Source organism: Canis lupus, chromosome 3 (assembly GCF_011100685.1).
Source record: "Canis lupus familiaris isolate Mischka breed German Shepherd chromosome 3, alternate assembly UU_Cfam_GSD_1.0, whole genome shotgun sequence".
NCBI lineage: Eukaryota > Metazoa > Chordata > Mammalia > Carnivora > Canidae > Canis > Canis lupus.
In genome coordinates this window covers 70,216,920-70,280,846 of record NC_049224.1, presented here as the reverse complement: position 1 = coordinate 70,280,846, position 63,927 = coordinate 70,216,920, and the positions used below count along the sequence as shown (strand labels likewise).

The 63,927-nt window shown below is 48.2% G+C and overlaps 2 protein-coding genes across 3 annotated transcripts; both read left to right on the top strand.

The window, feature by feature from the left end:
- Positions 1-3,975: 3,975 nt before the first annotated feature.
- TMEM128 (transmembrane protein 128) lies at positions 3,976-14,352 on the top strand. 2 transcript variants are annotated; one of them, XM_038533384.1, is made up of 5 exons: positions 3,976-4,132; positions 6,071-6,212; positions 10,011-10,169; positions 12,469-12,577; positions 13,763-14,352. In XM_038533384.1, the coding sequence occupies exons 1-4, from the start codon at positions 4,036-4,038 to the stop codon at positions 12,566-12,568; spliced, it is 498 nt and encodes a 165-aa protein (XP_038389312.1). In that variant the 5' UTR covers positions 3,976-4,035; the 3' UTR covers positions 12,569-12,577; positions 13,763-14,352. The 2 variants fall into 2 exon arrangements, with proteins under 2 accessions (XP_038389312.1, XP_038389313.1); XM_038533385.1 differs by having other exon boundaries at positions 4,002-4,132; positions 6,074-6,212.
- Positions 14,353-27,227: 12,875 nt separating this feature from the next.
- On the top strand, positions 27,228-63,428 carry OTOP1 (otopetrin 1). The gene is made up of 6 exons (XM_038533700.1): positions 27,228-27,666; positions 39,350-39,486; positions 43,156-43,214; positions 49,737-49,867; positions 53,881-54,809; positions 62,099-63,428. The coding sequence occupies exons 1-6, from the start codon at positions 27,228-27,230 to the stop codon at positions 62,267-62,269; spliced, it is 1,866 nt and encodes a 621-aa protein (XP_038389628.1). The 3' UTR covers positions 62,270-63,428.
- The last annotated feature ends 499 nt before the right edge of the window (positions 63,429-63,927 follow it).

Here is a 63,927-nt window from a genome sequence, read left to right as displayed (position 1 = left end):
TATCTCCCTCTGCCCCTCCCCCCCCCCCCCCCCCCCCCCCCCCGCATGCTCTCTAAAATAAACAAATCTTTAAAATAACTACCTAAATAAATAAAATGACAGCAACACCCCCTAACCATTATCATTTAGGAAAAATTTACCAAAATGATAAAGCAGTTGTTGCAAATGTTGAAGACAGTTTCTCCTGCCCACTGTTGGTGGGAGCGTGAAGTCGTGCAGTCTGCCCACTTTTTCAAAGTACGGACCAAAAGCCTTCAAAAATTTGTTCATCATCTTTTTACATAGTGATCCCCATTCTGTAGCTTTCATCAGGGAAACGGACTTGTGTAGAGAGACCCGTATTTCATTGCATTGTTTATATAATTAAGACTTTTTTTTTTTAAACTGGCTTTCTTTCCGGAAGGAAGGGCAGTATCCCAAGTGACACAAGTTAACATTTATTGAGTACTTCCCATAGGCCAGACGCTTTTCTCAGAGCCCTGCATGTCTTAATTCATTCCTAGAGATGCTCACCGTCTAGCTGAGCCAAGTAGCAACTATGTGCCACAGCACGAGAACAGAGTTGCACTGGTCTGGACTCAGGGTTGCAGGTAACACAAAACCAATTACATGGCATTAGTTTTTACTTTATTTATTTTTAATATTTCACTTATTTATTCGTGAGAGACACACGGAAAGAGGCAGAGAGAGAAGCAGGCTCCTTGCAGAGAGCCCAATGTGGGACTCGTTCCCGGGACTGGGATCATGCCCTGAGCCAAAGGCATAAGCTCAACCACTGAGCCACCCAGGCATCCCAATGGCATTAGTTTTTTAAAAAATGATATTTGGGGGGTTTTTTGGCTCAAAAATCGGGGACATCTCAGCAATGTATTATTAACAGCAGGTAAGACTTATTGAGGGCTTTCACTGGGTCACATACTGTTCTAAGTGCTTTACGGGTATTAATACTTTTGATCTTTACCTAATCCTGTGAGGTAGATGCTATTTTCAACCCATTTTGCAAGTGAGATAACTAAGGCAGAAGAGCAGTTAAGTGGCTTGCCCAATGTCGAAACAGCCAGTAATTGCAGAATCAGTAATGCCAGTCAACCAGGTAGCCGGCTCCAGAGCTGACGTTCTTAACTAGGTTAACCAGGGCTTGGCTAGAGTCAGGAATTGAAATGCTACCAACAAATGTGACCTCTTGGCTTGGCTTGCATCTCAGAGCTTCCGTCCTAGGTAGGCTTCCTCCATTGAGTGTGCATGGTTGCAGCCCCAAGACCATGCTGACCTTACAGCCCCAAGACCACACTGACCATACCAACAAAGGATGTCTTCCCCAAGAGCCCCGGCCCAAGTCCCCAGGACTGCCAGGTCGGTTTGGGGCCAGTGTCTTCCCCTAGGACAGGGTCACCCTCATGAGACCTCTGCAGAACTACCAGAGAGCAGACAATGCGGACACTGTGTGTCCACAGTGACCCAGTTAATGATGGTCAAGGGTCAAGGTGAAAACCGGGTAATGGAATTCCTGCTATGTGCCAGGTGTTTGCAAGGCATTGGGGAGCTACTAAGATATGGTTGTTACCCACAATCAGGTAGGAGAGCGCAAGCAAAGGGAAATCACAAGAATCTTTTCTGGAGCCCAAGCAGAAGGGAATAAATAACTGATCAGGAGGTGAGCAGGATCTGGAAAAAGCTAAGTAGTAGTGAATAGTAACTACCTGTTTGAATGCATAGGACATGCCAGGCACTAGGCTAAGTGATTGGTACATATTTATCTTCACTCTGGTACCTTCTGTCTAATAGATAAGGAAACTGATACTTAGAACAATGAAATAACATGCCCAAGGTCCCAACACAAAGGAGCCAGGATTCAAAAATCTATAAACACCTTTGACATAACCCTGTTACTAAGAAGAGCCAGCAAAGGTCATAGTCAATCCCCCCCCCCCCCCCCCCCCCCCCCCCGCCCTAAGTAACTGACATTGAAAATGAAATTCCTTGGTTGGTCGCAATCTGATATCAGGTATCTATTAAGGTACACAGAACACACAGTTAAGAACTTATTTAATTGGCCCCAGCAATGAAGATGTGGTCATTAAATTCTGGACTTTTCCCAACCTGCTTTTAAGTATCATCAATATGGTGTGCGAGTGGTGCCATTAAAAATATCAGGGGAAAAAAGGCTCAAAGGATTTCAGATCCAAATACAAAAGCCCTGAAACCATCAAAGGGGAAACCGGATCTGACCTGAACATGCTACATATGGAAACCTTGGAATCCCTGCAATGCTCTGGGGAATATTCAGTTACAAGGGAGACCCAGCACTGACCTTTTTGCAGGGAGACAATCAACAGAACACTGTATTTGATAGGAGGAATTCACTTCCTGTTGACAAGGCTTCTAACCCTGTACAAGAGAGAGAAGAGGGGAGGGCTGAGACCTCAGTTGGCTTTGAATTGATGAACCCCGGTTATGGCGGAGTCTGAAAAGAAAAAGAAAAAAACAAAAACAAACAAAAAAGGAGGTATTGTGTAGAAAGGCCATACGATCTGCCCAGCTGTTAAATCCTTTGCTCCTACGGGTCTGCTAGAAAGGCTGAAGAAATGAAAGAACCAGCAGAAACTGGACGTTCTTCTCTTGAATATTTATGACATTTCTTCTGCAAATACTCATGACCTCTAGAAGATACCAGAGTGCCTACTAGTTCAAATTTTACTTCCTGGGTGGAGGCTTTCTGGGCTATCCACCCCTGTATTAAATCCATCTCACACTGCTCTCCCTGCCACCCACACTCGCAGCACTGCACATTGTCCTTTATTTGGTGACCCCATCACCCCAATACAGTATTTCTATTATGGCCTTGTACTGAAATGGACTCCTGCACTAGATTCTAACTCACCTCTGTCCTCAGCACTTTAACAGATAAAGCTGCTCAGAAAATGGTGACTGAATGGTGGTGGTCGTGGTGACACACGACTCTAAATTTATAAACACTGCCTACATTTATAAACACTGAACTATGCTGTAGCAGGTCTCTGAGGTTATCTTCTGTCCAGGAGCTCCTCAAGGGCAACACCATGTCTTCTTCATCTTTATCTCCATTGTTGAGCGCGGTGTCTAACAGTTTCCAGCAAATAGTAGGTGTTCAGTAAACGTTTCGGTGGTTAGGCACATTTCTCTACACGTGATGCGCAGGGCGGGTGGGGTAGGAGAGCAATTAGCAGGACTACTGATGGAGAAAAGCTTGTAAATTAGTGACAGTCTTTTTCAGTTGCTGAGCCGTGAGTGATGGGGATCAGCAGTTCTCTGGCCAAGTGCAACTTTGGCTCCCACGTCCCCAGCGGGGGCAATTTGTCACGAGTCAGAGGGAGGGGGCTGACCTGGAACACACACGGGTGCTCCCCCCTTAAATCCCACAACAGATCCAAGGTGTAGCAGGTATCCCCGCCCCCCCCCCCCCCCCCCCCCGAGGTGCCGAAGACGACATCGGCCCAGCGAGGTTTATCTCCTGCCCAAGCCCCTCCAGGTCGAAGGGGCCAAGCCTGAGACTCAGCTGGCTGCAGGCACCTGGGCCCGGCCGGCGGGGCTTTCCTCCTCCTGGGGCTGCCTGCGGGCCTTTCCAGTCTGGCCGGGCGTCTCCTGCAGAGGAGGAGGACGAGGGGAGAGGCCGGGGCCCAAATGCTTTGGGCACAGGGGAGTCAGAGGAGGCCGGCGACCCCGGGGTCGCGGAGCCGCGCATCCCTGCCCGGCACACATTAGGGGGAATCCGTAAGCTTGGTCCTTCTGAGCTTCCGTAGGTCGGAATCGACTCGGCGTCCGCGCAGCCCGGGCAGGATTAGTATCTTGAAACTCAAATCATGTCTGCGTACTCGAACCGCGCAAACGCACAGGTGGCTAAGCCAACCTCATCCTACAGTCTCCCCAACACGAAGACGGCAGAACCCCCACCCTCTCACCGTAGCCGACACCGACCATCTGGGAATCCGAGGGCGGAAGTGACGGTGAAGTTCCGGTGCTCGCGTCACTTCCGCCGCGCTTCTGGGCGGCGCCAAGATGGATGCTTCACGGGCCCGGGAGCAGCTCCGGCGGCGGTACCTGTTCCCGCCGGACACCGAGGCCCCGCAGGACCGCGAGGGCTACGCCAGGCCGGGTGAGGCGCTCCCCCGGGCGCGGCCGAGGGGGGCCGGAGTCGAGGCGCCCGGAAATGGCCGGCCCCGCGGGCCTCCCGCAGCCCTGCCCTGGCTGGAGGGACCGGGGTTGGTTTTCCAAGGCTTGCCAAGTAGTTTTGCAAGTCGGGTGTTTAGCTCCCTGAGAGATCCCTGGTGATCTCTTAGCCCTGCGCATCTTCATCTCAGCTGCGCTCCGGGATTCCCAGGACAGCTGGTTTAACACCTGTTTGGTAATAGCCGTTAAAATTAAAAACAAAAACAAAAAACCAGCCGTCTGATTGCATTTATAAGAATCTACCAAAGAATCCTACTCTTACCAAAACCTGAGGACATATGTGCAAAGTGTTTAACCTCAGCGTTGCTTGTAACAGCGAACGACTGAAAACATCTCGTTGCCCGTCAGCAGAGAGCGGGCTCGGTACGTTGGGATGATTCACACGCGGCGCAGCAGGCGGACTTCTTTGTACCGCCGTGGGTGGTTTTCAGAGGGCGGCGCAGAACCAAGGATGGTATGCCACCCCTTGGGTACGAACCCAGGGACGTGTGAGGTCTGTTCAGCTGTAAATGCAGAGGATATGGAAGGATTCGTAGAAGCTGATGGGTCATTGCTTTTGGGTTGAGAAATGAGGGTCAGGGATAGGAAAAGATTTCATTTTAGATCTTTCTGTTCTGTGTGCTGTAAGTTATGTGCATTTATTACCCTTTTATTTTTTTTTACCCTTTTATTTTTTTTAAGATGTTTTTATTTATTCATAAGAGACAGAGAGAGAAAGAGAGGCAGAGACACAGGCAGAGGGAGAAGCAGGCTCCATGCAGGGAGCCCGACATGGACCTGACCCTGGGACTCTAGGATCAGGCCCCAGGCTGAAGGCAGGCGCCAAACCCGCTGAGCCACCCAGGGATCCCTATTACCCTTATTTTTTTTAAAATATTTTTTTATTTATATATTCATGATAGACATAGAGAGAGAGGCAGAGACACAGGCAGAGGGAGAAGCAGGCTCCATGCAGGGAGCCGGACATGGGACTCAATCCCGGGTCTCCAGGATCACGCCCTGGGCTGAAGGTGGCGCTAAACCGCTGAGCCACCCATGGATCCCTATTACCCTTTTAAAAATAAACAGAAAACATCATGCCCAGGCATGCTTGTTTATTCATTTCAGGCTCTGTCCCAGAATTTGCATTATAAACAGGTCTCCTGGGGACTCTGATAGTTTGCTAAAGGCTGGGGACCTCAGATGTATCCCAGTGATTCTCACAAGAACTGAGAGAGCGGGCATGGGCATGTCACTCATCTGGGGAACTTATTAGAAATGACGCATTAGACCCAACCCCAGCCACCTTATCTTTCAGATTAGGTCTCATATGGAAGAAATTTGATTTGTCCATTACCTGTCTAGACAGTACTGTGCTGAGACTAGACCTCCACTGTGCCCTTGCCACTTTTGAGCTGCTGCAAAAGGTTGTGTTTGTTTGCAATAATTGAACTACATAGTTAAAAGTAGTATTTTGGGGGTAATTACAAGTCCATCTTGTGCTGTAATGTCTGCTGTCCGCATTTTTCTTAATTAACAAGACTAATTGCTCTCCTAGGCGATATATGAAACATAAAAACTAAAATTCCTACACTGCCAGATGGTGTCATTCTTTCCAAAAGATGATAATAATTATGAATTTGATTTTAAAATATGTTTAGGGGGGAAAAGTTGCCTATATTGAACATGTTTTATAGCAGGATCCTACTAATTCTGCATTTATAAACCTATTTTGGTGGTTGTACGGAAGAAAGTGGTACTCTAATTGGAAAGAATCTGGTTTTTGGAGAGCTCCAGGAAATTAATTTATCTGGCTGAAAATAGATGTTCTTTTTCCTCATAAATCTATGGTGACTTGATAAGTTGAAATCTCTCTTATTTGCAGAAGCCTCTACAGCTGTTGAGAAAAAGGAGAAACCTCTTCCAAGACTTAATATCCATTCTGGATTCTGGATTTTGGCATCCATCGTTGTGACCTACTATGTTGACTTCTTTAAAACCATTAAAGAAAACTTTCACACTAGCAGGTGAGAAAACTTTATTGCTTAGCTTTGTAAAATTAAGCATCACCATCTTATTTTTCATGTTCTGTTTTGTCAATTGAATTCTACAAATGCCTAGAAAGCTCTTACTTCCTGCCAGGTGCCATGTTGGATGTGCTAGTGATACAAAGGTTGAAGAAGAGAGTGTGTGCTTTGGACATGAACAGCAGAACAGATGAGCCTGGAAAGTATTTCAGCATGCCTTTCAGCACATGTATGTTGTAAGACGGCAGACGTAGTGAATTTAAGAAGAATCTAATCCATTTGTAAAAGGTGGAAGAAGAAAGATTCTGCTGAGGTCTCTCTGAAGATAAAGTGCAGGAGCACTGGGAGGAGGGCGTGAGGACCATGGTGGGTGAGAACCAGGTCAGAGGTTGTTTTCAGAGAGCAGTTACAGCTAACAAGGTAAGGGGAGTGATTGAATTAGAGTTGACGTCACTCGAGGGGGGAGTTGGGAGCTGAGGCTGGATGTCAAATCGTCTCATTCAAGAGGATAGGGATCTCTTGATATAATCTCAGGAGCTGACATGGGAGACAAGGTTGTGAATCAGACCTGAGTCCTCACTGAACATTGGAGAGTGTTCTGGAGCCCCTGCCCCATAACAGAAAAAAGGAGAGAGGTTGGTGAGCAGTGGAGCAGGCATAGGGAGGGGTGGTGGTTTGCATAGGGTATGAACACAGTTGTTTGCAAAGAGCAGCCGGGCTAGAAAGGTGTAGCTAGAACTCTCTGATTCCGTGTTATCTTCTCTTCAGAAGCCTTCAGGAAGAGCAGTGACCACTGGCGAGAGAGTCAGGAGGTGCACGAAGCATGCAGTTAGGAGAAAGGAAGCATATGGGACTTTATTTAAACTGTTGGAGGGAAAAAGCTTGGGCCTCTCTTTCCTCATTCCCATGAGCTGGAGCTTTCCTCAAACACTCCTATTATCCTGCCCTTTGCCCTCCTTGCTCCTTCCCTGACCGAGTCCAGGATGAAGAACCAGGCACATGTCGCTCAGCTCCTTCTTTCTCTTGGGAGCCAGTTGCCCATTGGAAGCACAGATTCCTGTCTGCTTTTCTCTGCCATCATTTATGGGAGCAGCCCCCAGATGAGAGGGTCTCTAGGTATTCCTGACAACTTGGAGCCTGGCAAGTATGTCTGGTCACCAGAGCTACCTTCTTGTGCTCCCATCTGTGAAAAAAGCTGACAGTTGACCTCATTAGCCTAATTCCTTCTTGTCCCTCAGTTGGTTTAGAACCTGGGCTGGGAAAAGAGAGAGTGTTTACTTTGCACACTACCAGGGGCAGCTGTCTCTTTGTTATTCAGATATGTCATGAGAGTCTGAGATGTGTTTGGCTGTGGTGACAGCAATGAATGAGGCACATTTCTAGCCTCTCACTGCCTCTTCTAGTCCAAGACTGATAAATCAGTCATGTGACATGTGCTGTGTAAGTTTATGCACAGGATTTACCTCTTTGTCTCCTTATATTAAGTATTCTCACTAGTTTAAGGAAATGGTGAGCTGAGGGATAATTTGTTACAATAAAAGATGTTGGGGGCAGCTGCAGGAGTAAGTGGAGTGCCCAGGGGCACACGCTGTCATGTGGCAGAGCCAGGACTCAGAATCTGGACGGAGGGCTGTGGAGCAAGAGAAGGAAGTGGAAGTCACAGGCCTGGCCTGAAAAAAATGTCCTCTTAGAGAAAAGCATGAGCAGACACTCAAAGGCTGAGGATTTTGAGTAGCACTGTATTCTTCCCGAGGGCCTCAGTAAGCAGTGAGGAGTTTGAGCAGTCCTGGGATGAGAGCAGTACCCAAGAGGGAGTATAGGCCACAATCTGCTCTCTGCAAACGGCTTATTTCTCTAATACCTGAGGTGATTTCTTATTACTTGTCCTGCTGTTAGCCCAAGTTCAGAAGCTCGAGGCTTTAGGGTTTTTAAATCTATGCAAGCTTAGGGGCGCCTGGATGACTCAGTCAGTGGAGTTTTGATTTTGGTTCGGGTCATGATCTCAGGGTCGTAAGATCGAGTCCCACATCAGCCTATGTGCTGAGCATGGAGCTCGCTTAAGATTCTCTCTGCTCCCCTAACCCCTACTTAAAAAAAAAAAAAAAGATTAAATCTATGCAAGGTTGTAAGACTGTGTTCAAAGACAGGAGAGACGGGTCAACATTAAAGCGGATCATCACCATGCTTTGGAAATCTCCATTTTTAGGAAATTGCTGGTTGTGTGTAGGGACTGGAGAGCTGATTAAACTACAACAAAAATTACCGTCGCAGTTGCCCAGGCAACTTCCTCAGAGCCACCACGCCACAATTTGGGAAACCAGGGCAAGTTAGCTTCCTTTGGGACTGTTGCAGTGACTCATACACAGCCAGGGTTGAGGGCCACTGACCTGCAGTATTGTTTCGGTTTAGGCAGGTTCTTCAACTGTGTCTGTCTGCTACCAAATCTGGACTCTGTGGCCACACTAGGATTCTGTGTGATTTTAAATACGGATGAACAGAAGGATTCTGACCAAGCAAGGAGGTCACTGTAACTCTGGCACAGTGTTCCTCAGCCTTTGTTAGCATGTCCTAAGGAGGCTTTGCAAGCCATGTTATTCCTAATCACTCCCTTATCTACTGTGTGAATATCTGTGCTTTGTACACGCAGAAGGAGTAAGATTATGTCTTCACTCTGGGGGCAATATCACCCCTGTTGAGAATGTACACTGTGGCAGAAGAGAGGTCTTTGAAGGCCTCTTTGAAGAGGATCATGAAAAATTTTTTTTTCATAGATCACCCCAGTGGAATGATACTTATTGCTCCTGGGCATTAACTGTGTGGGAAGTGCTTTTCTGAGCAACTGTGTGATTCTCACAGTGATTCTGTAAGTGTTGGTGACATTTCCAAAGGACTGTGAGGGTAAGGAATTGTCCCAGAGTCACAAGGCTAGTCATGCTGAAGCTAAGATCCAAAGCCAGACCGGCACATGTGAAAGGCCCTGCTTTAATTGCCATGCTCTCCTGTCTCTCATAATTAATCCCAGAACTTGGCATCCTTCAATGCCTTCAAGGAATCTGGAATCTTGCATTGGTTGGATGTGTATTCAGCGGCTGTGTGACTTGACTGTTCCAGCCCCCGTGACCCATCTTGTCCACATGGAACACTGGCCTTCTCCCAAAGGAGAAGGGAAAGATAATGGGGGCTGGGAATGTTGGCGGATGGAGAGGGCTTTGTTCCCCAAATCTGGCCTTGTCCCCTGACAGCAGGGGCCCAGGAGGCCACCTTCACATGCAGAGTCTCGGGTCTTGGGTAGAATTAGAAGTGAGAAAAAAGACACTGCCCCTCAAGAGGAGGATTGGAGCCCTTTCTCAAAATGGGTGTGTCTCCCTCAGCAATCTCTTCTGAGAGGCAGTTTGAAGAAACCATTTTCCACATCGATTGTCAGTACTCCCAGAAACCCTCCCTGACTTGGAGGTGTTCGCAGTACCTGTTTCTTACTCTCACATTCAGATCTTCAGAAAGAGACCAAGCTGCGGCGTGTCCTGTATCATTAAGGAAGACACATAGCCTTGAGCGCACTTGTGCTCTGGGTGGTGGTTTTGGAGTGTGTGCAGCACACGTGTGTTGAAGGCCCTGCTTTCTTCTGCTGTGTCTGCTGGCCTCCTCTTGTCTCACTCCACCTCTCTTTAGACAGAGGCCTTCTGAAAGCTGGGATTGAGGAGCTGTGGAAATTGATTTTTAGGCTCTCAGTGAAAACGTTTAAGACACTTGCTGACTTGCTCAGTGCTGTCAACCCTCCTGTCGCTTTTGTCTCTGCAGTTGGTTTGTCGTGGGCGGTGCCCTGCTGCTTATCAGTCTGTCGATCGCATGTTACTGCATCCTCTACCTGGAGTGGTGTTGTGGAATTGAAGATTATGATGTCAAGTATCCCACCTTGATACCCGTTACAACTGCTACTTTCATTGCGGCTGGAATTTGGTAAGTTAACTTTGAAATGACTAATAGGAATGAAACGTTTTTTGATTGGGTACTGATGTATATGGTACAAAACTCAATGAAAAGGAATAATGAGAAAATGGCCTCCCATCATTGCTGGTCTTGGAGTTCCTTTCCAGTAGGTTCTTTATGTATTTAACTATTTAAAATACAAATGGTGACACGCTGTGTGTATTTCGGATATTTTGCTTTTTCAGTCATTTTCAGTGTGAAATATAATACATACAGAAAGTGGAAAAACCTAAGTTGTGGAGCTGAACAAGTTAAGAGAAACATTGGCAAGAGCCCACCCAGGTCAAGGAGAACAGTGCCAGCCCCAGAATCCCTTTATGTCCCCCTCTCTCCGCCACCTCTCCAGGCACCGTCCTTCCTGCCCAGGGACAGACACTGCTCTGACCTGTGTGGGATTTGCTTTCTTTTGCATCTCTCTCTTTCTTTTTTTTTTTTTTCAAGATTTTATTTATTTATTCATGAGAGACAGAGAGAGAGAGAGAGGCAGAGACACAGGCAGAGGGAGAAGCAGGCTCCCTGCAGGAAAGCCCGATGTGGGACTTGATCCCAGGACCCCCGGATCACAACCTGAGCCAAAGGCGGATGCTCAACCACTGAGCCACCCAGATGCCCCTTTTTTGCATCTCTTAAATACTGTTTTTGTTTTGTCTAGTTTTTTGAGCTTTCTAGAAATGGATTCATGTATTATGTATTCATTTACATTTGGCTGTTTACACATTTTGTGTGCTGTTTATTACTCTCATGCTCAAAACTTTAGAAACAAGTAGAAAGCTGCTGTCTTTCCTGTATCGTGAAAGAAAAACCCATTGCCATGAGTGGAGCTGCAGTTGGGACCATGCTTCATAGAGAGTGTGCAGAGCCTCACCTTTGTTCTTGCTGCTGCCTCAGTCTCATCCTATCTCACCCCATCCTTCGTTAGATCTGCTTTGTGTATCACTGCTGCTCATTGCTGGTTAGCATCTCGGCCTATCACCGAATCCCTGTTTCCAGTTTGGTGGTGTTTTTAATGATGCTTTTAACATTCTGGAATATGAGTCTGGTGCGCATGTGCACACGTGTCTCCTGGGTGTTTATTCAATGAAAAATACTGATTTGTTTTAATATGTATAGAAGTATACTTGTTCTCTGAAGAAAAATCTATTAATTACAGAAAAACACAAAGGAAATAAATCAGCATGATCCTACCAGCCAGAGAGAAAAACTATTCTTTATGTGTTGTCTATATTCCTATAGCTTTTTTCCTTTTTCTATGCTAATTGAATTTTGATTTTGGAAAAACCATATACTTTTGTACATACTCAGTTTAAATGCATGTTTTTTATGATGAATTTTCTGTAGTTGAAGTTTAAGGGTAATTGACATGTATTACCTTGTGATGTGGATGTTACCCTTCAGTGGCGTGGGTGGCCAGGTGTTCTGTTTTACATTGTAAGAGCAAGATCACCCCAAATATGTTAGTTTTTAGAATAGTAGGATTATAGTTGTTTAAAGTCCTGCTTATCAAACTGTTACATAATAAAACCTTGATTTAATTGACTATAGTTTTTTCTAATTAACTTCTGCTCTTAGAAATTCAGTCCATAAAAAAATCATTTGCACTTAGAAGCTATCTTATTTTTACCTAGGTGACCGGAATAGTGTTTTTCTCAATAGGAAATTTAATAGCAACTTATAAGTGATTACTTTTTTTCGTTCTGTTTTTCTTTTTTTTTAAGATCTTATTTATTTATTTGAGAGAGAGGGTGAGCCGAGAGAGAGAGAGCAAACATGAATGGGGGGGAAAAGGCAGAGGGAGAGGGGAAAGCAGACTCCCCATTGAGGTGGGAGCCCGATGTGGGGGCTCGATCCCGGGACTCTGAGATCATGACCTGAACCAAAGGCAGATGCTTTATTTTTCTAATAAAAAAATATTTGAAACTGTCTTGACCATGATCGTTTGATGGCTTGTGGATCGTAAAAGCAGGCTGTAGCCATTATAATTCCTGCTCTATCAGATGCTGACTTTTAGACACTTGGGTTCCTCTTGGGCCCACTCTCATGGGAGGACCTCTACCCACTCCAGCTCCCAGTGCTTTTGGAAGAGTTTGTGATATTTCCAGTGTCGGCTAAATCACATCTCTGAGAAACGTGTCATACGTATAAAGTTGCTGGTTAAGTGAACTTCCCCAAACCGAGTCAACAGTGGGTTCTCTAAATCTAGACTCCACAGCAGGATATGTGTATAGATTGTAGCTGGAGTTGCCCACCATGTGTGCTTTGTCCTTTTCAGCTTCAACGTTGCTTTGTGGCACGTGTGGTCCTTCCTCACACCGTTGCTGTTGTTCACACAGTTCATGGGGGTTGTGATGCTCATCTCACTCCTTGGATGATTTCTAAAGGTAGGAGCTCTGGAATGGCATGTCTCATATTGAACGCATTGGAACAGCATCTTCTATGACAATTTTCAGGTGCAGGCCAACTTGTCGACTATTCATTCACTGAACTCAGACAAAAGGGATTGCGACCCCTTCCCTTTTGCATAAATTCTTTCTCTATGCCTGCTTCTTAGGCAAGGCACCCGCCATTCAGAGACGTCATTGAGACAGGGTTCGCACCTTCCAGAACAGAGAAGTTCACACAGTAGATCATTTTTTCCTGAAGTCAGCCTCCCTCACCTAATACATACATGGTGACAGGCTAGATTGCTCTGATGGAATGGGAACATAGAGAGAACAGGCACTCTAACCTACTCTGGCTGCCTCGTAACAGATGACACATCAACCTTTTCCTTTTGTATTACTTACAGAATTTCTTCTTCCCCGCAGACAACTGCCCCCCCTGGACCCCTGCCTTTCACAGTAGGGTCTGTTTCCTGAGTGTCACATGACTCATTTGTCACATAAATACGTGTTGAGAGCTCTCCCTCTAGGTGCTGGGGACATGGCAAAAAGGACCAAGACAGCCACTACTTTCATGTCACTTACTTCAGGGCTTGGAGGAAATCTATTTCATACTTAGTTTACAGGCCTGAAAACAGGCCCAAAGAAGTAGACGCTAATATACTTAGGGTGCTAGAAAATAAATAGTTGGGGTGCTAGAAAACTGACTTCAGCTTGTTAGCTGTTAGCATGTGCTCCCTCTGGAGTTTTAAAGGAGAGTCACTGTGCCCATATAGAGGAGAAACAGACATAAACTCATTGCTGCCAGGCTGCAGGGGGTCACTGGCATGTCCCTGACCGCACTGTGGGGAGAGTCCCCTGCACACACTGTGGTATGTCTGGGGCCCTCGGCGTCGCACTAGCCCTTTCTCCCAGTTCAAGTCTGTCGTCACAAGAAGTCACCTATTCCTACCACGTGTCCTGCCTCTCCCCTTCCCCCTGAAGTCATTACATTTTTGGTCGTTCAGTTTTGACTTCTTACACATGTTCATGAGTTTTTGATGTACTGCTGATGTGAATTTACATCTGGTAATGGAGAGCCAGAGTTGTTGTAGGCCTGTGGGCTAAACTGTGCTTTTTAACAGTAAATCCAGCAGCAGAAGGTAGAATGTCTCACTTAGGATGTCACTGTTGATTTTCTTTCAGGTTTAGACCTTCAGGCTGCTGGAAGCATCACAGACTTAATGGAAACGCTAAAGTGTGTCTATCTAGGAAGTGAGTGGTTTCCTTGGAAAAAGTAAACTTTGCAGTGTGGTTGAAATCAGAATAAATTCAAGTTCATTTGCCTTTCCTTAAACTCAAGTAATTGAATCAAATTCAAATTCTGTTTAAAACAGAAGTAATTAGTTTGCATTGTTGATCAGTTTGAATCGTTGGAGCAAGCAGTGGTGTAAACATTTTGGCTGAGTTTCATTATAGATACATGATGTCCTCCCCAAATTGCAGATAAAATGTTCACTCTTTGGTTGTATATGATCATTGGGTGTATATAAAGGAATGATCATGTCCTGTGCCTTTAACCCAGCTTCAGCAATTAATATAGATCTCATTTTTATAATAGTTTTGTTAGGTGAGAGGACCAATTGAAAGCATTTTGTGTATTCCTGTCACTTTAGATTTTATCACGTGTAAATTATTGGGTTTCTAGCATTTGTTTAACATAAGCACTTTTAATCATTTTTAAGTATGTGTAATTTTTTCCTTGACATTTAAATAAAGTATTTTTATAACTCTTGTGGGTTTTGTTACTACAGATTTTGGAAAGTTTGTTTTCAGCTATTAACACTTCAAGTTAACTAGAGGAATAGGGCTCCTTCTTAGAGAAGTCTGCTCTGCTCTTCAAAGACCTCGGGAAGACAGTATTTGCGCCTACAAATGCAAATACGTTCATATGAAACCCAAATATCACAGGCCTGGTGTTGATCTTCACCCCACCCCCTCAGAAGGGGCTTCAGCTGATGATGGGGTATTCAGTTACCACTTGGCTCTGGCTTGGATCCCACCCTGCACCTGCCATTACCAGACCTTGAGTAGTAATCTTTCTCCCAACTGTGAAGTGGGAACGCTCTCTGTTCTGTAGGGTTGTGGCTAATAGGAATAATGCTTACAAGACACCTGTTACAGTGCCTGGGACACAGTAGGCACTCATTCCATTGATGGTAATTGAAAAGGAATGAAAGACCAAGTAGATTCAGGATCAGGAATGGGGAAAGGCGGGCATGATCAATGAGCAGAATCAAGCCCACTCTGGGCACACACACGTGAGAGTTTCATGACAAGTCAGGAACAAGGTCAGACAGGTCAGAGTCAGGTAGTCATGTCAGTCAGTGACATGGGGGGGTCCCGTGCAGAGTTGAGGTTGCAAACCCTAGAAGTTGGGATGAGAGTGAGTAAGGAACCGGCAGGGCTAGGTAGTGGAAGATAGGTAAGGGGCTAAGTGATCCAGCTCCCCCAAAATCCCCAGAAATGTCTGAGGTATAAGGAAACCAGAGATAAGGAGACAGAACCAGACCACCTCGTTTGTCTTAAGCCTCAGAGATGAGATATTCAAAGAAGTAATCATGCTGCTATCAGTGGTCATGTCAAGAAGATGTAAGTTCTCTGGTCAGTTTTCTATAAAACCCTGACCATAAAAGCCCGCAGTGGCAACTCACTCGGGACCCCTCTCTCTAGAGAGCTTTTTCTTTCTGTTCTCACCTCCACTTAATAAACTTTCACTTTACTTCACCCTTTTTGTGTCCATGAGAGTCATTCTTTGACTCAGTGAGACAAGAACCCGGTAACAAGAGCATTGGTTCTGACCCACTGGAGGGGTCTGGGACAGAGCCCACAAACTTGATATCTGGCTAGAGTCTGCAAGAAAACACCTATCCTCCCTCCATCCCCCACCCCCACCCCAAACCCCATCTTTTATTGCAGAGTGTAGATCTACTGTTTGGATAGAAATCTAAGGCTGGGATTTTCTGTATGTAGTTTGTTAAAACCCAGTCGGCAAAATGCTGGTGGTGTGGCCCACTAAGATGGTAAGATGACCCTGTTAGTTGCAAAGAGACAGTTTAATAATTTTAAAACTGGATCATGCCTGGTCCCTGTTTCTGTTAAATAACTGCCATGTTATGTTATCTGTGGGTCTTTGCCTGTTAGTATAACTTCTAAATAAAGAAAAATGCTATCAGGCCATCCTGACAGTGCTTCCAAACAAGCCTGTGGGAGAGCACTGCTCTGCAGGGTAAAGAGTAAATCAACACTTGCAAGTCTCTACCATGAAGGCCAGGGATATGATAGAAGCATGTGTGTGCTCTTAAAAATATCCCTGACTCTTTGGGGCGCCTGAGTGGCTCGGTTGAGCTTCTGACTCTTGGTTTCATGGGCCTCTTGCTTTGAGCTCAGGTCCTGATCTCAGGGTCATGAGATAGAGCCCCGTGTCCAGCTCTGCACAGAGTCTGTTTATTGCCCCTCACCCCCAATAGATACGATCTTCCAAAAACTTTTTTGAAAAAATGTCCCTGACTGACCATCCCAAGTGTCAAGTCCAAGTTTTCTCCCGGCCTGCACGCTAGTTGCCCAGGCCTGCTGCTCAAGGGTTGTGGTTCGGGTGGTGAGCAAGGCTATTCTGTGTGAAGGGTCCTGCGGGTCATCCTAACGTCAGGCCTGGGTCAGGAGCTCTCCTGGTCCAGTGAGTTTGGGGAGAGACCTCTCAGCACAAACAGGGAATGTAGAGATAACAGAATCTAACTGCTCACTAGGATAAAAACCAGACTGAGACTCCTCCCCGGCCCCTCCTCAACCCCACAATCTATGTCTGGGACCCAGCTTGGGGGATTGAAGCCTTGCTAGGAGACTAGCAGGAGTTAAGACCCTGGCTCTGTCGGGGCCCTTGGGTTTTATGCACCATAAAAAAGGTTTCTTTAGCCAGAGAGGCAATGGAAGGGACTGGGGAGAGCTGAACAGCCGTGTCTCTGCAAGTGGGCTCCTAGCCTAGGGGGAGCGGCTGGGGCTGGGTGATGAGTGATTCGGTGCTGTCCACAGCTGCCCCAGTCGGGATAAATGCCGTCCACATAAAGAGGGTTTTTTTTTTTTTTTCCGTTTGTTTAAAGATTTTATCCATCTATTAGAGCACAGCCATGTGCACAAGTTGGCAGGGGGAGGGGCAGAGAGAGAGGCAGACTCCCCGCTGAGCAGGGAGCCCTACGTGGGGCTTGATCCCAGGACTCTGAGGTCCTGACCTGAGCCAAAGGCAGATGCATCACCTACTGAGCCACCCAGGCACCCCAAATGCCCTCTACTTAAAAACAGTTTTTTTGAAAGACTGATTCCGTTCCATATTCCTTGAGGTGGGAAAGAGTTTGGTGGATTCTAGGAACATGGAATTCCTAAAAATAACTCCGTGAAACAGCGGCAGGAGTATTTGGCACACTGAGGTCTGATTCCAAAGGTGAGCGTTGCAGGTTCTGGGCTGAGCATGGTGGGGAGTTGAGAGCAGAGCTGGCCAGGGACTGGCGCTAAGCCGACTGCGAAGCCCTCCTCCCCTGAGTCTCAGACTCCGCTGCCCACATGGAGGACCACGATTTCCCCCGTTCAGGTGGAAGGGGGCCTCCGCGGCTGCTCCATCAAGCAGCGTGAGCAACTAGCTTTTCATGTTAGCTGCAGCCTTTGCAAACCTTTTAATAAACCTCACTTAGGGCATATCCGTGGTGCCTTGAGATGCATCATTCCCATGTGCACACAGATCTGTTGTCCCGTTTCCCTTCTTTGAATGCACACCCCGAGTCAGGTTCCCTCATGCTCCTCCAATTATGGACCATTTGCTTTGGTCTCCCTCACAGCACAACGCCATCGAAGGGCTCCCTGTGCTCACAATCTCCAGCTGTGCTTCTTCTTTTAAAAAGTATGAGATATGTTTGTAAAGGAGGATATTTAATGTTCCCTGTGTTTACAATAAAAAAGAGTCTAAAAGGACCTCAGGGTCTGGGTCCCACCTGGCCCACGCGCCCCCAGTGGCAGGAGTGACCCGCAGTCCAGCCACTGCTCCCCCGCTGCCCCCTCCCTCACCTGAGCACCATGTCTCTCCCAAGGCCATCCAGACTCTTCTCATAACCCCTTTGTCCTTGTCACGGTGGCCAGTACTAAAGACCTGCGACTCCTGGGGCACATCTCATCTCCGCACACATCTGTATGTTCTGGTTGTCTACACCTGCGTGACGAACCACACTACACGGGCTTAAAACCACTACCACCACTGTTATTTTGCTCATGAGTCTGAAGTTCGAACAGGAATTTGCAGGAACAGCTTGTTTCCACTCCACATGGGGCAACTCGACTGGCTGGCTGGACGGTGCCCGTCCAAGAGGATTCACTCGGGGCTGGTGAGGGCGCTGGCTGCGATTTCTCTCCGCATGGGCCCCCCCATGGGGCAGCAGGACCTTCCCCCCTGCAGAGGCTCTCTGATCCAAAGGGGAGCTTCGGTATTAATTTTCAGTTGCTGCTGTAACAGATTGCCACAAACAGCAGCTAAAAACAACAGAAATTGATTGTCGTACAGTTCTGTAGTTTGAGGTCTGGTATGGGTCTCATGGGGCTAAAATCAAGGTGTTGGCGGGGCTGTGGTCCTTCCCAGAGGTTCCAGGGGGGAGAATCTATTTCCTGTACTTTCAGGTCGTTAGCAGAGCTCAATTCCTTGCAGTCCCAGGACTGAGCTCCCCATTCTGAGCTGGCTGTCAGTGAGGCCGGTCCCAGCTTCTAGAGGCACCTGCATTTCTTGCTTCATGGTGCTCTTCCTCCATCTGAAAGCCTCACATCCCTCCGTCGTCCTGACTTCCTCTTCCACCCTCCCCTCTGCTGAAGGGCCGCTGTGATTACACCAGGCTCACCTGGGCAACCCCAGATACACTTCCTATTTTAAAGCCCTTAACTCATCTTTAGCGTTCCTCTGGCCATATCATGCAACATTTTTGGTAGCTTCCAGGAGCAGGGTGTGGACCTCTTTGGGAGCATCCCTCTGCTCACCACTGTGTCCCAGAGACAGGAGATGGAAGCTTCCACTTAAAGCTTGGGCTCAGAAACCGCAAGTAGTCGCAGACTCCAAGTCCAAGGGGACATAGTTTCCCCCATCCTAAAGGAGGAGGGTCAAGGAAGGTGTGGGCCATGTTTTAAAATTATGAGTCTTGGGGACACCTGGGTGGCTCAGCGGTTGAGCTCCTGCCTTCAGTCCAGGGCGTGATCCTGGAGACCTGGGATCGAGTCCCACATCGGGCTCCCTGCATGGAGCCTGCTTCTTCCTCTGTCTGTGTCTCTGCCTCTCTCTGTGTGTCTCTCATGAATAAATAAATAGAATCTTAAAAAGAAAAAACTTTAAAATTACCAATCTTGGGACACCTGGGTGGCTCAGTGGCTGAATGTCTGCATTTGGCTCAGGTCATGATCCTGGGGTCCTGGAATTGAGTCCCACATCAGGGTCCCTGCAGGGGGCCTGCTTCTCCCTCTACTTGTGTCTCTACTTCTCTCTCTGTGTGTGTCTCTCATGAATAATTAAATAAAATCTTAAAAAAATAAAATTGCCAGTCTCTGGCTACAAATTCTCTGCATTCCTCCCCCATGCAAAAGCCAGCCATCCCGGGAAGCCTCATCTCATGACAGCACCAGGCACAGGCTTGGGCTCCAGGATCACATCGTCTAAATCAATACAGGTGCGTGCAGGTGTGGTTGCTTGGGAGCAGGGGAGTGACCGGCAAGTGACCGGCCAGTTACACACGGGACATACAGTGGTGAGGCAGGCATAGGACACCCACTAGGACATTCCCATTCAAAAAGCAGCGAGCAAGGCACACAGTCGCTGGTCCACAGAAATCTGAAATCCAGCTGGGCGCATATCACCCTTTTATGATTAGGAGCCTGTGCTGCTTCCTGGGACTGTGTCAAAGCTTCAGGCTCTACCCTCTGGGCTCTCTTCCACCCTCACCCTTGTGTCACCTTTTTCTGTAAGAAAACAGTTTGGAATTCAGCAACTTTTCTCTGCCTGTCCCCTGCCCAGAAGAAGTGTGAGATCTGCGTACTCTTCATTTTGCACTGGCTGTCCCTTTTGGTCTGAGCTGGAGGTGCTTCGCCTAGAACTATTTGCAAATAACAAGAGGCAGGGGGTCTTCTCAGGAGCATTTAAAGAAATCTTTACCTCCTGGAGCTACAGGACCAGGCTCAGGACTTCGTTGTGGGCAGAGTATCTGGGCTGAGGGCTGACTCCTCAGTCTGGAAAGCTCACCCACCAGAGTGAGCGCCTGAAGGGGAAGGACCAGCTCTTGAGAAATGGACACCTACCTACCTATGGCTGGAACCGGATGTCATCTGATCACCAAACTCAAGGTTGGGCACGCACAGCAGTACTATATTACCGAGTAGAAAAAGAGCATATGTGACTTGAACTTGGCCTGGGCTGGAAACAGGTGGCCCAGGGGCCTTTGAGATCAATTCCGGCTGCTTTGTCTCCTCTCCTTAAAGCACACTTGTGGTCCCACGGGGGCCTTTCTCAGGATGGAGGGAAGCGGCTCACGCTTAGTCTACAGGTGATTCTGCATGATGTGATGGCACCAACCCGCCGCGTAGGCAGCTGTAGCATCACAGCCCCACCCAGAGGTGACCCCGAAGGGAGGGTGCTGAAGGAAAGTCCTCCCAGCGGACTGAATGCTGAGTGGTACATGTTGTTGGGCGCTTTGTCTGGATTGAGAGATGTCCAGAGCGCAAATCTCCATGACCTCAGGGCTACCAGTTTGGCTGACTGGTCGGTGACTTGGAATGAAGAACTGGTAACTTAGTGGCAAGGAGGTTTGGGGAGTAATAGGCGGAGGGGTTTCTCAGCGTGGATCCAGAGTGAAGCATGAGTCACACGAATGTTCACCCACGGCGCCCCCTACAGAAGAGGGGGTGAAACAGCATGTTCTGTGCGTGTCTGTCAGCCGCTGCCTAGCCACCCAGTGTTTGCTGCACAGGCCGGGTACAAGGGGCATGTTGGGGGGGAGAGGAGGGGCAAGCGCTTGGTTACGCAGAATCCTCTCCCCACAGCTGACCCGGTCGACCCTGGTGCTGAGTGCAGCCTCTGCTGTGATGATCTGAAGAGCATTCTGGAACTTTTGTCATTTCTCCCTTCCCCTGAATCTGGACGTGCCTATGACTGCCATCACCAATAGAGTGTGCCAGAAATGACACCGTGTGGCCGCTAAGGCTAGGTCATGAAGGCCATTCAGCTGCTGCTGGTTCTCTTGGAATGCATGCTGTCCCGGTGTCCCCTCTTGGGATGCTCCCGCTCAGAGCCCAGTGGCAAGGCCGTGGGAGGTTCAAGCCACATAAAGAGGACACTCGTGGGAACCCAGCTGAGCCCAGCCTTTGGGTTCATTTGGGCACCAGAATGTGAATTAAACCTTTGGGGATTCCAGCCCTGGGCATCAAGTCACTCCCAGCTGTTCTCGTCTTCCCTGCTAAGGCTCTGGACACCGTAGAGCAGAGGAAAGAGCAACCCACACTGTGTCCCCTGCAAATGCTGACCCACGGATCCATGTGCACAACAAAAGGGTTGCTATGTTGGGCAGTTGATTAGGTTGTGATAGAACTTGCTGCCAACAGCGGAGGCCGCCACTGAGCTGCCTGGTGGACGTTTGATTATATCAGATCCCTTCCATCATGAAGGGAGTGGAGATTTGTTCTCCCTGGATGATTTTGCCTTTCCTTCCCGTGATGCTTCTGCTGGTATTTATATGGTCATGGTCTTCTACGCCACACTGCTTCTGATTCACAACCATGGACTTCACCCAATGCCCAAGACTTAACATCCATTCAGAGCCCATTCTAGTGTTTCCCAAAGGATCCACGTAGAAAAAAATGACATCAGTGGGCAAAGTAGTTCAATTCAAATAAAGACTGTAGTTTGGCTAATACTTTTGTATCAACTTTAATTTCTTAGTTTTGACAAAGGTCCCATGGTGTATGAGCTATTCGGAGGAGGTGAGGGGAGCTGAGTGGAGGGTGAACCAAAACATCTCTACTATCTTCGCAACTCTTCTGTAAATCTAACATTATTTCAAAAGGAAAAGTTAAGAAAATAGATGCGGTAGTGACCTCTCCTCAGGGATGGTCACCATGCCATAATGCTGTGGGTCCTTCTGGGGAAGGCTCAGAGGAAGATTCACAGGATGTTTGTGGCAATGCTGCAGGGCCTTTCTCAAGGAGATCCAGGCAGCCCCTTCTTCATCTGAAGACTCCAGGTCTGCTCAGGTTTGGGGCACCGAGTGAGAGTTTTTGATGATCTCTTGTACTGATTCAAGATAGATCTCAGTTTACCCTACCTAGAGATTTTCCAGTTATTTAGATCAAATAACGCTTTAATAGGCTGCCTCTCATGGGTTGCATTGTGTCCCCCGCCCCCACAGATGTGCTGAAGTCCTAACCACTGGTACCTGTGAAAGTGACCTTATTTGCAGATGTAATAACAATGTAAGTTAAGATGAGGTCATAGTAGAGTAGGGTTGGCCCTTAATCCAATATGACTGGTGTTCATACAAAGAGGAGAGAGACAGACCCAGAGGGAAGTTGGCCGTGTGACAATGACAGCCACAGAGATTTGATCATGCAGCTGGAAGCTAAGTGGCACCCAGGATGAGGAACAGCCACCAGAAACTAGAAGAGACAAGGGAGGATCCTCCCCTAGGTCCCTCAGGGGGAATGTGTCTCTGGTGACACCTTGATTTCCAATCTCCAGGCTGCAGAGCTATGAGATAATACATTTCTGTTGTTTTAAGCCATCGAATTGGTGGTCCTTCATTGTAGCCACCCTAGAAAACTAATTAACACTGCTCACCTCTTTTATTCTTAGAAACTCTGGGATTATATAGCCACCACTGAAGGTAACTGGGAGCAAAATCTTCCACTTGGCCCTGGGTCCTGTTGTTCGTGTTGTTTGTGGCAGCTAATTAAGCATTCCCAGCTGGCCTCTGCCCCTCTGGGTAGTCCATGTCTCACCACCATCCAGGTGGCACCGACGTCCCTAGGCGGCAGTTGCCTGGTCCTTCACTGAGATGACATGTGATCAATGGACTGTGGGTGGGAGTAACATGCTCTGAAGGAGGCCAAAGCTGGGGGCCCGGAGGCCATCGGAGCTCACCGTTTCTCATGCCCCATGTCTGTCCACCCCTGAGCTGGGGGCAGCCGTAAGAAACAGGGTCGTGTGTGGCTCAGACCTCTGAACAACTTACATCAGCGGAAGGCAGAAAGATGAGTAAATCTCTCAATCTTGAGGATTGTCTTGAATAGAGAGGAAAGGGGACAGACTTCGGGTTCTCTCTTATGTGTCCAGAAACTTATATTTTGTTGCTTCTCAAAAGGAATAGATGTAGCACAGAAAAGGGAGCCCCACTTGACTTTCAGATGGGGTGTGTGTGTGTTATCTTTCTCTGTGTTCTAAAGGAGTAAAGGCAGTGCTGGCTGCAGCGACAGCTGAGCTGTGTAATGATGGGGGCTGAGCACAAGAGAAGTTCACTTCTCACAGGGAGGCCTGGCTTCTGCAGGGAGCGTCCCCTTCACCACCTCACCACTGGGGGGCTCAGGCTGACAGACTGCCACCTGTTTGGTTTATGTTTTACAGATTTTATTTATTTATTCGACAGAAAGAGAGAGGGGGAGGGAGGGAGCCAGAGACTGAGCAGGGGGTTGGCAGGCAGAGGGAGAGGGAGAAGCAGAGTCCACGCTGAGCAGGAGCCCAATGTGGGGCTCGATCTCAGGACCCCGGGATCACGACCTAAGCTGAAGGCAGACGGTTAACCTACTGAGCCCCGCAGGCGCCCCCAGACTCTGCCATCTTTAGCATCAAGTTCCCAACGGTGCTCTGGGAGTTGGTGTCATCACTTCTGCCTGTAATCCACTGACCAGAACTTAGTGCCCTGGCTCCATCTAGATGCAGGGACACTGGGAATCAGAGTTCCTAGCTGGACAGCCACTTCCCAGGGACAGTTCCACACCTTGGAAGGGGAGCACATGTTTGATGGCCAGCCAGCCACCTCTCCACTCAGCCTCAGCTCCACGTCCTGCATCTCGTAGGTGCTCAGTAAATAACAACGTGTCTTAGGTGCATTGTATTCGGCAGGCACCTTCCAAGGTACTGCCCGTGTATCAGCCTGTACTGTCCTCATAGAACTCTGAAGAATGGTGACTATGAAGAGCTCCACTTTACAGATGAGGAAATTGAGGCCCAGTGAGGTTTAGTAACTGGTCCAGGGTCACAAGCAGGAAATAATGGAGTCAGGGATCAAACCTCGCAGCCTGGTTTAGAACTCACTACCTACCTACTCTTTGATAGTGCCTTTCCCTACAAATCCATGTTGACACGAACTGATTTATGACAAAGAGATCATGAAGTGATGTGCATTGTAAAATTGAGAAACAAGCAAAAGTGGATTTTATGGGAGCCTGGGGGCATTCATGGAGTCCTTGCCATCTGCCAGGCACTAAGCTCTCCCTCCTTCTTTCTCTGTTTCTTCCTCCCAGGGTCCCGTGGCATTTGGCACAAACTATGGGCCTCACCTTATTGTCCCCAGGCCCAGCCTCATACCTGGGAGGCATCACTACATGTTTTTCAATGTATGATAAAAAAAACAGGCCAGATGCTAGGAGGCAGAATGGATCAGACATGGTTCTTGCCTGTAGGAAGCTCAGCATTGGAAAGGCAGTTAATAATAATCTATAGCAGGGGAGATAGAGGGATGCAGAGCTGGACAAGCCCACGGGGGACCCCAGAAGGAAGAAGTCAGGTGTCTTAGCTTCCTGGGGCTGCCATAACAAAGAACACCAACTGGATGGCTTGAACAACACAGATGTATTGTCTCAAAATCCTTGAGACGGGCAGCCCCGGTGGCGCAGCGGTTTAGCGCCACCTGCAGCCCAGGGCGTGATCCTGGAGACCCTGGACCGAGTCCCACGTCAGGCTCTCTGCATGGTACCTGCTTCTCCCTCTGCCTGTGTCTTTGCCTCTCTTCCTCTCTCTGTGTCTCTATGAATTAAAAAAAAAAAAAAATCCTTGAGACTTGAGGTGTAAGATCAAGATGTCTGTTCCAGGCCTCTCTCCTAGCTTCTGGTGGCCTCTGCTGTTCCCCGGCTTGTAGATGGCACCCTTTCTGAGTCTTCACGTCTTCTCCCTTCTATTTTGTGTCTGTCTTCAATTTCCCCTTTTTGTAAGGACACGGTTGTATGGGATTAGGGCGCACCCTAATGACCTCAACTCGATCATTTCCAAAAAAGTTCACGTTCACAGGTATTGGGGACTAGGACTTTGACATCTTTTGAGGGGACACATTCAACACATATTTAATGAGGACTCATGATGTGCTGGTCACCACTGTTCTATGTGCTGGAGATAGAGCCGTGGACAAGACAGGCAATGTCCTTCCCATAGAGCTTCCGTTACAGCGGGAGAGACAGGCCACAGATGTATACATATTCCAGGGAATGAACAACGTGATCTAAGGGGGAATCTGAAGCAAAGGAATGGGACAGAGCACAGGGGGCGGATGCAGCGCTGACTGCACACCCTGCTGATCTGGCGAGACCCACAGCCGGCTTGCTTCTTCACGCAGCGTCCATCCATATGCACTTTCATTAACTCTGGTTTATTTACTGAGCATCCACCTGGCTTGGGTCTGGGGAAACCCAGCTGAAAGACACTCTTAAGTTTCATAACAATGAACAGGTTTCCTGCCTTTCACACTCATTTCTGTGCACATGTTCCACCCTCTCTCTGGACCAGCCGCCCTCTGCTGCCCTGCCCTCGGTCTCCCGGCCAGTTCCAACTGCTAGGTGTAAAGACTGTGCAGGCGCTGCCACCCCTGGGAACCTATCACCCTTCTGGCAAAATCCAGGCTCATCCACCCCTCCCCTCCAGACAGCCCTGCTCCCAGGGGCTGCTGGCTCCAGTCACCCCCGCTGGGCCATGTTTCCTAGAAGGCAGAGTCGAGTCTCATATTTGATGCTCTCTAGTTTCCCAGGGCTCTCTCGGTAAACACTTGTGTACTCAGCACGTTTCCGTCAGAACGCTGGCTCCTTGAGGGCAGTCTTTCATAGCTGAACCCCAGCACCTAGAACAGAGCCGGGCAAATGATCCAGCATTGGATAAATAAGTGTTGACTTCCTTAAGTTAATGAATGGATTGCAAAAAAAAAAGGAGGCAACACAGGGCTCCCAGGTTGACTCCCTCCTGGCCCAGGGTTCCCCTCTCCATACCCCCCGCCACTGCAGGCAGGACCCTCTGGCAGTCAGAACCAGTATGTAACTTATTAGATCCACTGCAATATGAAAATGTGAGTCTCGTCATCCAAAAATTAATTTCAGGACAGCAAGGGCAGAGCGTTAAACCAAGAGGGAGAGGCGGTGTCTCCTGGGTGAGGAGGCCTCTGCTACTGCACAGGGGGCTCACCCAAGAGGCCCGCCTGAGCTTCTTCCAGACTGCAGTCCCCCAAGAGGCTCCCCCCACCAATTTCCTGGCTCCTTCCCCTGCTCTCAGCCAAGTGCACCCTTAGGATTGTTCCTTTGCAGAAAGCTCTGGGGGAGGGAATCTCCTCTTCAGCTGCATCTGAATGGCACCCTGGCAGACTCGCTCAACTTCAGATAGGCTGGGGTAGGGGTGGGGTGCAGAGGGAGGCGCTCAGACCTCCACGGTTCCAGGGGCGCCTGGCAGCCCCCACTCCCAGCACTGCTCAGTGCAGAAGCAGCTTCTGGTTCTCTCAGAAGAGGGAGGGGCGATCTGTTTTATTGGGAAGTGGCTCCTGTCTTGTCCCCATCTGGGCATCTCCTGGCAGACACACGGGTACACTAGGCGGACAGACACAGACACAATCACCAAGACACCCCCGCCTCCTTTTCATGGATGCAGGGACGAGCGCTGTGACACCTTCCCCTCCCTGCCCTAAGCAGACACACCCCAAAGCCAGCCAGCCAGACCCAGAGAGACCCGCACAGATGAAACACACCGCGGAAATACGCAGGGCGGAGGCCGGCCGGCAGGACTCCCTCGCCGGCGCTCTCAGGCTCCGCTAGACCTCGGGGGTGCGCGGCGCAGCGCCCCGGGGCAGCTTGAGCAGGGCTCGCACCTGCGGACCCCCCCCCCCCCCGGGCGCCCCGCTGGACCGCAGCCCCGCCCCCCGCGGCTCAGGGTGACCCCTCGCCCCTCACCCCGCCCCGGGAGCCGCCAGCCAGAGTCCCGCCAAGCCAGGGCAGGGCAGGGCAGGGCGGGCGGCGGGGTGGGCGCCGCGGACCCGGGGGCCCCGGAGTACGAGCGGAGGCCGTGGTCGGGGGAGGGGCGCTGTCCTGGGTCCCGGGCGCGGGGGGAGGGCGGGACCCCCCCTTCGCGGGGTCGGGGGAAGTGCGCGGCGCGCATTCTGGAGCTCGGGGAAGAAGCGGGGGGCAGCCCGGGTACGGGGGCCCGGTGCGCACCTGGACGGAGGGCGGAGGGGCAGAAGCGGGGAGCGCAGGTGTCGCAGGGGAGGGGATCGGGGCGGGGGCGTGGGCGTGGGCGGGGGCGGGGGGCGCGGGCCGGGGCCGGGCAGCCGCTCCCGGACCCAGACCCCGCGCGGGTCACTCCACGATGCCCGAGGGCCAGGGGGCGCCGCCCTCTCCCCGGGCGGCTCGGAGCGCCCCGGCCAGGGTGTCTGCGGGGCCCGCGACCCGCCCATCGCCCCGCCTCCCGGCCCGGGGGTCCGCGGGGTGCCCGCAGTCCCCGGAGCCCCCCGAGCCCCCGGAGCCCCCGCGCGGGCGGCGGGGCGCGGTCCGGGCCGGCGTGCCGCAGAAGCTGGCCGAGGCGCTGAGCAGCCAGTACGGGCTCATCGTGTTCGTGGCGGGGCTGCTGCTCCTGCTGGCCTGGGCGGTGCACGCCTCGGGCGTGGGCAAGAGCCACCTGCTGTGCCTGCTCACGGCGCTCATGCTGCTGCAGCTGCTCTGGATGCTGTGGTACGTGCGCCGCAGCGCCGCGCACCGCCGCCTCATCCGCCCCAAGGACACGCACGCCGGCGCGCGCTGGCTCCGCGGTGAGTGGCCCCGCGTCCCCGACGCCTCTCTGGCTCGCCCCTCCTCCCTTCCTTCTCTCTTTTTCTCTGTTAAGCCTGGTTTGCTGCAGCAGCCTCCTCCCGTCGCGCAGTTCATCCTGAGAGCCGCACGGCTGCACCTGTTCGCCTCTCTCCTTGGCTGAACTTCCTGCCGAGGTTCCACCGGCCCCTGGGGGAGGCCCCCTCCCTATCCTGGCGTTCCCGGCCCTCGAGGATCAGTCCCCAGAGGGCCTCTAGTTTCATCCTTCCCTTGCCCTCATCCTGTGCTCCAGTCTGAAAGGTTCTAGTTCCCACGCAAGTTTTCCCATCTCCATACCTTTGCATACTCTGTTCCCTCCTCCCCGCAGTGCTTTCCCCCTTGCCTTGCTTTCCAAGGCAGGGCTCAGGCCTCACGGGGTCCCCCCCCACCCAACCCCAATGATGCTTTTCTGATTCCCCCTGCTGTTTGTGGTTCTGACCACACTCCTCCACCCCTCAGCACCCTGGTGGGGGGCTCTGTGATGCCCCTCTCTCATTCCTAGAGCCACGGCAGGGTCTGGGGTAGAGTAGATGCTAAGAGCACGCAAGAGCATGCAGTCTGGTCCGACAGAGTCATGGATAAGTGATAAATATTGGGGTACAGGGTGGAAGCACTTGCTATGGACTCCCAGCAGACTGAAACATTGTCAAGATAGGAAGGTTGCCCCTCCTCAAGGAGCTTCTGCTCTTAAAAGGGAGGCAGACAGTGCTGGAGTCAAGGGGAGGAGGGTGGAGGGTGGAGGGAGGAGGGAGGACGTGGAGGGAGGAGGGAGTGTGCCCTGGAGAAAGCCCCTGTCTGGGAGAGGAGGGGTACATCTCACTCCGTGTGGACCAGACACATCTCCCGTCTCTACCTGAATGGTGTACAGGTCTGAATTTCGATCTCCCTTAGAGTGCGGCTTTCCTGGTCTTTGTGTGGCCTTGGGCAGTGACTTAATCCCGCCACTCTGAGTTTCACCAGGTGGAGAATGGGAATCCCACACTTGGTAGGACCAGTGACTGCTGCCCGGGTGCAGGCTGGGCGCCCAGCACACATGCGTTCCTTGCCACCCACATCCCTTCAAAGGTGTGACTGCAGTGCCATCTTCTCCACCCCACCCGGCAGGAACCACTCCTCCCCTCTGCCCTGGGTACCACACCTCTCCGCAGAGAGAGTTTTGCTTCTTGCCAACTTTCACCTTGTGTTATGACTAGTTGGATGTGAGCCTTGTCACCTGGATGAGATTTGAAATTTGAGGCTTCTTAGGGTCAGGGACTGTGTCTAGTTCATCTTGCCTTTGGAAAAAATAGACACAGCTCCAGGCTGGCTCAGATTCCTGTTCTGAAAATGGTTGTTTTAGGAAGACTCATGGTTTGTGACTGAAGGGTGGGGAATTCAGCGCCATATCACATAAACAAACAAATAGGCTTGAAATGTTGTTTTGAAAATACTGATTTACACAGACTGAAAAATACACACACAGGCTTTTGACCTATGCTTTCCTCTAGTGGGCGGATCCTTTCTCTGTCCCTCCCTCCCTTCCTTCCTCCTCCATCCTTCTTCCCTTCCTCCTTCCTCCCTCTTCCTCCTTTTGTTCCTTTCTCCTTCACTCCTCCCCTTCCCTCCTCCCTCTGTCCTTGCCCCTTCCCTCCTCCACCCCTCTCTTCCCTGCTCTTCCCTTCTCTCTCCCTCTCTCCAGGAAGACTTCAAGCATTGGGATCCGAGTCAGTGGGTGAATGCTGGTGCCATTTTCCAAGGTTAGGAAAACAGAGGGAGGAGTGGGGGTGGGGATGCAGTATCAAGTTTCTGCTCTGGGCATGTTACTTTTGAGAGGTCTATAGGACACCAAGAAGTGATAGAATAAATGTGGCAATAGAGAGAGAGCACGTAGTAGGTGTTCAGTACATGATGGCTCTTTAGATAATCCTGATAACCATTCAAGTGAGGTATGTGGAAAATGGAAATAGTGCTGGCCTGGAAGGCTTGACTCCATGTTCCAGCTCTAGGACCTTCACCTTCTGAGTTCCCTGCTTCCTCATCAGTAAAATGAGACTCCCAGTTGCTTTTCAGGAAAGGGTTGGAAGAACTGCATCAAGTGAATGCAGTTTGCAAGGCACTATGATCCCTGTAAATGAGCTGAGAGTTCATCAAAGAAGCCAGAGGCTAATTGTCTTGAAAGGAAAGAATTTTGGGGTGCCAAGGGAAGTGCCTCGGCCCCAGCCAGGACTGAGGTTTTCCTTGGAATCATAGCTGGAAAGACAGGTTTGACTTAGCTCTGCCCTGGCTTCTGCGGCAGCTTTGGAAGTCTGGGGTGCCGAGAAAGAGCCAGGCTGTGGGATTCAGGACATTCACATTTTCCGGAGAAAGGTTTTGGGTCTTGGTAAGGGCTGTGAGGGATTTGTTTGAGGAGAAAAGTTTCTGGTCCGCATACTGGGTGTGAGAAAGTGAACACTTCATTTGGAATAAAAAATATGGACCTATTGAAATATTTAGTAGAAATGATGGATTATTCATCCAGCTCCTCTGTTTGCTAAGGAAAGAGATTGATTTTTTTTTTTTTTCTGCAAGGAATGACAGCAGCCTGGATCTCATGCCAGCCCAGTGTGAGCAGTGACATGCAAGCCCAGCAAATAGCTGGTTCATCCGGTGAATTTCCAGGGTCCTATTTCTCTTCTGTTTCTAGTCCCTTTAAAAGACTACAGTGGCTTCCCTACCAGTGTAGGATCTTGTTATTGTTACTGTTCTTTCTCAAGTCCAGAGAAGTGTTAGTAACACGAAATTATGGGAATAATGCCAATAGGAATAATAGCTGTGTTTATTGAGTGAGTTCGGAATGCAGGTATGTCAGAAGCATTGTCTCATTATTTGTCACAGCGATTCTTTTTTAAGTGCTTGTGATTAATCACTCCCAAATGTATTCCTTTTATTAGATCAGATTTTTGCATAATACCTTTTTCTTAGAACGAGACGCACCCATGTATGTGATACATCTTTGTCTAGCCTGCCACCCCTGGGTATGGGCTGCTCATTGTTCCTTAAGGGACCGGAAGTAAAGGCACAGAGGTGAGCTGTTACGTAAGGCCAGCCTCAGGGTGGTGGCTGTACAGGCTGTCGACATAAAGGTCGGGAACATGAGCATGGTTTGGGAAACAGCCTGTCCCCACCTGTGAGTAAGTGAAGGTCAATAAAAGAGATTGGTGTGCGTGTGAAGAGGGGGAGGGAACCATGGGGGATGGTGGCAGAGAGCAACAAAAGGGGATGAGAGGAGGGGCAGAGGCTACAGGACGTAAAGATGCGACAGTCTGGGCACCCAGGGGGCCCACGGTCTGAAAGTGTAGCCAGAACTCCCGAGAAACCACCAGGGATGATACCAGGATCCCAGAATCCTGGATGCTGTCACGGGGTAGCACCGGTCGGAGGAGGGGCTGTCGGGTGGGTCCCATTGGATCCCAGCCCACCCTGTTGACTTTGGGGCAGGTGCAAGCTCATGAGCCCTGGTCTGGGCTTCACCTGGCTCTCCCTCCTCTGGAGGCCTGTTCACCTGAATTTCACAGCCTCATTCTCCTGCAGCCAGAGCCTATTGCACACACTCTTTGTTTTTTGGGGCTTTTGCCTCTGCCACTGGGATTGCAAGAGTGTGTCCCAGAGATTTCTTTTACTTTATTGAGTTAAGGTCCACATGCTCTGCAGTTCCCTCACTTGAAGTGCAGGAGTCAGTGGTTTGTGGTATATCCACAGGTAGGTGCAGCCACCCCCATAGTCAATTGGAGAACACTTTTACCATCTTGAAAAGGGTACAGTACCACCCTGTACCCTTTAGCTGTCAACCCCTATACTTCTAAGTCCACCCGGGCCCTAGGCGATCACGGGTCCACTTCCTGTCTGTAGGTTTGCCCAGTCCAGACATTTCTTCTGGATGGAATCATGCGATCTGTCATCTCTGTGACGAGCTTTAATACCACGTTTTCAACTTCACAGTGACTCTTGAGGTGGGTGCCATGAGCCCCATTTACCAGCCCAGGAAGCTGGGTTTCAGGAGGAGGACTGAGCTCCCCATCATTGGAAATGTTCAAACAGTGAGAAAGAGAAGAGGGATAAGCTCCTTGCTTCAGGGCAGATGGCGTGATCGCAACAGGTGTCAGAGAAGGAAAAAGTCTACTTCTTTTTTGCTTTCTTCATTGAGCGGAAGGATCTTGGGAACGTGCAGAGAGCAACAGAGAAAGGAGCCAAGTGCACAGCATGGACACTTTGGTGGTGGTTGGGCCAAAATGTCGATCCGGTTTTGCTTGACAGCCTGGACTGAGCTCCCAGTACTGGCGGGGCTCTGGGGATGGCAGGACAATCAGGCATGGCCCTGCACGGAGGGATGCGGGGGAAGGCGAGGATGATGCAGACAGTGACAGCCGCAGAGCATGATGGCTAAGAGCATGCCCCCACCCCGAGCACGAGGCTCTACTTCTGCCTCAGTTTTCTTGTCTGTAAAATGGGGCTGATGATACCACCTATCACATAGGGTTGTTAAGAGACTCAGTTGAGTTATATATATAAAATGCTTAGAAGCCTCTGGCTCATAGTCAGAGAAATGTCTTATTGTGAGATAAAAGATTCAGCATTCTGCTGTGCAAGTGCAGGGGATGGGTTGGGGCAGAAGAGTAGCCTGGGGGTACAGGCTTGGGGACTTAGGGGAGGGTCCTCAGAGGAAGATCTTTTGTTTTTTCTGGGGTCCAGAAAAAAATACCTTGAAAATCATTAAAAAATGAAAAAAGAATATACTGAGTACATGAATTGAGCATGACAGTGAATCCAGTGAAGTTCTAGAACATATCAACATTCAGGGGTTTTGAGCACTTCCCTCAGAAAAGAAAGAGCGATCCCCAAGACCCCACCTGGGGTCACTATGAGGGACTCTTGCCTAACAGCATGCATTTTCTTACAGATATATTTTTTTGATGGGATTTTTTTTTATTTTTTTGTCTAATAGAAAATAGAAACATAATGTCAGGATTTCAGCATCAGTAAGATAATGGGGCTGCCCCAAAAGCTGAGGCTGGTTTGGCATTGTTTGGAAACGAAGTCAGACTGCACATGGGTGCCTTGGCCCCCTTTGAGCATCACATGGGCACCCGCAGAAGGCTGACCCCAGGAGGAAGGAAAGGCTGTTGAGTCAAGAGGAGAGAGGAGTATCAGGGTAGAAAATGAGGCAGCTTCATTCCTGTGAGCCCCAGACCATCCTTTGGTTTCCAGAAAACAGAGCCACTTCTTTAGGGATTTAGGGAAGCCTTTCCCTATCCTTTCAGACCAGGTGTGGCTCCCAGGCTTTATGTTCTCCTAGCACCCTACATTTTCTTCTTAACACTAATCAAGCAGGATATTGTGTTATTCACTTCATCAGCTGCCAGACTGTGGGCTCTTGGAGGTAGAGTCCCTGTCTGAATGTGCTCCCCCTTAAATCCTGAGCTCCCGGCACAGTGCCTAACAAGTAACAAGGGCCAGCTGGCATTTACTGAATCATCAAGGGAAGGCATGGATGGATGGACAGATGAGAGAACAATGACAAAATCACCAGGGAAGAGAATGACAGTTCCAGAAGGCTGACTGCAGTCCAGCGTAAGGAAGAACATTCTAATATAAGCTCCAGCAGGTGATGGAAGGATGTTCTCTGAGAGATGGTGAGCCTCCCAGCCCTGGGCATGTCTGGATACAGACCTGTTGGCCATTAGTCATGATGCACTGGGAAGCATTCTTGCATAAGAGGGGGGATTGTACACTGACTTTGTGGGAACGTCTACCTCCAAGACCATACAGTTCAAGATTCCAGACTTGTAGGGGGGATTTGGGTGCTTAAGAGAGAGGAGGGGTCTCCCTCTGTCAACACTAGACCTTACAGGATTAGTCTCAAGTTATGTGGCTGGGAAACTTTCTAAATGGTTCTAATGCATTAAGTTTTTCTTTGTGGTTGACTGTCATGATGATGATGATGATGATAGCATCTGTATAGAGAATTCCTACGTGTGAGGCACTGTTCTAGGTGCCTTTCATGTAGTGACTCATTTAATCTCTTCTGCATCCCTATGAGAGAGGCAGTCTTGTTATTATTTTACAGATGAGGAAACCGAGTCTCAGAGAAGTTAAGTGATTGCCTGAAATCATCAACTAATAATTGGTAGAAAACAGTGTCTGAAGCCAGGCAGTGAGCTCCTACCACTACAGCCTTACTGTCTTCTTATAGCTTACTCGGTTTTTGTCAATATTCCATTGACTTCCAAAATTATATATTCTCTTTTTGAGGTGTACAAAGGGATATTATAAAACCAACTTTATTGGCTGTGTGACTTCATACTTCTGTGCCCTTCCTTATGTTTCATTCTATCAAATCTGTCTAGTTCTAGAATTTCCCATTTTATCTCTTTAATGTAGCATGGAAGGGGTGCCTGGGTGGCTCGGTCAGTTAAGTGATTGATTTGATTTCAATCTTGATTTCAGCTCTGGTAGTGAACTCAGGATTGTGGGATCGAGAGCCGTGCTTTGGGCTCCATGCTCAGCAGGGAGTCTGCTTGACAGTCTCTCTCTCTCTCTCTCTCCCTCTGCTCCTCTCCTACTTGAGTGCATGATATCTCCCTCCTCTCTCTCTCTTTCAAATAAATAAATCTTAAAAAAATAAAGTAGATAAATATACAAGGGTAAAACTATTTTATTTGGCACACAAGGGACTATTGTATCTTCCTCATACATTATGTCTTCTTTTTCATGTGTGATGATAAAGGTGAAGGGATTCTTTATCCTATTTACTCCATTTTACTTAAATTTCAGATGGTCTGACATCAATAGTGCTATTCCTGCTTCCCCTTCAGGTTGCCTCTTTGTCCATACTTTGATTTTCTGCCATTGCCACTAAGTGAAAAGCGTGATTCATAAAAGAGCTAGGTTTTGTTTTTATTCAATATTCCCATCTTTGTTGACTATCTTTTAAAGATATTATTTATTTATTTGAGAGAGAGAGGGTGTGTGCATGAGCCAGGGGGGAGGAGCAGGGAGCCTGATGAGGGGCTCGATCCCAGGACCCTGAGATCATGACCTGAGCCAAAGGCAGACGGCCTAACCGACTGAGCACCCCTGGTCCCCCAACTTGTTGATTAATTAATGGGAGATTTAAATCATTCTCATTCACTGGTAGGATTTACATACTTGACTTTGTTCCCCTTTTTCTTTATGATGATTATAACGATTTCTTTTACATATTGTTCCCCCCATTTTCCTTTTGCACACATTTGCTCTTCGGAGTGCTTGAACATTTTATTGTGTCTTTCTACTAAATTAATGACTGTCTTTCCTCTCTTCATTCCCACAATCAGATGCATATTACTCCATTTTTATTTATTCCCCAGAAAAAAATCCTACACTGAGGTGCCCTTCCAGTGGGTTTATCTTCATCCATTTGAATTTAATTTCTCTTATCCTGTCTTCATTCCTATTAATTTATTTATCTATTTACTGAACTATTCAACCACCCACCCATCCACCCACCCATCCTGTCATTTTAAACCCTCCCTCTCTTCTTCCATTATAAGTTTATTGTTCACCACTGTCCCTCTCCTCTTCATCTTCCCCAATTGTGAGGACTCTTCCACAGTTCATTGGCTGTTTGGCTAATGTCCTTTGTCAGGTGAGTTGTGTGGACGACATTCCCCCCCTCCTCTGTTCTCTGTTCAGCTGTCACCTTCTAAGACAGTTCTTCCTGACTACCCATCATTGACTTTAATCCTCTTTCTGATTTACTTTTCTTCATGCACTTAGTGCTTCCTGACACTTCTTCTGTGGTTACTATTTATTTGCAGATTCTCTGTCTTCCCCACTCGAATTTTAAATTCACCAAGGACAGACACTTCATTTTATTGCACTTTTTATGTCTCCAGTGCCTGGGACAGTGGCTGGACCATAGTTACTGCTCAATGAATCTTTGTTGAAGGAATTATATGTTTGGCCTATCTATAAATCGCTTTCTGTCTTTTGCCCTGACGAGCAGGTGACATCTTGGCTGGAAATAGGGTTCTTGAGCTGCAATCTGTTCCTTGAAGTGGACTCTCACTATTCTTCCACTGGTTTCTGGTTTCCGGTGCTGCAGATAGGAAGTCTGGTGCCAGCTTGCATGTCCGTATTTTTGTGCACACCCCAATTTTATGCAGTATTACACATGTGTATTTTTGCTTCTCCAGCAGTCTTGTTTACCTTTGAGCCCCTGGCAAAATGCCACATGCATAGTAGGAGTCCCCAAAATATTTGTTGTAGAGATAAATGGATGGGTAAAGGAAGAAAGGACTTCAAGACTATGAGAAGGTATATGATGTATTTATCGTAACTCTTGAAATATCAGTGATCGAGATGTTCTAGACCAGTGGTTCTCAAGGTGGGGTCCCAGATCAAGTGTCAGCCCCACCTGGGAACTTGTTAGAGATGCAGATTTTGGGGTTCCACCCAAACCTATGGAATCAGAAACTCTGCGGGTGGAGACCCACCATCTGTGTTTTAACAAGCCCTCGAGGTGATTCTGATGCATGTTCAAATGTGAGAACCAGTGCTGGGGACCAGTCTCATCTTCCAGATGGGAAAACCGAGGCTAGGAACCTGGAAGTGACTCGCCTGAACTCATACATGCCATCGGTGGCACAGCCTGGACTAGTGCCCGGGTCCCCAGAGCTACAGCCTGTGCTCTTGCCACACCAGCCAGGCTGCCTCACCTTATCTTGCTATTTCTTTTGTAACCAAAAGGAACTGTGCATTTGTCAAACCATTTCAAAGCCCTGGGATTGAATCTCCACTCTTACTGAGTTTTTGATTTCACTGGGGGCTTTCCAGAATGGAAAAAAAAAAAGTGACTTAGAGTTGTTTCTATAAGACTTTGAGCAATGGAAAGGAGCCAGGCGATTGCATTACTTTTCACTGGAGGCTTCTTGGACTGGAGCTGTAATGTTATAGCTTGGTGTTATGAGTCTGTCCTCTCTCTCTCACCATAATGCATGTCACACACGATCCAGTTTCCTCCCATTCGTGGGAGAGAACGTGTGAATGGAGGTCAATATTGGCCCAGGAGAAGGATTAGGAACTTTGATGATGAAGTCTCCAGAATCACTGTTTTTCTTGCTAATATTTTCATTTGTTACAAGTTTCTTTTTAATGTATCTTATAAATTCCTTCCAGTCTTTTTTACATATTCATATTTTTCATTTGTTTTTATTGTTTGGTCAACACCACGCTGGATACGCCATCAAAGGATGCTTCCTTTGTTCACTTTTCCTAGTGTGGGCACTTTCTATGCCACTGGTATGGAACCCCCTTCCTATCAGTTTTAAAAATATACCTTCTTTTTTGGAGAAGTTTTAGATTTACTGAAGAGTTGCAAAGTTGCAAATACAGAGAGTTCCTGAATACCCATATGCCCCTCATCTTTGTTCTCTCAAGAGCAGGATTTTCCGTTTAGAGAACTGAGATTTTTTTTTTTTTAATAGATCAGTGACACTCTTAGATTGATCTTTTTTCAGGGAGAAGCTTCTATTATTTGGTCAATCTTTGTTGAATGTATATCATTTGTCAGACCCTGAGATATGCATTGGGTAGGAATAATGATAAACAGGACCCAGTACTGTCTTGTTATATACACTTACTTAATCATGGTAAAATATAACATAACATAAAGTTTACTGACTTGTTTGTGAAGTGTACCGTTCAGTAGCATTAAGTACAATGACAATATGCAATTTATATCCAGAAGCCTTTCATCCTGCAAAACTAAAACTCTGTACCCATTATACAACTGACCTTTCCCCCCTTCCCCAGCCCCTGGCACCCACCACTCTACTTCCTGTCTCTATGAATTTAACTATTCTGAGGAACCTCATCTAAGTGGAATCATAATGGTATTTGTCTTTTTGTGACTGGTTTATTTCACTTGGTATAACGTCCTCAAGGTTCACCTGTGTTGTAGCATGTGTCAGAATGGCCTTTCTTCCGGAGGCTGAATAATATTACATTGTATGGATGAACCACATTTTGTTTATCCATTCATCTGTCAATGGACATTTGGGTTGTTTCTACCTTTTAACTGTTGTGAATAATGCTGCCATAAATATGTATGTACAAATATCCTTTTGTGTCCTTGCTTTTGTTTTTGAAGATTTTATTTATTTATTCATGAGAGACACAGAGAGAAAGGTAGAGACACAGGCAGAGGGAGAAGCAGGCTCTCTGTAGGACCCTGATGGGGGACTCATCCCAGGACCCTGGGATCATGACCTGAACCAAAGGCAGATGCTCAACCACTGAACCACCCAGGTGCTCCTGTGTCCCTGCTTTTGATCTTTCTGGGCATATACCCAAAAGTGGAACTTCTGGATCATGTGGAAATATTGCTTTTAATTTTTTGAGAAGCTACCATTCTGTTTTTCACAGTGGTCGCACCATTTTACATTCCCATCAGCCATGTACACTGGTTTGCATTTCTTCAAATCCTTGCCAACATTTATTATCTATTTATTTTTTCTTCTTTCCTTCCTTCCTCTTTCTCTCCTTTTTTTCTTCATAGCAGCCATTCTAATAGCTGTAAGGTGCTATCTCCTTGTAGTTTTGATTTGCATTTCCCTGATGATGAGTGGTGCTGAGCATCTTTTCATGTGTTAATTAGCTATTTATATGTGGGGTTTTTTAAGAAGTGTCTATTCAAGTCCTTTGCTCATTTTTTTAATTGGGTTTTTTTATTTATTGTTCGTTGTTGATTTATAGCTCTTTATAGATTCTGCATACTAACACCTTACCAGATATATGGTTTACAAATATTTTCTCCCCTTCTGTGGGTCGCTAGTGTCCTCTGATGCCCAAAAGTTTTTTCATTTTGGTGTAGTCCAGTCTATCCATCTTAATTTTGTTTCCTTGTGCTTTTGCTGTCATCGTCAATAAATCACTGTAAAGATTTTCCTCTGTATTTTCTTCCAAGAGTTTTATGTTAGGTTTTACATTTGAGTCTTTGATTTATTTGGAATATATTTTTGTATATAGAGTAAGGTAAGGTAAACTTCATCCTTTTGTAATTGGAGATCCACTTTCCCAGCACCATTATTTTTTCTAAAGATTTTCATCTATTCATTCATGAGAGACACAGAGAGAGAGGGAGGCAGAGACACAGGCAGAGGGAGAAGCAGGCTCCATGCAGGGAGCCCGACATGGGACTCGATCCCGGGACTCCAGAATCACTCCCTGGGCCCAAGGCAGGTGCCTAACTGCTGAGCCACCCAGGCGTCCCCCAGCACCATTTGTTGAAATGACTGCCCTTTCCTCCCTGAATGGTCTTGGCACCCTGATCAAAATCACTTGACTGGGGGATCCCTGGGTGGCTCAGCGGTTTGGCGCCTGCCTTTGGCCCAGAGCGCGATCCTGGAGTCCCGGGATCGAGTCCCACGTCAGGCTCCCAGCATGGAGCCTGCTTCTCCCTCCTCCTTTGTCTCTGCCTCTCTCTCTCTCTCTATGTCTATCATAAATAAATAAATAAATCTTTAAAAAAAAAATCACTTGACTATGTATGGGAAAGTTTAATGTGGTTTATTTTGAAATGACATCCATGCATATCAATGCTTATATATGTGTGTTTCTATGCTCTCCCCACCCCCACCCCCAATTTAGGTAGTATCACGTTGTTTGCAGCCATTACCATCATCCTGGGATGCCTTAAAGTTGGGTACTTCGTTGGATTTTCTGAATGTTTATCAGCCACTGAAGGAGTTTTCCCTGTCACACATGCAGTACATACTCTCTTGCAGGTAAACCCTAAGATGTTTATTTATGTTGCCTTAGCTTCTGTTATGTGCATCCCCAGGATGTGTATGAAATTGGATGTGTAGGGGGCAGGAAGCATGAGGTGGGCTTGAATCCTTCTCTGAGGCTCACTGTTTCAGCTGCTTCCACTGTAAAATGAGTCTGTGTCCCTCTGGCTGTCTTTGTGAGAATCCTATGAGGCAAAACTTGTCATGGAGAGTCAGGAAATTTTGCCAACCTTGAGTCTACCAGCAAAGGCTTGTGGTGGTGGTGGTGGGGGGGATTTTAATATATTTTATTGAGCTATAATTCACATACCATACAGTTTACCCCTTTGAAGTGTACAAGTCAGTGGCTTTGTATATTCATGGGGTTATGCACCCATCACCACCATCAATCTTAGAACATTTTCATCATCCCCAGAAGAAACGCTGTGCCATTATGGTCACTTCTCTGGGTCACTGAAACATTATATTTGTAGATAGGGACTTTATGGAGGTAATTAAGGCTAAATGAGGTCATATGGGTGGCCCTGATCCAAAAGAGTTGGTGTCTTTATAAGAAGAGGGTATTAGGACACAGACTCACAGAGAAGGAGGAACATGTGAGGACATTGGAGGCAGATGGCCATCCACAAGCCAGGAGAGAGATCTCAGGAGAAACCAACCATGCCCACACCATAATCTTGGACTTCTGGCCTTTGAAGCCACCCAGTCTATGGTATTTTGTCGTGAAAACTCCAACAATTCATTGATTGGCTTTTTATTACAGGGAAGTCAAATCCCATGATGACAGAGTCTTATAGTGATACCAGCAATAATGTGGAGAGCTTTAGTGAGACCAGAAAGAACGAACTTCCCTCCTTCCCTCCCACTTTCCTTCCTTCCTGCCTTCATCCAGAACTCAGCAAATACTGTTCCCAAGACCAGCAGTGCATGGTGAAGAGTTGTGGTTTGAGCCCTACAGGCATGTCAGTTAGGTGGGGAGAAATTCATAACACAGTGACAGCATGGGGGCTTGATGCTTTGACCAAAGTTACCCAGTGACAAGGGAGCACAAGGGAGGACTCTTGCCAGTTTTGGGGTGAGGGCTGGTTTCTGCCAGAAAGATCCCCAGAGTTGTCAGTGAAAGAGGGGTATGGTGTGTAAGAGACATCACAGAAGGACATTTGGGGGATGTGTGGTCTTCCCACCTGATGGGGAGAAGACGTGTGGGGCTGTGGGGGAAAGTGAGCTGGGGCAATGGGCACAGACAGAGCCATGATTCAGGTAGGGCTTGTGAGGGTGAACTCTGTTCAGGCGACCTGGCTTTGGCTCATATCAGCAATGTGAACTCTGGCCAGTTACTTAACCTCTCTGGGTCTCATGGGTCTCATCTGTGAAGGACCTACTTCTCGGGGTTGATGTGAAGAATAATGGTGCTAATGTGTATAAAGTACTTGGCAGTGAGCACTTGGTCAAGGCTCGCAGCCACTCAGGAGCTTAAACTTTATGTTGAGGGCAATGGGGAGCCATTGAAGGCTTTAGGTAGAGAAATAACCTGGACAGATGTGAGTTTTCAAAATAATCACTCTGCTACTTGGTGGGTTACAGATCTCTATCTTCCTAATTTAAGGCATTTTATCAGCCATTTCATCAAACATTCTGTACCTAGTGGACACTTACTGCATGCCTTTGTTGCTCTAGATGTGCTGCACTAGGTGACTGGAGAATGAAAGACCTTATTTTAAAACAATATGCTATTTATTTTTAAATTGTGCTAACATACATATAACATAAAGTCTGCTGTCCTAGCTACAGCTCAGTAGTGTTAAGTGTACTCACATTGCTGTGCAACCAATCTCCAGAACTCCTTCCTCTTGCAAAATTAAAACTCCAACCCATTAAACACTAACTACTGATTCCCGCTTCCCCCAGCCCCTGGTACCCACTATTTCTACTTCCTGTCTCTATGAATTCAACTACTTTAGGAACCCCAGATAAGCAGAATCATACAGTATTTGTCCTTTTGTGACTGGCTTTGTTTCATTGACCTCATTGTCTTCAAGGTTTATCCATGTGATAGCAGGTGTCAGGATTTCCTTCTTATTTAAGGCTGAGCATTATTCCATTGTATGGCTGGACCACTTTCTGATTATTCTTCATCAATGGACACCTGCGTTGCTTCTGCCTTTTGGCTATTGTGATTAATGCTGCCATAGACATGGGCGTACATATATCTTTTTGAAACCTTGCTTTCAATTCCTTTGGATATATACCCAGAAGTGGGATTGCTGGATTACATGGTAATTAAAAAATATTTAATTTTAAAATATAATTTAACAGAAAAAATTGGAAAGGAGAAAGTGTACAGACAATGCATCTGTGGGCCCATTAACTGAAACACTTGTTGCCGTTTTTGGGTTCTCTCCCTTGTACTCAAGCGTACATTCTCATGGAAGCTTTACAGAGAAGGTGCGGAATTTTCTATTCTGAGGTTTCACTTAAAAAAATTATAAACTTTTTTTTTGTGGTGCTATGTACTCTTTATGAAAGTATCAATTAAGAAGCTAACTTGGAAATAATGGATAAGTCCACTTACAGAACTGTTTCGCTATTGTTGGGCTGGATGTCATCTCCTCCAGGAGCCACTGCTATCTGTTTCTTAAGTTGTTAGATGTTTCAAGAACCATGCCCTGAAAGTGTTCTCAGGGCAGGCCAGTAAGTCTTAGCTAAAACAATGTGGAAGGATAGGACGTGTACGTAAATTTTCTTTTGTGCTGTCTGCTTTTCTTCTTATAGCACTTAATTGCAAGATGAACGTTAAATGAGACTCATTTATAAAGTGCCCAGCAGTGCTTGGTATGCAGTGGGTGTGTTTGTGTGTGAAATAAAGCGCAGAATGTTTTAGGAGCTCAAATAATAGCAGGTACGTAGGAGGTGTTCAGTCAGTGCCAGTGCGTGAGTGAGTTGACGGCGGAGAATTTTACTGAAAATGCACCCACTCGGGGCGCTGTTCTAAGTAGTTGGCATGGATAGTCTTATTTAACTGATCATAATATCTCCAACGTAGGGTCCGTGATCATCCCTGTTTCATGGAAGGGAAAACACACGGAGAAAGGTCCCCCGACTTGCCCAGGATTTGCCACAGGTCCCACCCCAGCACCTCCCATCATCAGTCCCTGTGGTGTGCTGCAGGCAGGCCAGGGGTCTGTCTGGTGGCACATATCACACAGTGAAATGAAGGACCAGCCCGAATCAATCTGCTCTTCACTTAAAGCACTCAAAATTTGATTTCAGGCCCCTGGTGTAGGAACTGTTCGGTGGATATTTCTTGGAGGGAACCTAACTCGGGTGATAGAATTGGGATAATAGGGATCATGACAGGCAAGCTGCCACGTCCCAAGGCCCGTCCCTGCTGACAGCTTCCACCTGTCCTGACGGCTCTTCCTCCCAAACCTGGAAGCCTCCTTAATCAGTTCTCACTTCTGTGCTCCTGGAGTACAGTCCCCACCCAGGGACGCCACTGCCACCTGAGATGAATCCGGAGACTTGGCACCCTTGGGATGGGAGGTCTCTGATGTTCTCCAGCATCTTCTTTCCCATTCCATTTCTGGACGTTTCTTAGCTTCTCAGCATACAAATACAAGGATGGCTTTCACCGATGCATTTTTCTTTTCTTTCTTCATTTCCTAGGTGTATTTCCTTTGGGGGCATGCAAAGGATGTCATCCAGTCCTTCAAAACACTGGAAAGGTAAAAGTCATGGGAATTGTTCTACTGTTGAATTCGGTGTATGTCTAGAACAAATGAACTCATCACAGCCATCATGCTTGGGTTGTAACTATGAAACCAACTCTTCCCTCCATCCTGACAAGCAAAGCCCTCACTTGTGGCCTGGGGAGGAGACCCTGCACCATCTGCCTCTTCCTGGGCATGGAAGTAGGACAATGTAGGTTTCAACTCTGACGCTGCCATCTGAGACACTTTCCTTTACGATCCTTCGTTTTCCTCATCTGTAAAATGGAGGTAATAGTAGAGCCAACCTCGGAGGACCGAATGAAGCAATTGATCTAAGTATGTGCCTGGTGCATGACAAGCGCTCAGTAAATGTGGGGTCAGGTTATTATATCCGTCACCTTTCTCTCAGTGCTTGTGAGGATCAAGGGACAGAACCTATAGGAAAATAGGGTGAATTAACAAGATGGGAAGTATTGTTAACATGTAAGAAAGTCCTGGATGCACACATACCAGTGAATCACTTACCCTTAGCATTTGCTTCCTAGAAAGAACCCATATCAATGAGGAACAGACAGGGGACCCCTGGGTGGCTCAGCAGTTTGGCGCCTGCCTTTGGCCCAGGGTGCGATCCTGGAGTCCCAGGATCGGGTCCCGCGTCAGGCTTTCGACATGGAGCCTGCTTCTGCCTCTGCCTGTGTCTCTGCCTCTCTCTCTTTCTCTCTGTGTCTATCATAAATAAATAAATAAATAAATAAATAAATAAATAAATAAATAAATAAATAAATAAATCTTTAAAAAAAATGAGGAACAGACAACTCCCCCAGGACCATTTGAAATGATAACAAGTATTTAAAGGATTGATTTATGGATGACCACTGGGCAGAACTATTTTGCTCGACTATTGCTAGAGAAATAACTTTTTACCTATCTCGTTATGCAGAAAAGATCAGCCTCAACAAGCAGTTAAGCATCTTTGAGCTACTGCTGTGTGCAGAGCCCACTGCCAGGCCCTGTTGGGGATATGTAGGATTGATGGGCCAAGGTATCCCAGGCACCTGGTGGGAGGTCTAGGAGCTGTGCCCTGGCAGCCTGTGCTATCCCTCCACAGCTCCGAGTGGTGGCTTTGGTAGTGATCTTTAACCCCAGCAGTAACAGGAGAAGCCAGGCATTCTGATGCAGGAGGAGCAGGGGAGGGGCCCAAAGGGGCACCAGTGCTTCTGCTTCCAGGGAAGGTAATGGACAAATGCAGTCAAATGGACAAATCAAGGACAAATGAGGTCCAGCCCTCAAGAACAGAACAAAGAGAACTTTAGTCGTCCCTTCGAGCACAGCAAAGACATCCATGCCCAATCTCACATTTAACCTGCATGGGGGCTCTGTAAGGGGTAACTTGGTAACTATGCTTCCCTGCATTGACGGGGTGCGGCTGCAGGTTCTAGCAGTTTAGGGGACTTGCCCCGGGTCTCCAGAACGCAAGTGGCAGGCCTGGGATTTCTGTCCTGGGTTATCCCATTATGTATGCTGGGGAGCGAGGAGTATGTGTATGGTCTCTTCCTCCCCTTGGCAAGGGTGGGCTACATGCCCAGCATGAGGACAGCACTTGCTGTCTTTATTTTGGGGAGTGAGTTTCACTTCATCTACTCTGCTCTTTAAGGATTATACTTTTTTTTTAAGATTTTTGAAATTTATTTATTTATTTATTTGTTTGAGAAAGAGAGAGCACACGAGCAGGGGTAGAGGGGGCAGAGGGAGAAAGAAAAGCAGACTCCCCACTGAGCAGGGAGCCTGATGCATGTCTGAATCCCAGGACGCTGGAATCATGACCTGAGCCGAAGGCAGATGCTTAACCAACTGAGCCACCAGGTACCCCAGGATTATAATTTTTAGCTAAGAAGACTTGTAAGGATCAAATAGGCTCTAAAGATCACCTTAATGCCACTGTTATGGAATGAATGTTTGTGTTTTCCCAAAATTCATATGTTAAAGCCTTAACCTTCAACATGACAGTATTTGGAGGCAGGGCCTTTGGAGGGTAATTAGGTTTAGATGAGGTCCTGAGGGTGGGGCCCCCAACATGGGATTAGTGCCCTTATATGAAGAGACACCAGAGATCTCTGCATCTCTGTCTGCACAACCAGAGGAGAGGCCATGTGAGGCACAAGGACAGGGCTCTCACCAAAACCAAACTTTGACTCCCAGTTTGAAGAACTGTGAGAAATAATTGCTTGATTATAGCGGCCAGAGTGATCCCCACCACCCAGCATGGTAACTACTATTAACATTGTGGTCTGCTTTGGGCCAGTCTTGTTTTCATGAATAGATATAGTTTTTATTCCTTTTTCCTTTTTTATTTTATTTTATTTTATTATTTTTTTTGTGGTGCCAAATGTTTCCTACTTTATTTTTTTTTAAAGGCTTTACTTATTTATTCATGTCTTTTTCCTTTTTTAAAAAAATATTTTATTTATTTCTCTGAGGGGGGCACATGGGCAGGGGGCAGGGACAGAGGCAGAGGGAGAAGCAGGCTCCCCACCGAGCAGGGAGCCCGATGCTGGACTCCACCCAGGACCCTGGGATCATGGCCTGAGCTGAAGGGAGATGGCTTGACCGACTGAGCCACCCAGGTGCCCCTTCTTTTTCTTTTTGCAGCTGTGATCCTGCTCTTCTTGCTCGGCTTCTTCTTTCCATTTTTCTGTTCTCATGTCCTGCCATCGGTGTTTGTCTACCCCATGGCCTCTCCTGACAGCCCAGTGTGCCACTACCAGAGTTTGTCTCACCAGCGCCCTATTGTGTCAGTCTGCTCGGGCTATGCTGATGGAATGCCGTACAGTGGGAGGCAAGAACAACAGAAGCACGTGGTTCTCATGGTTCTGGAGGCTGGAAGTCCAGGATAACGGTGGCAGCAGGGCTGGTTTCAGGGGCCTTTCTGCTGTGGCCTCACGTGGCCTTCCCTCTGTGCTCAAGGACAGAGAGCTCTGCTGTCTCTTCCTCCTCTATTGGATTATGATCTCACCATTAGCACCTCAATTACCCTTGCTTACCTCCTTAGAGGCCCGTCTCCAAATATAGTCACACTGGGGCCAGGGTTCCAATAGAGGAATTGTGAGGGGACACGAGCCAGTCCATAACACCTATTGTGGAACGCTTAATCTTTCTGAAAGTTTTGTTGCTATTATAAATCATATTGTGATGAACATCTTTGGTCAAACATATTTGTAAACACCTCTGATGATCTGTTTGGTTGAATTCCTAGAAGTAGACCCGTTGGGATAAAGGGTGAGATATTTTCAATAGGTGTGCACTGAGCCTCTTGTCTCTACCCAGAAGCTCCTAGTTGAGTGGAGTGGACTTGCCCACGTAGAAAGCACTTTCTTTTATGCGTGTTACTTGTGAGGACTTCTCTCATGCTAGTCCTGTCACTTAGGGCCCATGCGACTGTAAGTCCCATTCATCAGATGAGAAAACCGAGGCTCAAAGAAACAAAGCAAAAGCTCAAGGTCAGACAGCTTGCCTGTGCAGAGCCGGGGGGCTCTGACTGTCAACTTTAAATCCAATGGGATGTCCATGTGTTGCTGTGACTGCTATGGCTCCCTGGCTGTGCTGGTGGGGTCTCTCTCTTTGCTTTTGTCACTTCTGTGATAGCAGCCTCAGGACATTGGGCCCATTTCCCACCAGGTAGAAAAGGGTCTTTGGCTTTGCTTTCTGCATCTGCGCTGTCTAGTACAGCAGCCACTAGCTGCATGTGGCTACTGAGAACTTGAGCTGTGGCTACTTCCAACTGAGATATGCAGGAAGTATATAATATGCACCAGATTTTGGAGACTAGGATGGCAGACAGAATGTAAAATATCCCAATAATCATTTTTTTTGTTGGTATTGATCATGTTAACATCATAGTGTCTTTGATAGATTGGGTTTCAAAGAAAATTATTCCAACTATTTTCATCTGTTCCTTATCTTACCACTTTTTAAAAATGTGGCTACAAGAAAATTTAAAATTACACATGTGGCTCACACCTGTGTCTTGCACTGTCAGTGTTTGGACAACACTGCTCTAGGCCACGCACCCAGACATTTACCACCCAGCTCTGTCATCTGAGGGGATTTCACTGGATGGGACGCAATGCTGTGTCGGCCCTGCTTGCTGAGTGACTGGACACAAGCCTCTCCCTGTCTTGGGGCCCTGTGCTAACCTGGACAGGGAGAGGCATAGAGCTTGATTTAGCTTGTTTTATTTGTAGGGTGAAATGTTAAACATTTTTTAGTTACCACGTTTAGGTTTTAGGTTTAGACTTCTCTAGAAAACTCAGAAGATTTGACAGTCTTAAATGTGCATGCAGCAAAGGGCCAGAGCTGAGTGGAGGCTGTCCCTTCAATTTGCTACAGACCCCACCACTCCCTAATGTGCCCCAGACCTCCTTTATTCATTCTCATTTCCTGCCAGGCCCTGAAGGCTTCAGAATTTACCACTTGTGGACTTGCTGGGTTTTTCTCCCCTGGTCTTTTGAGCCAATATTCATTTTACTGTTCCATGCTTTTAGTATGTCCTGGGACTATTCTCCTGATCTAAGAATTCCCCTTAACTTGTTTGAGTCCTTTCTCTTCCCCAGGGTGAGGTTTAGAGGAACAGGAGTTCTGCAAGCAGAACTGAGAACATAAACCAAGATCAGAAGTGGCTCATGGAAGCCTTGTCTTTGTTGTGGTCTTGGACTATTAGCCTCAAGTATGAGCAAGGCCACCTGGCATGAGAAAGTGATGTCTGCCTTTAGTGTGTAGGACAATTTCCAGGTCAGACCAACAGGAGGCTGCTAGCTCTCAGGGAGCTTGCACGGCACGCCAGGCTCCAGCTGCAGGTGGCATGGGCATTATCTCATCGGGTTCAGTGGCCTGGGATTGGACGGTGCCATTTGGCCCAGGAAAGAGAAGAAAAGGGAGCTGTGTGCATTATAAGTAAAAGAAAAGGCAGCTAGCCCGAGGCAAACAGCATTGTCTTCATTTGTCCAAGGATCTATCCAGTGCCTTCCAGATGCCCCAGGGCAGGCTGGCCACAGTCTATAGAACTGGGCAAGCACGGGGGCAAGCAGATGGGCAAACACCTGTTTCCTTGTCCACCTGTGCCTGGTTATTCTGCAGCTGCCCAAGGAAGCCAGGGTTCAAATGAGGGAAGTCTGGCGTGCAGTCACTTGTGGGAGCCTGAGAGGGATCAGCTGGTGTTAAAACTCAGAGGAGAGGAAAGGTCAAGGTTGAGAAGACAGGTGTACCAGTTTTCCCGCAGGCAGATCGTGGACAAGCATGCTCTTGGTTAGATGGGTCCGGGCGTGCTTCCTCTGGGGCCTGTGCTCTCCACCATAGGAGCCATCAGTGATGCATTCTAGAAGGATACCTCTCCCAAATCCCCAGGGTTTGCTGCTTCTGCCACCTGCAAGGCCCACTGTTAAGTGCCTGGAGACTACCAATGTGCATACATCTTAAACCACAGGCATGGGCAGCCTGGAGGTTTTGAGATGCACTCTGATCCCATTGGAACCATATTCCCCACAGACCTCTCTTTGTGCCCGAGTCCAGCATCCACCTTCCATGTCATCTTCTTCCTTCTTAGGGGTGTGGTATTGAGGTAAGGGGTCAGACTGGGACAGCTCTGCTGCTTACTAGTTCCTCAAACCCCAAGGCAGCTACTGCCTTTATTTGTGACTTCAGCCTAATCCCTGAACCTGAGATTCCAGAAACTCAGCGTGATGCTTTTTATGCTTTTGCTCTGCCATTCTCAATGGGTTAGTGTTTCATCCCATACTGGTTGCTTCATGGTCACAAGATAGCTGCCAGAAGGCCAGCCTTCATGTCTGTATTCAAGGCTGGAAATAAAGGTGAGAGGGACAGTGAGTAGGTTTTTCTTATTCTCATTCCTTTTATCATAAAAGTAGAAGCTCTCCGTAGTGCCCAGTAGTCTTGACCTCACGTCCCACTGGCTAGAGTGGCCATGCCTCGCTGCAGGGGAGACCGGAGAGCAAGTCTCTGACTTGTTTCAGTTTCTTTAGAGGTTAGTGGCCAAACAGAGCTGGTGGTTGATGACTGCTGGGTTGGCCAGACAATAGTAAGGGCATGCCCAACTCTCCACATTTCCAGTGTAGCCCTTCATCCTTCCCTCATGGTTCTCTCCTCTTCCCTTCTGGAAGAAAGGATTTGGGGTATGGTGGGGTTGGTGCGTGCTTTCAGTAAGTTTCCACCCCTGAACCCCTGCTTCTAAGACCCAGTTTCTTTTTATCCCATTGACAATGAATTGAGTACTGGCAGTTCACGATTATGACAAAATGCCCAGACTGTGGTTTTGGAAGTTCTCATGGAACTGCCTCTCCCCAGACAGCGACCCACCCAGAGTCTGAGCTGCCTGGTGAAACTAGAATCATGGCTAAGAAGGAGGCGTGTGTGTGTATGTGTGTGTGCGCATGTGAATGCATGCACATGCAATGTTTCCATCTCACCCCATGGGGCTTGGAGCTCCCCAGGGCTGTTCAATAACTGAGTCCCTGTGTTTTTCAGATTTGGGGTGATCCACTCAGTGTTCACCAATCTGCTCCTGTGGACCAATGGTGTCCTGAATGAATCAAAGCACCAACTTAATGAGCACAAGGAACGGCTTATCACCCTGGGCTTTGGGAACATCACAATAGGTGAGTGATAAGAGTTGCCCTGCCCCCATGCTGGAACCTCTCAGAAACCTGTAGAGACCAGAAGGTTCAGAGATGGAGGGGCAGGGTTCACCCAATTCAATGTTGGCCAGACAATCATCTGTTGTTGAAAATCTTTCAAAACCTCCCAAGTCCCTCATCCTGGTTCCATAAGTAGGATGTGCTGAGCATAATTAGTGGTTTCTTCGGTGACTCAGGGGCTTGTCAGACCCAAGGGGTATCATTTAGGGTACCATTTCTCACGGTACAGTTTGGTGTGGAAGTGAATGTCTTTGTTTACAGCTATGGAAGATTGGCAGTTATTGTGTTTTTAATTAAGCCTCTATTACCGGTTCATTCTGCTAAAAGTATAGCTTTAAAATACCCAAGAAATCGAAGGGTTGCTGTTAATTGGTTTTAGTTTGTTTGAAGTTTTTTTTTTTTTAAAGATTTATTTATTTATTTATTTATAATAGACATAGAGAGAGAGAGGCAGAGACACAGGCAGAAGGCAAAGCAAGCTGCATGCCGGGAGCCCAATGTGGGACTTGATCCCAGGACTCCAGGATCGCGCCCCGGGCCAAAGGCAGGCGCTAAACCACTGAGCCACCCAGGGATCCCCTGTTTGAAGTTTTTATCTAACTCTACTGGGCTTGCACTTTTGGCTCATCTTTATTCCCCCTTGCTCCTATTTGAGACCCCGCCAGTCTACCTCCTTCCAAGTTCTTTATTTTATTTTATTTTTTTTCCTTCCAAGTTCTTTAACGTTTATGACCTGTCGCTTCTCTATTAGAGCAGTGGGATGGGGCTGACAGGAATGTGTGGAGGGGAAATGTCCTGGGAACTGGACATCCCAGATTTGGGTCTAGTTTTCATTACATACTGGCTGTATGACTTTTGGAAGCCATTCAACTTCTCTGGGCTTCCCTTTTCTCATTCATCAAGTGAGGGGACCTGCACCAGGCATTATAGGGAGTCTTTCCAGCTTTGATGTATTACACATCTACACTCACTGTATGACCCCACGGCCATCACTGAGAGCAACTTCACTATTTTTTAAAAAGATTTATTTATGTATTTGAGAGAGACAGAGAGCAAAGTGGGGAGGGGCAGAGAGAGAGAGAGAATCTCAAGAAGAGTCACCATCAAGTATGGAGCCAAATGCTGGGCTTGATCTCACAACCCTGAGATCATGACCTGAGTTGAAACCAAGAGTTGGACACCTAACTAACTGAGCCACCCAGGCGCCCTGAGGGCAACCTGAAAACTGTTTCCCCACCAGTTGGGTGGGGATGATGAAATCAGGGGCACATGCTATTTCTTTACCCTCCAAGCCTTGCTCCACACTAGCAGCCAAATCTTGGGGAAGCACTTCTCTTTTCCTTGGTGTCCATCACAGTAATAGCAGCGAAAACAATGACAAAAACAAACTTATACACGTCTGTTGTGTGCCTGGCACACTGTTCTAGAACCACGTGGTTCATTTAATTCTGCACCCAAAACACTGTGGGGTAGTCAGTGTTGATCTTATTATACGGATGAAGACATCAAGGCAAAGAGGAGTTAAGTAACTAGCCCCAGGTTCACACAGCAAGCCAATGGTTGAAGAACCAGGATTTAATTTGTCCCCAGGAACCTCTGTAGAAAGATGGCATTGGATACATTCACAAAGGACTCCATCAGTTCTAACATTCTGTTCATCTGAGCCTTTCTCCTCGATTCCTTCCCCTGGCTTTTACATAGTACCGTACTGGGTCACGAGTTGGGGGAAACTCCTTATGAATTCAAAACTGCAGTACTCTGCTAAGGTGAGGTGATTTGTGCTGCCACAGGGCTTTCCATTTGATTTTATACCTGGCATATGCAAATCATAAGTTAAAACAATGACAAAGTGTAAAGAAAAAAAACCTTCAATAGCACCTGCCCAGAATTGCAGTTACATGCTATTAATATTGGCTTAGTTCTTTGTAGTGTCCTATTTATTTATTTATGGTGAAGATAATACTATATAAATTCAATCTTTCTTTTTGACTTCAGCCTACAGTAAGAAATACAACTTACACTGCAACCCAAATACACACAGACCTGTGTGTGTGCACACGTAGGTCATGAAATAACCTCACCGTATCAGAGACAGTCAGATTTCTATTCGTATTGATGTCATTCTATTCCATTCTGTCCTCTTCCACAAGGAGTCCATTCTGTTGAAAAAATATATTGGCAGCTACCTGCCAAATTGATTTCATGACTGAGTACTGAGCTGGGGTATGCATTTAGAAAATACTGTATATACAATTTTTTTTCTTCTTGTTTCCATTGTTATGTAACATGAATATTTTCCTGTATCATTAAAACGCAACTTATACTTTTTAATGGCTGCTTACTATTCCATTGTATGGAGGCACCAAAATTCATTAAAAAATTTCTAAATTGTTGAACACTGAGGTCTCTCTCTTTCTCTCTCTCGTGGGCGCGCACCCACCCACACCCACATACACACACAATTCTACCTAATGCTTTGATTACATTTTTACTTGTCCATTACAATAGATTGAATCATAGGTCAGAGACTATGGTTGTATCATCTTTAAGGCTTTTGTTACATATTTTACTATTTATTTACAGCATTTTCTCTCCTTGTTATGGAATAGTTCTTTATACCATTGCCAAGTGCCTTCCAGAAGGTGGTGCCAACTCCCACACCAACCGTTGGTGTTTGATGGTGACTGTCTCACACTACACTTGCTAGTATTAAATATTCTCAAGAGCAAAATCTTTGCTGATGAAAAGGGGCATTTTCTCTCACAAAGTTATTTTTTTTAAAATAGTAATTTAGGGGCACCTCGGTGGCTCAGTCGGTTAAGCGTCCGAATCTTGTTTTTGGCTCCGGTCATGATATCAGGGTTGTTAGATCCAGCCCCGCATTGGGCTCCACGCTCAGCAGGGAGTCTGCTTCTCTTCTACCCCTCTCCCCACTTGCATGAACTCTCTCTCTCTAAAATAAAGAAATAAATCTTTAGAAGAATGCAACAATTAAAAAAAATCACGCATGTAAATCACATTCACATAGAAAGTTTAGAGAATTTAGGGAAGCGAAACCTGGAGAGAAGTAACACTGGACACCCCACACTTACAATGTTACATGTCAATTATATCCCCATAAACCTGGAGGGAAGAGACATGATAGAACTTTCTTCTACTAAGATAAAAGAAAAAGAAAGAAAAGAGAAGAAAAGAAAAATTGCCTACCATTTTTCCACTCTCAGATAACCATTGTTAACCTTTTCACTTATAACTTTCCAGATTTTTTCTCTATCTATCTATCTATCTATCTATCTATCTATCTATCTATCTATCGTTTATAAAAAATGGAATTAAGGGCGCCTGGGTGGCTTAGCAGTTGAGCATCTGCCTTCAGCCCAGGGCGTGATCCTGGAGTTCCAGGATCGAGTCCCACATCAGGCTCCCTGCATGGAGCCTGCTTCTCCCTCTGCCTGTGTCTCTGCCTCTCTCTCTTTGTGTCTCCCATGAATAAATAAATAAAACCTTTTTAAAAAAAGGAATTATACTCTATCCTCTTTAGCCAGCCTCTTTGGTTCAGCAAAATCTTGTGAACATCTTTATATGCTAAATAAATTTCCACAATAGTGTTCATAGGGGCTGATGTAGGGATAAAATAGGATTCCTTGGGGGATGTTTGTGGCTGTCAATTTAGTGGTGATCTTATTTTTTTTAATTTTTTTTTTATTATTGGAGTTCAACTTGCCAACTTAGCATAACACCCAGTGCTCATCCCGCCAAGTGCCCCCCTCAGTGCCCATCACCCAGTCACTCCAACCCCCCGCCCACCTCCCTTTCTAGTGGTGATCTTAAACATGGCAATAAGCCACAAAACAGAGCTTTAATCCGATGGGAAAACCCACGTGCGAATCCTTGGTGAAAATACTCCTGTGTGTTGCCCACTTGCCCACTGACCATGTTGACCGCCCTCACACGCATGTCCCTCTTGCCTCCAGTCTTGGATGACCACACGCCTCCGTGCAACTGCTCGCCCCCGACGTTCTGCTCTGCCATCTCGCAGGGGATCTACTACCTCTACCCCTTCAACATAGAATACCAGATCCTGGCTTCCACGATGCTCTACGTCCTGTGGAAGAACATCGGGCGCAATGTGGACAGTCAGCAGAACCACAACATGCAGTTTAAGTTCCCCGGGGTCATGGCGGGCTCGGTCCTGGGCCTGACCGTGCTGGCTGCCACGATTGGGGTCGTGGTGGTCTATCTGATTCAGATTGGGCGCTCCAAAACCAAGAGCGAGTCGGCACTCATCATGTTCTACCTGTATGCCATCGCCTTGCTGATGCTCATGGGGGCCGCAGGGGTGCTTGGAATCCGGATTTACAGGATAGATGAGAGATCACTAGATGAGTCCAGAAACCCAGCCCGCAAACTGGACGCGGACCTCTTGGTGGGCACTGCCTCCGGCTCCTGGCTCATCTCCTGGGGGTCTATCCTGGCCATCCTCTGTGCTGAAGCCTGTCCCCCCTACACCTGGTTCAACCTGCCCTACTCCATCCTGGTGATTGTCGAGAAGTACATCCAGAACCTCTTCATCATCGAGTCCATTCACCGAGAGCCAGAGAAGCTCTCCGAGGACATCAGAACCCTGCGGGTGGTCACAGTCTGCAATGGCAATACCATATCCCTTGCCTCTTCCTGCCTCAAGAGCGGAGCTGTGGCCGAGGATGTGGCTTCCCTGGGCAGTGACATGCCACATACAGTCAACGGAAATGCACATCTGAGAGAAGCCTGTGACAGGGAGGGAGAGGAGGGGAGCCAGGAAGGGACCCCAGGCCCAGGCTGCCGCCCTCATTTCCTGCGGGGTGATGCCAAGAGAAGAGTGTTGAGGAATATCACAGCCTTTTTGTTCCTCTGCAATATCTCGGTAATCTGCATTAAGTTATTTAACTTAAAAATGACCAACCTATTTTCCTTGCTTTTTTCAAATAAGGAATGAAGGCAGCTTATTATCAAAATGACTTAAGTGTAAAGTTAAAAATGAGACTGGAGTGAAGGCCTCTGTTCTATAAATCCACTTAGTGAGTACTACTGTGTGCTGGGGGCTGGGGTCGGGGCCGAAGATTGCAGCTGAGAAGACTCAATGTCTGTAGGTTAGCCACCTTCCCAGGTGTGATCTGAAACAGCCCCCCTGCCCCCGTGGAGACAGCAGAGAGAGGCAAGCCACTCCAGCTTCGTAGGCGGCGGTTTTCATAACCAGAGGGAATTTACATACGAGGCCTGTCTTAGGCAGCAGTAAGACAAGTGGATCTGTGCACCTGCCTGCCAAATTGTGAAGGTTTATATATAGAGAGAGGCCTTAACCAAGTTTGGTCACATACACCATGCAGGTGTTCTCAACACCACATGGTTATTTCAGGACTGTGTCCTTGCAGCAGCCTCTAGGAGTGAAAAAGGCAAGCAGAACCCACATTCCAAGGACAAAGGGATGGGGATGAGGAGCCTCTGAGTGCCCGGTCCAGCTCAGGGGTCAATAGGCAGTCATGTCTTCTTGATGACCTTCCCCAACAGTCTCTTCCAGAGAGGTCACAGTATAGGGAGGAGGGACACAAGGGAAAAATAGTGAGTAGGGCAAGCATTGTGATAAGGATGTGCCAGGTGTAATGGGAGCATGGATCTAGGGAGGGACTTCAATGAGTTGGGCATGCTTGAGGTGAGGGCCAGGCTCACTTAGGAGTGCTTTTGGCTACGAAGAATAGAAAGCTTGGCCAGTAGTATCTTCAGTCTTAAAGGTAAGAATTCTGAAGTTTGGCTGCTTGGGGTTGGCCTGGCAGCTGAACCCTATCATCAAGGATCCAGGTACTGTTCATCTTTCCACTCGACCCCACTTAGTGCAGTGCTTGTTGCCATGTGGTCATAAGGTGGGTGCAGCAGCACCAAACATCATGTCTGGGCTTACAACATGAAGGAGAGAAGTACTAGTGCCAGGCAGTGGCTTTCGCATGGCCACCCCTAGCTGCAAGAGAGACTGGGGAAGTGGAAGTTTTGCCTTCCAGCCTCTGATGGGAAGTGGCAACATAGAAGATGTAGAGTAACTCGGTTTTGGCTGCCTCAGAGTCAAGACATGGCTGGAAGTTTACCAGGTGGCCAAGGCAAGCAAAAGCACTTGGGGCATAGGGCACATAATATTCAGACACAGAGGCAGAAGACACCCTGACCTATTTTGGAAGCAGCGAGCACTTTAGCATGAATTCCATACACATCAAGAAGTGCAGGGAAAGAGGAAGGCGGGTCCAGTTAGTGGGTCTGGCTTGAGCGAACTTCGTAAGCCTGGCCGAGTCTGGTCTTTATGCTGCAGGCAATAGAGGACCTCAATTTGTGCTGTGGAATGATCCCCTTAGCAGCTGGTGTGGGGAGGCTGGAGAGTGTGAAAACCAAGGGCCGGGACACCCAAACAGAAGCCCTGCATCTGCCCGGATGGGAAATGTTGGGAACTTGAACCAGGGCAGTGGCTGTGGGGATGGAGAGAAGAGAAAGGAGCCAAAGGCACTGTGTGTTGTCGGGATTTGTTCTAGAGACTCACAGAGGAAGGCAGGGCTTGGCAGAAAGGAAGGCGGGTGGCCTCTGGCACCACACAAGCCTCACAATGACCGTGGCTGGTGGGATGGCGGGGACACCCCATCCAGGGCACCTGCCTGTTGTCATGGTCAGCTCTCTGCTGCCAGCTACTGTTTCCTGTCAGTCACTGGCTTTTGAGCTTTTTCCTCCTGATTTCATGGGGTGCATGCCCAGCGACTGCAGATTTTGATACCACTCTAAGGCCAGGAATTTGATACAGTCTGTCTGAAGCTGAAATGGCCACGTGTCTGCCAATCAAATTTGATTCTTGCTTTGGGTCCTCTGGACCTCGGTCCCCCTCCAGGTCGGCAGAGAGTTACAAGGAGCTCTGAAGGAAGAAGGGGGTTCCAGAAGGGTTTGGCTCCAGGTGGGCCCTCCTCTTTCCTTGAACAGACATTTACGGAGCAGCTGCTGTATCCTGGGCACTGTGTGGGCACAGCAGTGAATGGAGGAGTTAATCAGGAAAACAAGAGAGACGGAGATGAGTGACTGCAGCGCGGCTGTGTTTTATGTGAGGCTCGTATCCCAGGCTTGTCTATCAGCTCATCGGATAGAGTCAGAGCTGGTTCCAGAATTTCCCTACCGTGTATTGTTTTTGTACACACCCAGAGGGATGATAGATCTCTTTTCAGCAAATTCAGTAAAGCCACTGTCCCCATGGGCTCTTGCTTGACTGCTGGTAAGACACTTGGCTTGCATTTTTAGACGAGCTTGAACAAGAACAGTGGTGCAATAATAGAATCAAGTGGCAACTGATGGTCCATTGGGACCCAGAGGCCAGACTCAGGGCTCTGTCCCAGGAGGGGGACACGTGTTGGCTCTTCATCTCTGCACTCCACCCCTGATGTCCCCAGGTCCTGCCTCTGTTCACCTGGGAGTGATCCAGAGGCCAGAAATCGTTGCAGGGTGATGGCCAGGGTGCCCTCAGCCAACTCCATGGACAGCACTTGCAGACCTGTGGTTGATCCCATGGGAGGGCATCTGCTCTGCTCTGGGACCAGTGCGGGCACGGGAGCTGTGTCTTCAGGCTTGTGTGCACATCTGTGTGGGGATAGCAGCAGTGGGCATAGAAGGGGGGGACGATGGAATTTAGGGTATGGTGGGAACACAGGGGGCTTGGAGGGCCTCCTCTGGGAGAGGGTGGTGGGCGAGGGTGGGGGAAGTCTGGGCAGAATGACAGGCACAGGGGGATGTAGAGCCAGGCACGACGTGCTGGAAGCGCTCCAGCAGCAGGAAGGGAGACCCACAGGTGAACAAGGGTGAGCAAGGGAAGGATGCGGGAGAGGCGCCGGGCACACCATGCGGAGCCACGGCCACAGCCAGGACAGAAGCCTGAACACAGCAGGAAGCCATCGGAGGGGTTCACGGTAGCGGCAGGATCTGATTCGTGCTTCTTTTCTTTTTAATCCAGCTTAATTTTAAATTGTAATAACTAACACATAACATAAAATTTACCATTTTAACCATTTAACGCATACAGTTCTGTAGCGTGCAGTCCATTTGCACTCTTGTGCAGCCACTGCCCCACCTGTGTCTGAAACCTCTCCACCTTGCAAACTGCAATTGGTAGCCAGGAAACAGCCCCCTGTACCCCCACCCCCCCACCCTACCTCCTATCTCCACGCAGCTCACGTAAGTACGATCATGAGGGATTTCTCTTGGTAACCGGCTTATCTCACTCAGCATAACATCCCCAGGGTCAGCCATGTGGTAGCGTGTGAAGTGGGGGGTGGGGGGGTGGGGATGTCAAGAATGACTCCCCTGGTCTGCCTTGAGTTTCTGGGGAGATGCTGACGCCATTCATGGAGAGTGGAGACTCAGAAGAGGAGGCAGGCTCGGGGAGGGGCTCAGCATGAAAGGAAGCCCCTGAGTTTAGTCCTGGACGTGTGCATTTGCGAGGTGCCTCTGAGACACCCAGGTGGACGTGGCCGATGTTTTGGTTTCCCACTGCTGCATAACAAATGACCCCAGATGCAGGACAAAAACAATGGCTGTTTGGAGCACTTGGGTGGCTCAGTTGGTTAAGCATCAGGCTCTTGGTTTCAGCTTGGGTCATGATCTCAGGGTCATGGGATCGAGCCCCCATCAGGCTCCATATTGGGTGTGGAGCCTGCTTGGGATTCTCTCTCTTCCTCTTTAGAGAACTACCCCCCCCTCTCTCTCCTTCTGTAAAGAACTACCTACCACCCCCCGCAATCTCTCCCTTTCTAAAAAAACAAAACAAACAAAAAAACAGCTGTTTGATTAGGTCTTATGACCTTGGGGGTTAGAAATGCTGGCAGAGCTTGGCTGGGAAATTCTCCTGTTCCTCACAGTATTAACTGAGGCTGGTTGGAGGACTGGACTGGAGGATCCAAGATCTGGTGACTGGGGTGGGGGTGGCTGGGAGGGCTTGGCAGGATGCTTGGCTGGCCTCTCCAGCATGGAGAGAGGGGGGTCTACACCTGACCTCTCCAGCATGGAGAGAGGGGGTCTCAGGGCTTCTTATGTGGCAGCTCAGGGGCCTGGAGCCAACCTGCTGGGAGACTGGAAGTGCCAGTCTCTTCCGGCCTGGGTGTGGATGCTGTGTGGCATCGGTTCTGCCCCATTTTACGAGCCATGCAGTAACAGCTTCCCTCAGATTCAAGGGAAGGGGACATAGACCCACCTCCTAATGGGGTGAGGAGCAAGATCTCCAGCCAACTTGACAGCAGACATAAAGATCTGGATTTTAGGAGGGTCACTCTCTGTCCTTCCAGTCTCTGCCCTATCTTCCCTCCTTTCCTTTCTCTTCCTTCCTGCCCTCCCTCCCTCCCTCTCTCTCCTGAAGATAGATCCACTGGGTGTCTACCAAGAGCCAGCATGGCTATGAGCGATGGGGGGCAATGTGACCGCGGTCTGGCCTTCTTCCCGGTCTTGGGGCTTGCAAGCCATATGGAAGGGCTGGCAACAAGCAGTCAAGCAGGACACACCTTATGGTGACGTGTGCTCTGCAGAGAATGAGCAGAGAGGCTGTGAGGTAGCACTTGGCGGCTGTTTCAGGTCTGAAGGCCCAAGTTGGTGGGAGGGGCTTTCTTAGGTGGTGACATCGGGGCTGGGTGCCAACAGGCAGGGAGCAGCTGGTGGTGAGGGTTCCAGAAAACATCCAAGGCTGGCCCCAAGGGAGGAGCTTGTCTCATTTGAGGAAAAGGGTGATGGGCCATGTGACTGGGGCCCTGGGCATGTGGGATATCCAGGCAGTGGGGTTAGGGGGTTGGTGAGGGATCAGCGGGCAGAAAGAGGGCTTTATCATCTCTGGTATGGGGTAGATTTCACTGTAAGCACTCTATGAAGACTTGTGGGGACGTGATCTTACTGACATAAGAAATTAGCCTGGCAGCTGAGCGGTGAATGGACATGTGCGTGGCGCCGCGTAAGCCAGAGAGCGGGAAGGAGGCTGCTGTGATGGTCTGGGTGGGAGCGGGGAGTGGTGGCCTGGCAGGTGCTCAGGGGCAGAAATGGCTGCATGGCTGCCAGGGCGTCGTGGAGGCTCAGTCCTCCAGCCTCACTGATGGGCTGCGTGGCAGGTGGAGGGTTTTGAGGGTGAGAAGAAAAACAAGGATGACACCTAGAGTTTTGACAGCAACAGGGAGGAAGATGTTGTCGATGGCGAGGGGGGCAGTTTGAGACACAAGTTGGACACCAAGTTGGCCCAGGGGGTCCTCGAGGGCGGAGCAGGCAGGTGATTCAGGCCGGGGAGTCATCAGCCAATAGTTGGTATTTACAGCCAAGGCTGGGTGAGCTCATCCAGGGGTCGTGTGTGGAGGAGAGGAGAGGACCCAGGGATGAGCCCTCCAGCCACCCTGGGAGGCCGAGCCAAGGAGGAGCCAGGAAGACACAGCCAGAGGGGAGGGAGGAGCCCTGAGAGGCAGAGCCTGAGAGCCAGAGCGGCTGGATACGAGCTAACACCTGCATGGAGAGCCGGTATCAGTTAGCTCCTGCTGCGTAAGAAATTACCCCACGCTCCGGCTTGAACAGCAGGTCTTTGTTCTGTCAAAGTGTCTGTGGTCAGGCGTCCAACACGGCTTAGCTCGTGCCTTGGCCTGGGTCTCTCACTGGCAGGAAACGGCCCACTGGGGCCGCAGTCACTGCAGAGCTGATGCGGGGGGGTCTTTCCAAACCTGCCTACGTGGCCGGTGGCAGGATTCTGTTCCGGGTGGGTTGTTGGGCCGAGGGCGTGAGTTCCTTGCGGCTGCCGGGCTGAGGCCTCCCTCGGCGCCTGGCCATGGGGTAGCACACAATAGGGCGGCCGGCTTCCTCTCCTGCAGGTGGATGTGAGCAGGGTGGACTCCATACTCCTTTGGGCACCTAGTCTCAGAAGTGACACCTCATGACTTCTGTCATATTCTGATGTTAGAGGCGAGTCACTAGGCTCAGCCCGAACCATGGGGAGGGGACTCCACAAGGATGTGACTTCCAGGAGGTGGGATTGGTGGTGGGGGATGTCACCTGAGAGGCTGCCTGCCACCGTGCAGAGGTGGAGGGAGGAGGACCCGGACAGGGAGACCAAGGGGTGACCAGTGTGTGGTTTCCACGAACAGCAGTGACAATAGGTTATGGCTTTTGGTTTTGCAAACATAGGTGGGATTTTATTCTTATCTGAGCCATGGGAAATAGGTGTTGGTGTTCCCATCTTACCTATGGGGAGACTGAGGGCTTGGAGGGGTTAAAGGAGAGTCTGTAAGTGCCACAAGCCCGGGAGTGGCTTCAAAGCTCCTCTCCCCTGACCGGGAGCCCCTGGTCCTGGGCTGTCTCTCTAGGTCAAGCCAGAAAGGAGACTACAGAACCCACCAGCCCAGGCCCGTGTGGCTGGGATCTCTGAGCACCCATGTTGGTGTGTGAAGGCAGTGTGGTGAGATAAACAGGGGACCTCTGCTGTAGGAGAACACTGGGGGCCGTGGGAACGCATAGGGAGTTCCTACCCAGACTAGTTAGATCAAGGAGGGCTTCCTGGAAGGAGTGGTGTCTCAGGACTTGGAAGATGGTAGGATTCCATCAAAGAAGGAAGACAGGATGCCCATGATACAGGAAGAGGCTCAAGCAAAGCCTGAAGAGTTGGGGGAGAAAGGAATATCCGGCCTTCGGAGGCTGGAGTGAAGGGCGTGGTGAGGGACATGGAGACATGGACAGGTCATTGGGGAATTTGGACTTTCTCCAGAAGGCCAAGGGAGCTGCTGGAGAGTGACAAGCAGGCGAGTGACGGGTCAGATGTGTGCTTTACAAAGATCACTCTCACAGTGGGGTCAGGAGCGGATGGAGGGTGTCTGCTGTTGGCGCGGGCTGGGGGTGGGGGGCACGTGAAGGCATGGTGGCAGATCAGGTGGGGGATACTGAGGACCCGACCAAGGTGAGGGCTGTGGGGCTGGAGAGAATCAGGCAGGTGTGAATGGCGTTTGCTCAGGACGGGGCCAAGGGGGAGAGAAGGGTCAGGCGGGCTGTGTGGATTTGACGGGCTCCGTGGAGACGTGAAATGCGGAGCAGAGACAGGGGTGACTCTGCGTCCCCGAGTCCAGGCCAGCGCCTGGGGGCTGTGCGGGGCTCCCGAGGCGGCTGCTGGCACGAGCTCCTCTTCTCTTGCAGCTTTGGATTCCTCCCGCCTTCGGCTGCCGCCCTGAGTACGACAACGGATTGGAGGAAATTGTCTTTGGCTTTGAACCTTGGATAATTGTGGTCAACCTGGCCATGCCTTTTTCTATTTTCTACCGAATGCATGCAGCTGCCTCTCTCTTTGAGGTCTATTGTAAGATATAGTCTGCGTCCACCTCAAAGCCCGAGGAGTGACCTAACAAGAGAATTCACCGGGGCCACCTGGGCAGGGCCAGGCCTGGCAAACATTGCCTGACAAATGCAGGAGCGCTGCCTTTGTCTGCACGGATCGTTCTTCCCGTGAGCTGGGATCGGCTGTCACCCCGGATGAATGCAAGCAAGTTAGATCCGCATCGCGGAGGCGGCTGAAATCTGGCCTCGGCTCGTTCGTCCTAATAAAACCCCAATTATTATCTCCTTTCAAATGCGATCCTTTGTCTTAGGAGAATGTGATCTCCGGTTGGGAGAAAAGAGTATCCAGTTTGTTTTTCATAAAAATTGTTTTCTGTTATCATGTTACTACCTATAACTTTTTTTTTTTTTTTTTACTACTACCTATAACTTTCGTCGACCATCTGAGTTGTACCATCATCGTTACGTTTTATCTTTGCCAGGGATGATCAATGTAGATACAGTCACATTTGGTTCACATTGTACTTTCTGAATAGGTGTGAGTTTTTGAACAAAGTTATTTTTTATCAACTGGATGGAAATTAGCACATAGGTCAATATGGAGACGTCTTTCTTACTGAAAATTTGGCACATTTTTGTGATCATCTTGAGTTTTTAAACAAATTTTTACTATTCTCTCTCTCACTGTAAATATATACATGCTTATTACAGAAAATGGGGACATTTTAGAAGGGTAGAGAGAAAGACCATCTCGGCTGCCATTGCTCAATGGACAATCACTTTTTCTCACCTTGTATTTCTCTTAGCTGTGTGCCTGCACAGGATTCTTTTTGTTGTTGTTATCATTGTTATACTTGCTAGTGATGATGTGACAAATTTGATTTTATATCCACTTCCCTCCACTTAACAATAGAGTATAAACCTTTTCTACACATTGTTCCAAAGTCTTAGTACATATCATTTTGATCTCTACCAAATGGATGTGCCATAGTTAGTTTCCTATTGTTGGTTTTAGAATGTTTATACTTTTTGGTTTTTATAAGGGACTCTGCAAGAATCAACTATCTTTGTAAAGCATTTCCTGTATAATTGCTTCTATAAGACAAATACTTAAAATCAGGATGCTCTTCCAAAGGTTATAAAGATTTTAAAGCCTCTCAAGGAATAGTGACATGGAATGCCTTTGTATGTGTTTTGCCATAATTATTGCAAGATCATAATAAAATTAGTTTACTTAACCATAAATGCTAATGTGAATATCTTTTCATCTGAGTGGTTTTGTTTTTGTTATTTTTTACAGCACAGGCAATGGTGCATTAAGAAGCACCAGATTTTTTACACGACTAAAATACTTGATGTTCTTTCCAGAAAAAAACTAAAGACAATGGGCAGATAAACTAAAAGTAAAAGAATGTCTATCATGCCTTCTTTTTAGGGTGGTGGTTTTCAGCCTGGGGCCTCTCGTCCCCCAGGGGACATTTGGCAAAGTCTGGAGACATTTTTTTTATTGTAACTACTTGGGGTGTTGCAGGCACCTAGTGGGCAGACAGCAGGGATGCTGCCCAACATCCTACAATGCACAGGATGGTACCCACAGCAAAGCATTGGCTGGTCCCAAAGGTTAATAATGCCTTGAAAAACTAATCTAGCGGTAATTGCTGTTTGTTTTTGGTACCTCAGTACCTATTGTA

Bases quoted from the DNA above. Each gene is read 5' to 3' on its own strand.
- TMEM128 (XM_038533384.1), top strand. From the start codon at position 4,036: ATGGATGCTTCACGGGCCCGGGAGCAGCTCCGGCGGCGGTACCTGTTC. The intron at 6,213-10,010 runs GTGAGAAAACTT...TTGTCTCTGCAG, and splicing joins GAAAACTTTCACACTAGCAG to TTGGTTTGTCGTGGGCGGTG. The intron at 10,170-12,468 runs GTAAGTTAACTT...TGTCCTTTTCAG, and splicing joins TTCATTGCGGCTGGAATTTG to CTTCAACGTTGCTTTGTGGC.
- OTOP1 (XM_038533700.1), top strand. From the start codon at position 27,228: ATGCCCGAGGGCCAGGGGGCGCCGCCCTCTCCCCGGGCGGCTCGGAGC. The intron at 39,487-43,155 runs GTAAACCCTAAG...TTCATTTCCTAG, and splicing joins CAGTACATACTCTCTTGCAG to GTGTATTTCCTTTGGGGGCA. The intron at 54,810-62,098 runs GTAATCTGCATT...CTTCTCTTGCAG, and splicing joins TGTTCCTCTGCAATATCTCG to CTTTGGATTCCTCCCGCCTT.